The sequence below is a fragment of the Schistocerca piceifrons genome, chromosome 2 (assembly GCF_021461385.2).
Source record: "Schistocerca piceifrons isolate TAMUIC-IGC-003096 chromosome 2, iqSchPice1.1, whole genome shotgun sequence".
Taxonomy (NCBI): Eukaryota; Metazoa; Arthropoda; class Insecta; order Orthoptera; family Acrididae; genus Schistocerca; species Schistocerca piceifrons.
Window position 1 is genome coordinate 1,033,748,958 of NC_060139.1, and position 72,089 is coordinate 1,033,821,046.

General features: G+C 43.3%; 1 protein-coding gene and 1 pseudogene across 1 annotated transcript; one reads left to right on the forward strand and one right to left on the reverse strand.

Annotated features, from left to right (window-relative positions):
* The first annotated feature begins 18,211 nt into the window (after nt 1-18,211).
* LOC124778398 lies at nt 18,212-18,329 on the forward strand (annotated as a pseudogene).
* Nucleotides 18,330-18,906: 577 nt separating this feature from the next.
* On the reverse strand, nt 18,907-33,967 carry LOC124776101 (protein CFAP276). Its single transcript, XM_047250943.1, has 2 exons — nt 33,844-33,967; nt 18,907-19,289 (listed from the first exon to the last, which is right to left on the reverse strand). Exons 1-2 carry the CDS (start codon nt 33,965-33,967, stop codon nt 18,907-18,909), a joined length of 507 nt encoding a protein of 168 aa, XP_047106899.1.
* Between the last annotated feature and the right edge of the window lie 38,122 nt (nt 33,968-72,089).

The following is a 72,089-nucleotide window of genomic DNA, read 5'->3' on the forward strand; positions in this document are numbered from 1 at the left end:
AATAGTAACATTTAATACTGTAAAAAGGTCATGAAAGAGCAATACACTAATTAGATTGGTTTGGCTTTCTTAATCTACAGAAACTTAAGGCTGCTGCCAGGGAATCATTTTTTAGCAAAATTGGGATAAAATGTATTGTATTATATTCTACTCGTTTTTATCCAGGATAATGCCCCAAAAATCCCCATAGGTACTGTTGCATACTTACATATGTTGACCTCTCATACATATGTTGTGTGTGCTTTGGAAAAAAAGATTTTTTGTGTAATTGAGTTTTTACTCACGTTTGAGACCAAAAAAAATCAAGTTCATAAATGTATGAGTAATACACCAAAATACTGGTCAGCAGCTGTGAAACTCTAGGTATGGTTTTATTGAGCCTTGGTCAGTCTTTTCTGAAGAGATTACTTTTGCACAGTAAAAAGTTAAGTCATAAGATCAAAATATCTGCAATATAAACGCAACTTTGAAAAATACTTTTTTAACTTTGATCATATTCCATAAATGTCTGACAATAGAATGATGTTCTTATAGGTCCAGATGTCTAAGTTTTCTCATAATATACCAGCTCATAATTTTGTGCCATAATGACGTGTCACACCACAACACCCTTATGTTGTGAGTCAAGGCGCACAAGTGGGATCGGACGCTTCCATTGACCTCTAGTTTCTTACAGTTTTCGATTTTCTGTAATTAGGCTGACATTCCTGATTATGGTACATGTTGTTACATAGTACTGATGAATATGTGCTTGTCCACAGGTATTTCAAATACTCATTTACAGTGCAGTAGCCCAAATGTTAGTTAATAAATTTGTTGTATATCTTTGACCAAATGTGTGGGAATCATTTACACCAATAATGTTCTGTGGCATCCTTTGCACTCTTATAGACTCGAAACTAGTAATCTATGTGTAATTTAAAAAATAAACACGTACCGTTAAATTAATATTTCTCTGTGGATACATAAATTTTAAAAATTAAAAAAAATACCGCAATAATTTGATTTTATGCGTTAGACATGCCTTGTGAAAGCCAGCAACGAATGTGGAAACAATGGCTTTGTTTAGAAATAACTGCTACCACACGATATTTACCTTTATTTATATTTTTCACGACGTGTTTCGAGAAATAATTCTCATTTTGAAGTGCATTGTTCTGTATACTATGCCATTTTTTCGTGGTGTTTGTGTGGGGTTCTGCTTCTTCTGTTGTCCTTAAATTCTTCTGTGGTCCAGTTTTCTGAGCACAATACAGGCATACATAAAAAAATAACAAACGTGCATATGTGGTTACAAGCGAAAACACCACGAAAACATGGCACAGGATGGTGAACAATGCACTTGAAAATGGTTATTATTAAGCACAACGCTTCGCGCAAAATATAAAGAACAGAAAAAAATTGTGACTGGTAGCTCAGTTATTTACAAACAAACTCTTAGCGCAACAAAATTAGTGATTGGTCACGTTTTCTTCAGCCGACAGTTTTATTGTTCTATAGTCGAATGATTATTATATTTCACTGTGTTAATACAAAATCATCAGTAAATTACATTCAAGGTTTACAGTAAAAGCCACACCAAAAGCTTTACGTTCTACGCGATAAATCGATAGTTCTCCGATTTTACGGCGGATAATCATCACTAAGGCACACCATATTCGTACTTATTGTAATCTTAGCACACTATTCATAAAGAAGCACGTATAATTTCCGTGAAGAAATATAACTTTCACAGAAAAAAACAAGTTTTCACAACTAAATATAAATATCCAGGCCTTTGTGTGTACTTTCCTACTAGGCTACTACAAACATCAGCTGCTCCCAGCCCGGCAATACAGCTTTTATGAGGCGCTATCTGATTGGATACTCGGTTACGCCCACTTCTGAACACACATTGAGCTTGGAGCTCAGACGGAATGGCTAGACCCCCAGGTCAAGTCAGGAGTTGCCAAGCGAAGTCTCATCACTTACACATTATCGCTGCGTCGAGTCGGAAAAATATTTAAGGGAGAATTAAAAATGTTTCAATTTCTAACAGTAGCGATGGAAGTGTCCATAAACAGAATAATCATTTCAAGACGGTAGTTAGATAGGTATTTTAGTAAAAGTAATAAAATAGTTCCGAGTTTATGTCAGAGAGTACGTACTGCGTTGCGAAAAGCTCGTTGCGAAAGATAACAATTGCTAGTGGGATGTCGCATTTATCATCACGCAAGATAATTAGGTACTTAAATTAAAGTAATTTGTTGCTCTGACGAGATCAGTATCGTAACAACGAGAGTGGTTCATTAAATAGGCCCATTTATTCACTACTGCTTAACATCAGTAATCATTGGTGTGTGAATATTGTTACGTGATTATTCGTAGTTCTATCGTGGCTCGGTACGATTTTCGGCGTCGTGTCGAGGCAGGGTGTTATTCCCCTTATTTGGCAGACAGGCTGTTTGCATGGTCAGCGGTTGAGGTGGCTGCAACATTAATTGCACTAAGGCTGATTTCGTGCCCGATTAGTTCACTGCCAGTGTGATTGCGGCGCGGGCTAAATTCTTGTCGTCATCAGAGGCTCCTCTCCAACTGAAATCTCCTGTAACTAGATACTGTTCTGCAGTCTTAACCTCTAGTTAAAAATAAGAAACTGTACCTAATTGAAGGTGTGGTGGTCGACTGGTGAGCTAAGGATACTCTGCAGTAACTGCATAGAGACGTTGGTACAGTACGATCCCTTGTCGTTGTCAATCGATCTTGTGTACTGCCAGTCACGGACCAGTACACACTGATTAGCACGACCCCTACTTCAAGAGTATGAACTATGACGACCGTATTAAAAGAAAAATGTAAATATGTCAAATGCTACGTTGGATGACATTTCATGAAGTGTTCTGACTCAGCTTCAACTACAAGCAGCAATCCAGCAGTTACATAAAACCCAGAACTAACAATAAAAACACATGAGTAGCAAGACTAGCAAAAAATCTAGATTCGTTCATACAGTTTGTCGACCTGTAAATAGCTTTCGATAATGTGAAATGCTACAAAATATTCGAAATACTCAGGAAAATAGATTTAAACTCGAGAGAAACGTGAATATTACACAGTATCTGCAAGAACAAGAGGAAGAACAAAACGATTTTACCAAAAATGTCTTCTTTTCTTTATTTGTGTGACAACTTAAAAGTCTGGTCTCGTACACTTTCTTACAAAATGTACTATCGTCCTCACCACAGGAGGTGTACAGAAGAGTGAGGGCGAATGAAATGTTTTGTAAATCAACACAGCCAGTCCAAACTAAAAGGGCTGTCTGTCCCTTGAAGGCATAAATCTTTTTCACAATTTCTGAAGAATTTAAAACATAAATTTCATTAGCATGGACAGAAATACATACAATCCCAAACCGAATAGTTAATATTTAATCTCAATCTTTAAAAGAAATTGCACAAGTAGTTTATAAATATTTGTGTTAAGTGTTATCAAGAATATTAATACATTCGAGGACAGTTTTTGCGGTCCATCTTCTTACGAAGCCAAGCTTGTAACACCATAGCTCTAATGCTGTACTGATTTATTTTGCTTTTGTTTCATTCAATGTTACATCATTGAGTATCTGTAAACATTGTTTCATTGAATCGATAACACAAAATTGTATACTCCTTTCTTTGTACAAACTTTGATATCATGGTTTGGTTCTATGCAAAGTAGTGTATCTGTCATTCTTTGTCCCATTTGGAGGGAACAAAACTTACTGTATATAATTAATATTTTGTGTGAATAATTTTTGGTAGAAACGTCAATATGTGCAAATGTTCTGTTTATTTAATGTATTTGGTTGCTGTTATGTAAACTGCTGATCCTCACTTAGGATTCTTAGTTATTCTGTATGTAAAACTTGTTGTGGTTCCCCTCGGGAACGGAACTGTGTAGCGCGCGCAAACTGTGGTTGGCCTAGGTAGGAAAGGTGGAGCTGATAGTCAGTCGGAGACGAGCTACGAGTCGGAGACGAGCTACCAAACCGTGCACTGCCATGTAAAAGATGCATATTGTGCTGGTTCCGAGAGAGGCTTTTTCTGCTTCTTTCCAATGCCTCGGATGGAAGGATAAATAGCTGGAGCTATTCTGGAATTTGTATCTATCATCGCCACCAAGAAATGACAGAATCCAGCAATTCTGCCTGCAATTCCACCTACCAACACGCAGTTGCCACCACATTGCGCAATCATTACATCGGAATACTATAATGATGTACAGTGAAGGAACAGCTTAATGGATGTGTTACTGTGCTCAAATATAAGGTAAATTTTATCTGAATTTATGTACCTACCCTGATTTTTTTTCTCATCATAACACCTCTCAGGTTCCTCTCCGTTTGAGCTAAAGTGATATCCGAGTGTCCTTACTAAAAGAACATTAAAGCCCAATATTTTGCTCATTAATGCCTCTTCAACATAGTAAAAAGAAAGTTAAAATTAAGGTGGCAAGAGAGTGAGTTAAAGTAAATGTTGTTTGCTGAAAATATTCCTATTAAAACTGCTTATTAAAGTGATGTTGCTAACTTCAAAATTAAAAGTTCTTAAGACTGAGGCTTATAAAGCAAATGGTCACATTGTTGTCTGTAGTAAATTCTAAAAGGTGAGTCAGTTTCTTGCAATTTTGTCGACATTGTGTTTCGCTGTAGCAAAAGCGAGAAAGCTGCAGTTGTGAAACGTTATATACTCATGTTTGCTAAGTGTTTGTCTCTCTTGTGTATTAGAAGTGCATATTAATAGTAATGTTATAAAGACCATTCTCTTTGTGTAAGGCCTGAAAGTAATAGTGTGTTTCGGTGTCTGTTACAATTTTGCAAATTGTTTCTGCTGCCCTGTTAGTTCCAATCTTACCGTAAACATATGTATGTGTAAGAGTTCACTGCACTCGCGTGTGACAAAGTATAGGTTGTGTTGATCCGTTATAGTTACTTATATCTACTTCCTTAAACGAGAACGTTAATCTTTCTCTTGCCTAATTAGTCTGGCGACCGTTTTCCTTATTCTATAAACAGTATAGCTAGGCAAAATTTTGTTTGTTACTGTTAAAATATTTACGTAATTCTGACTTTCACTTCCGATAAGCCACCTCCGTTAGGTACAACACGGTCAACATAACAAAATTCCTCTCAGAGGGTAACACTGATCTGTTGCTTTATACCATTATTACTCTAACAAAATAATTCTGTTTTGCAAATTGCCTCCAGTTTCGAGGTTATGGTATAGCAGTAGCAGACAGGAGTGTTATAAGCTGATTTTATTCTGTGTCTAGGACAGCCAAAGTATATGTGAGTGATCATTTGGATCACCCCACAATTGCATTTGGTGATGGTATGACTTGGATTCTAAAGGGCTATTGTCGGTAGCTGCCTTGACTGAATCTCATGCTGGCAATGGTCCTTACGAGTTGCCTCTTATTCCCTAAGCCAGATGAGTTACATTTCAAGTCCCTCATTTCAGCGCACCATTGGGCCTTCCGTAAATGTGGATGCATTTGTTTGTAAGAGGCCCCCTTTGGCAGATCATCGGTCTGTGTTTGAATACAGCAATTACGAGTAGGTGAACCGCTGGAAGTTGTCGCTCTTATCTTCCATTCTTCGTTGAGCTCTTTCCCAATTGATCGGCTTCCTCATTTCCTATACTATTAGCATACACGTTAGTCTAAGCCTGTAGACTTCTGTGACGACTGCCATTGAAGGTTAGCTCTTGTGGACTGAAAGGCTGCATCATGTTCTTCATGTTCCTCTTTAATTGGTTTCGCCGGCCGCCGTGACCGAGCGGTTCTAGGCTCTTCAGTCGCAGGATCGAATCCTGCCTCGGGCATGGATGTGTGTGATGTCCTTAGGTTAGTTAGGTTTAAGTAGTTCTAAGTTCTAGGGGACTGATGACCTCAGCAGTTAAGTCCCATAGTTCTCAGAGCCATTTGAACCATTTTTTAAATTGTTTTCCTTAACGGTCGACATATGGACCTCTCCGCTGGGATATTCTTGAGGACGCGGAAAATCTTAGACAGTTTTCAGGCAGAGGAACATGACACAGACTTACAACACAGAAGATATCCTTCAGATAAAAAACCTTTGCTGTGTGCAGTTAGGCTACCAACGTGTGTCTGTTATCGTTCAGTCCGTATCCCTCAACAGTCCTCGGTTTGATGGTCTGATTCCAGCCGCAATGCAGCATTCTCTTGGACAGCGGTATGCAACAAATCCTGCTTGAGACTTCAGAAGTCCGCTGCCGAAACATTTCCATTTGGAAATGAGTCTCTGTAAAAACGGCAGGTGTTTTCGGTGGCACAACGCGTGTTTGCAAGGCTGGGGTGTTCTTCAACGTCGAAAGGTGAAGACAGTGTGATCGTTGTCCGTGAACGTTTGAACACAGGCCTTACAATAAGGGTTGTACGCCAAAGCCATTGCCCGCCCCTGTAACCGAACAACTGCAGATGAAAGTGTGTGCAAAACTGTCCCGAAAATTTTGACTGAGTGCTCGTATCTGAAGAACTTCTGCAACTGTGTAGAAATGATGGTACTTTTTTGGACAAGGATATAGCAGGAGACGAGTCATGGGTTTTCGAATATGACTCTGAGTCGAAGAGTCAGAGCTCCAACTGTCACACCTTGCAGTCACCACGCTCTGGGAAGCGAAGATGAGCAGGTCCAAAGTAAAGGCAATAGTTATTGTCTTTTCCAGTGCTGCTGTCCACCATGAATTTGTAGCTGCTGGACAGACCATCAGTGCTGACTTAGTGAGGAACTGATCAAAGGGCTGAAAGGATGTGCCGCACACGTCACACTACACATTGCCATTTCCTGGAAGCTCCATGAAGACAATGCGCCCATCCACACCGTCTTCTTGGTGGCAGACTATTTGATCGAAAACAATGTGCCAACGCTACCCCAGCCGTTTACATCGCTACAGAAGACATTATTTCCCCGGGCCAAGACTCCCTGAACGGACACAGCTTCGAGACCATCGACAACGTGGTAGTTGCTGATATCCTTGCGCTAAAGGACACTCCAGCACAGGCCTCCGAAGGTGCCTACATGCACGTCTACCTACATATTGGGCAAGTACCATACGGTGCATGGCCGGGGGGAGGGAGGGAAGAAGGGGGTATGTTGCACCTCTATTAGCCATTCGCTTTTCTGTTCCATTCGCAAATGGAAGAAGAGAATATTCGTCTTTTAGATTTGTAGCTCTTGTAATTTTTTCCGCGTTTCCTATTAAAATTATTGAATGTAGATTCCGCCTTTTATGGAAAACACTGTTTCTTCTTGTTACCCAAACATGTTTCGGCACCTCTGTGCCGCCATCGGTGGGTTTTGTTTATTGAAAAGGTGTAAAAAGTGAACATATTTTAGGCTGTAACTGACCTAACAAAATGAGGCCTAAAACAGCTTTTGTTCGTTTTCGTTCTTACCTTGATTTTACATTATTCGATTTTGCAGGAGCATCTGTCTGGTATCTTGCACTGATATCTTGTCATCTGCAAACCAAGGATGGACATGTGAATTTTGTCGGCAAGTTAATACATCCGTTGATTTTTGAAACGTGAGTTTAGTGTGGCAAAATGTTTTGCTCATATATTTGTTATTACTCACGTTTTGTTGTGGCAGATCCTTCTTCTTTCCACATTCTGAGAGCACTGCACACACATATTAAATGTATCTTGTATAATTTTGGTTTAACAGACGCCTTTTCACTTCCCGGAACGGGGTGTAAACGATGTTGTTGTGTGTCCTATCTCCATCGGCGTTCATTTGTTTCCGAGTGAGTGGGGTGCTGAATTTGAATTTTGTTAACTTTTACCTCTCTTCTTCTGTGCGCGCGCGCGAGCGTGTGTGTATGTGTTTAAGCTGCTTTACCTGTTTGTGTTGCCTTTTCTGTAAAGCTCTTTTGACGTGTTATAAAAAACGACTGTCTACATGCTTCCATAAGAGCCATGGTTTCTCTTATAAACTCGGTTCTTGCGTGAAGTGTACGTTTGCGGCAGTAGAATAGTCTAGCAGTCAGGCGCAAATCCCAGTTCTCTTATTTTGTCAATAGTGATTCGTAAAAAGAACATCGTCTTCCTTCCAGGAGTTCTCATCTAAGTTCATGAAACATCTCCACAATACTCGCTTGCTGATTGAACGTACCGGTAACAAATGAATTCCTTCCGTGTCTTCCTTTAATCCGAACTGATGTGGATCCCAAACTTTCGAGTAGTATTCAAGAATGGGCCACACTGGTGTTCAACATGTGCTCTCTTTATAGGTGAGCTACACTCTGCTAGAATTCTCCCAACAAACGGAAGTCGACATTCGCCTTCCCTGTTGCCGACTTTATGCGCTCGTTCCATTTCATATCGTTTTGCAACGTTACCCTAGATATTTAATCAACGTTACTGTATCAAGCAGGACACCGTTAATAGTGTAAGTCGTACATTATAGGACTGTTTTTTCTTCTCATCTGCATCAGTTTACATTTTTCAAAATTTAGAGCAAACTACCATTCATCACACCTAATAGAATATATTAATACATCGTTATTACGGAACCCTGCACCAGTAGTTGCATGTTGCCATCTAACGGCTTCCAGGTACAATAGAAATTTGAATTTCACTATCATTGACCGAATTTTAAATTTAAGATGTAGTCAGGATTTACTCATTAAGAGGTGTAATCTCATATTAACAGTCTAACCCAACAAGTGTTATAACCAGAAATTGCGTGTTTGTGTTGAGGCAGCGTAACTGCAGGTGCGCAAATACCCGGGATAACTCTATTCGCTAAACACTTTGCAGACAATATCCATACATGAAATTGAAAGTAGCTGCGTAATTATTTTACAACACGTAATTGAGGAGATGTTACGTCATATATACTGAGATGGGTGTAAAACTAGATTTTTCTTAAAACGGAGCGCAATTGTTTAATAATGAGAGCTCTTAGCGACTTCTAACAGACTTCAAGCATTATGTCAAACCTTTTGTAAAACTTTTGTTCCCTCCTGCTGAGTCGTTCTTAGCATAAGTTAGTTTAAGGCAGTTTAAGTAGTGTGTAAGTCTACGGACCAATGATGGTTCAAATGGCTCTGAGCACTATGGGACTCAACTGCGGAGGTCATTAGTTCCCTAGAACTTAGAACTAGTTAAACCTAACTAACCTAAGGACATCACAAACATCCATGCCCGAAGCAGGATTCGAACCTGCGACCGTAGCGGTCTTGCGGTTCCAGACTGCAGTGCCTTTAACCGCACGGCCACTTCGGCCGGCTAGGGACCAATGATCTCAGCAGTTTGGTCCCTCAGGATTTCACACACATTTGAACAAACATTTGTTCCATTATTTATACATATAAAGCCAAATATTTAATATATTAACTTTTTGAATTAATCGGACGTTTAAAGCTGTCTTAGAGATGGGAGTTCTATTCTCTAAAGAATCGGTGCTTTCCACTGTATCCTTTGTATTTCTCTTGAGAGGAACAGCAGCTGTACTGACATTTAGAATAACTGCCATTAACTGTCCACTCTCAGTTGCACATTTTTAATCATATGACGCGTTTCGATCACTCTGGATCATCTTCAGATCTAAAATAAAGTAAAACTAAATAAGCCCCATCTACTATTTTACAGTAAGCACAAAAATTCCAAAAATTCGATTACGAAAACTCCAATTTTAGTGTAAGACCTCCTCTCGTTAAACTCATAGCATCCCTCCCCCTTCCTCACCGTCCCTTGCCTTCTTCCCCTGCTCTCAGCCCGCCTCACTCCACTTTGCAATTTTACTATTTCATGCATTTTACATTTTACCCACATGTTGTTCTACACTATTAATATTTTAACGACAATTTTTTCATAGTTATACTTCCAATAATTTTACCAAGACCCTTGTTGTTAAACTCATGACATCCACACATTTCTCCCTCCCTGCTTCCATTCCCCTCCCCTCAACCACCCTCACTTCATTTCCTCCTTTCCATCTTCCTCTGTTTTCCCCTTTCCACGTCCATAAGCTCCTACCTTCTATCTATTTAAAACATTGACCACAGTTGCAAGACACAGTACTCTGAAACAAGGTCCTGAATAGACAAGACAGGTTGCTAGCACAGGTACTAAAATTCTACATGTATGTACAAGTCTTTTTTCTACTTATTGTAAAATATTAGGCAGTACATATTTAGTTTTACTTTGTTCTAGATCTGAAGATCGTCCAGAGTGATCGAAACACGTCATATAACTAAAACTGTGCAGCTGAAACTGAACAATATCTACATCTACATCTACATGACTACTCTGCAACTCACATTTAAGTGCTTGGCAGAGGGTTCATAGAACCACAATCATATTATCTCCCTACCATTCCACTCCCGAACAGCGCGCGGAAAAACGAACACCTAAACCTTTCTGTTCGAGCTCTGATTTCTCTTATTTTATTTTGATGATCATTCCTACCTATGTAGGTTGGGCTCAACAAAATATTTTCGCATTCGGAAGAGAAAGTTGGTGACTGAAATTTCGTAAATAGATCTCGCCGCGACGAAAAACGTCTTTGCTTTAATGACTTCCATCCCAACTCGCGTAACATATCTGCCACACTCTCTCCCCTATTACGTGATAATATAAAACGAGCTGCCCTTTTTTGCACCCTTTCGATGTCCTCCGTCAATCCCACCTGGTAAGGATCCCACACGGCGCAGCAATATTCTAACAGAGGACGAACGAGTGTAGTGTAAGCTGTCTCTTTAGTGGACTTGTTGCATCTTCTAAGTGTCCTGCCAGTGAAACGCAACCTTTGGCTCACCTTCCCCACAATAATATCTATGTGGTCTTTCCAACTGAAGTTGTTCGTAATTTTTACACCCAGGTACTTAGTTGAATTGACAGCCTTGAGAATTGTACTATTTATCGAGTAATCGAATTCCAACGGATTTCTTTTGGAACTCATGTGGATCACCTCACACTTTTCATTATATAGCGTCAACTGCCACCTGCCACACCATACAGCAATCTCTTCTAAATCGCTTTGCAACCGATACTGGTCTTCGGATGACCTTACTAGACGGTAAATTACAGCATCATCTGCGAACAACCTAAGAGAACTGTTCAGATTGTCACCCAGGTCATTTATATAGATCAGGAACAGCAGAGGTCCCAGGACGCTTCCCTGGGGAACACCTGATAACACTTCAGTTTTACTCGATGATTAGGCGTCTATTACTACGAACTGCGACCTTCCTGACACGAAATCACGAATCCAGTCGCACAACTGAGACGATACCCCATAGGCCCGCAGCTTGATTAGAAGCCGCTTGTGAGGAACGGTGTCAAAAGCTTTTCGAAAATCTAGAAATACGGAATCAACTTGAGATCCCCTGTCGATAGCGGCCATTACTTCGTGCGAATAAAGAGCTAGCTGCGTTGCACAAGAACGATGTTTTCTGAAACCATGCTGATTACGTATCAATAGATCGTTCCCTTCGAGGTGATTCATAATGTTTGAATACAGTATATGCTCCAAAACCATACTGCAAACCGACGTCAATGATATAGGTCTGTAGTTCGATGGATTACTCCTACTACCTGGTTCGATTCCCGGCGGGGTCAGGGATTTTCTCCGCCTCGTGATGACTGGGTGTTGTGTGATGTCCTTAGGTTAGTTAGGTTTAAGTAGTTCTAAGTTCTAGGGAACTGATGACCATAGCTGTTAAGTCCCATAGTGCTAAGAGCCATTTGAACCATTACTCGTACTACCCTTCTTAAACACTGGTGCGACCTGCGCAATTTTCCAATCTGCAGGTACAAATCTATCGGTGAGCAAGCGGTTGTGTATGATCGCTAAGTAGGGAGCTATTGTATCAGCGTAATCTGAAAGGAACCTAATCGGTATACAATCTGGACCTGAAGACTTGCCCGTATCAAGCGATTTGAGTTGTTTCGCAACCCCTAAGGTATCTACTTCTAAGAAACTCATGCTAGCAGCTGTTCGTGTTTCAAATTCTGGAATATTCCATTCGTCTTCCCTGGTGAAGGAATTTCGGGAAACTGCGTTCAATAACTCCGCTTTAGCGGCACAGTCGTCGGTAACAGTACCATCGGCACTGCGCAGCGAAGGTATTGACTGCGTCTTGCCGCTTGTGTACTTTACATACGACCAGAATTTCTTCGGATTTTCTACCAAATTTCGAGACAATGTTTCGTTGTGGAACCTATTACAGGCATCTCGCATTGAAGTCCGTGCAAAATTTCGCGCGTCTGTAAATTTTAGCCAATCTTCGGGATTTCGCGTTCTTCTGAACTTTGCATGCTTTTTCCGTTGCCTCTGCAACAGCGTTCGGGCCTGTTTTGTGTACCATGGGGGATCAGTTCCATCTCTTACCAATTTATGAGGTATGAATCACTCAATTGCTGTTGCTACTATATTTTTGAATTTGAGCCACATCTCGTCTACATTTGCATAGCCAGTTCGGAAGGAATGGAGATTGTCTCTTAGCAAGGCTTCTAGTGACACTTTATCCGCTTTTTTAAATAAAATTATTTTGCGTTTGTTTGTGGTGGATTCGGAAGAAACGGTATTGAGCCTAGCTACAACGACCTTGTGATCACTAATCCCTGTATCAGTCATGATGCTCTCTATTAGCTCTGGATTGTTTGTGGCTAAGAGGTCAAGTGTGTTTTCGCAACCATTTCCAATTCGCGTGGGTTCGTGGACTAACTGCTCGAAATAATTTTCGGAGAAAGCATTTAGGACAATCTCGGAAGATGTTTTCTGCCTCTGCAATACATGAGAAATATTCTAAGTAGGTGGTTTACTGGGTGTGTCTATGTCATCCTGTAACCTCCTATAGTCACTTAATGAAGACACTTGTCGGTAGACTACAGCGCTTGAAAATCTCGTTGGCGAAAATGGATTGGAGCAGGAGGGTTCCATTTTGACGAATTTTGTTGCATTGTACCGTTCAGATAAATTAATTAGTTTTTAAGCACTTAGTGGCGTTACTTTCTGGACAAACCTTGTACCGTAAGCTGGAGTTACTTTGACAGTTTACAGGTAACTTTGGCCCCTTGGATGGAAAAAGATTAAAATTTTTTTCTCGCTAAAATTACGAGGAGTACACAATGGTCGAATAACAATCCAGGAGGTTATGAGCTCTACGAAATGATATCGTGCTAGTAGCACTGGATTCAGTGTTGATCGTAAACATTTTGATAGTTGTTACACCGTAGTAACTTCTGTCTGGAGGGTTCACATAAATAATTTTGCACTGTATCAGTATTAGGTAACAAGGTAAGAAACTGTCATTTTTGTTAAATTAAACTTAGATAATATATTTTAACACTTCTTTAAAATGGTGCACGTTTCTGTAAAATACGTGGTTACATTAGTCTGGGCCAAAGTAACCCCAATATGAAGAAGAAATGGCATTAGAATTTGATGGTGATTTTGAAAGTCTTTGTGATTTGCAAGATGATCTCCAGTACCACAAAATGTTGAGAGACAAATTACCAATTGGGCAAAATGTTACAGTTTTGCACGAGAAAAGAGCATATTCTGGAACTGTGACTGAGGTCATCTATGAGGGCAGTAAAGTGAATGACATGGGAAAGACAAAGTCCTACTGCAAATGGCCAGAACGAAAAGAAAAACAATTTTCTTCGTGGGAGGATTTGATAAGAATTATCATTCCACCACGACTACCAAAACGTGGCTATTTTCACGTATCGGAGCTTCAGTAATTTCTGTAATAAGACTCATATTCATACTGTAGTGGTTTGCAACTGCGTGGACTACTGTAGCATGTCTGCCGTCAGACTCAAATTCTCAACTTATCCACTTCTCAAATTATGCAACACCCCTTGCCCATTATCCTAATTACTGGCGGAATCACACCGACTCCCCTAAGAGTTCGAGCTCGGTTTGTGTCCGCAATGAAAGGATCATTGGGTGTCCACGCCTGAATTACATACGAGCGTGGTGTCTGTTCTTTCTGGCATGTCGGAAAGAACAGACACGATTTTTATCCAACGGCAACTATGAATAAAGACACATAGGTATTAAAGACAATGGCTGCGCGTGGCCATTGATTTAAATCAGTGGGAAAAGTTGAAAATTTGTACTGGGCCAGGATTCGAATCTGGGCCTCCTACTTACTAGGTGGATGCACTGACCTCTACACCATCAAGACACAGAGGTCATCGGAACTGCACAGATTAACACAGTACGCCTCCTATCAGACCCAAATTCTCAGCTTATTCACAGACTGCTGATGTAGTGCCCGTTGTCCATTATCCTCACTACTCGTAGCATCTCAGCGATTCCCATAAGAGTTCGAGCTTGGAGTGCGTCCACACTGAAGGGACCATTGGCTGTCCTAAAAGGAATTGTATGTGGGGTCCAAAAGAACAGATACCACATATATACACAACACTTGTATATTTATTGTGCCACTTTCTGAATAAACTTCAACATTCCCTCTCCTTGCATTCAAAATTTAGTATTTTATTTGTTTCTCACGCTCCTGAATGTCAGCTCTGGAGATATTCATTGACAAGTTTGTTTGTGTGACCATCCTATGCAGCAAGCATACAAATACTTGTTTTGTAATTAAAACTGCCTTTTCCTGCTGCTAGTTACTTTATTTATCCCATATACGTGTTTCGCCTTCTCCTGTTCTAAGGCATCATCAGTGGGATCTATAACGATACAGTTTTGTTAGTTTTAGATTATTAAATAGTTCACTTCGCAATTTTTTTGTTAAAAAAAAGTAATTACTTACGATTTGCTGATCTGCGTTTTCTCACATCTGGTCTGGAGGTCGCACTATCACTGTTATCACTGCCATATAATCACATCTTTGTGTTCTCGCTTTCCACACACTGTTCATCATGTTTCTCACTCTTTTTTGTGGTGGACTATTGTTTTTTTTTCACTCGACACAACTATTTCGTCGTACACTGCTCTTCACAACATAAATATTGCGACTCCATTACGTGTTTCATCTTCTTTGGTATGTTTACCTATTTCTTGCCAACCTAACGAAGTATATGTTCCAGGCTAACTTCTATTTATGATATTTATACCGTGTGTGTGTGTGTGTGTGTATGAGTGAGAAAGAGAGGAGGATAGAGCCGAGGTGGTTTTTTTTCCATATCAGCTGTAACCAAAGTTTTCAACCATTCGCTAACACTAAAAAAAAAATCACGTCGGCTCTATCCCCCTCTATCTCTCACTCATACAGACACACACGGTATAAACATCATAAATAGAAATTAGCCTCGAACATATACAGTACTTCGTTAGGTTGGCAACAAATAGGTAAACATACTAAAGAAGATGAAACACGTAATGGAGTCGCAGTATTTACGTTGTGAAGAGCAGTGTACGACGAAATAGTTGGGTCGAGTGAAAAAAAAAACAATAGTCCACCACAAAAAAGAGTGAGAAACATGGTGAACAGTGTGTGGAAGGTGACAACACAGAGATGTGATTATATGGCAGTGATAAAAGTGGTAGTGCGACCTCCAGACCAGGTGTGAGGAAACGCAGATCAGAAAATCGTAAGTAATTACTTTTTTACAAAAAAGTCACGAAGTGAACTGTTTAATAATCTAAAACCAACAAAACTGTATCGTTATAGATCCCCCTGATGATGCCTTAGAACAGGAGAAGGCGAAACACGTATGGGACAAATAAAGTAACTAGCAGCAGGAAAAGGCAGTTTTAATTACCAAACAAGTAGATATTCATTGAGTTTGTAGAGATTCATGCCACTCATGGAAGTGCATGCATATCGTACGTCAAATATAGTGCTCAGAGTAAAAACGTGCGTGATCGCAATTAGGTTGTAAAGATCGGGCCACATACTGTGGGGAAGTAATACTAAACAGGTGCTGCGGAACCTACCTGCTGGAGAGCATTTGTAATCTTCGTGGAGCAAGGAGAAATGAAGGAGCTCTGGTCCCATGGAAGATCTCCGGCACCATGGAAGACAAATATGATGTATATAAGAGATTGTTGTTACATATTATTCACAGAACGTTAACGGGAGGTCTTTCAGATATTAGTTGGTTTTCAAACAAAACGTAACCTGTGTGAAAGTTTGTGACAATATACAGAGTTAATTCGAACCAAACTGCACTTTATTTAAGTAGAGAAGCAGTGTTTTGTTTTACAGCCAGTTCTGCACAGAAGAAAGAAGTTCGATGCCGAGGAAGAACAAGGCACAGCATAGCTGGACCCCGAGTAAATCAGCAGAGTTGCAAGGCTATATATTTACACCAATCTAATAAGGGTGTGTTAACGCGGCGGTGTTAGGTGTAGCTGCAAGGAGTAATAGACCTAGACCAGACGTTGCTCAAGAAGTCAAAACATCGCCACACTAGCTAAATACAATAGTCATCAGCCACTAATATACACTTGAAGTTTACTTTGTCGCAACATTGACTTACTTAATTCCTTTGGCCCCTATGGGGGCATAGCGCATCCAGGAGAACTTCTCATCCATGTCTGTCTGTCTTTGGCCATTTGCCTCAACTCTGCCCACGTCTTGCCAACTCTTTTTGCTTCCCCTTCCACTGTCCTCTTCCATGTGCCCCTTGGTCTTCCTCTCTTGCTTGTTCCCTGGGGATTCCATTCCAATCCTTTTTTCTCGATGGCTCCATCTGGTTTTCTCAAGGTGTGCCCCAACCAACCCCACTTTCGTTCTCGTATCTGGTCTTCTATAGGTACCTGGTTTGTTATTCGCCAGAGCTCCTCATTACATATTTTTTCTGGCCACCAGATATTCATGATGCGTCGTAGACATCTATTTATGAAGCTTTGTAACTGAGATGTTATCTTTTCATCCATTTTCCAGCTTTCACTGGCGTACAGAAGGACAGCCTTCACATTTGTGTTAAAAATACGGTTTTTTGTTTTGTACGTGATATTTCTAATTTTTCTTATTGCATGCAATTGTATGAAGGCAGCATTTGCCTTTTTAATGCGGTTTTTCAGGTCATCTCCAGCTTCACCATGTTCCGTCACTACACTACCCAGACACAGAAATCAGTTAAGTCTCCACCCACTGCTCACCTATTAACAGTGGCACCTCCATGTTCCCTGAATTTACTCTCATTTCCTGTATTTGAGGCCAGCAGTCTCTTCTTTCTACATCTTCATCTATATATATACTCTGCTAGCCTCCAAGCGGTGTGTGGCGAAGGGCACAATTCCCCCCTAAGTCATATTCCCCCCCCCCCTCCCCTCTGTTCCACTCGCGGCCCGCACGAGGGAAAAATGACTGTCTGAACGCCTCAGTACGAGCTCTTGTTTCCCTTATCTTTGAATGATGATCATTACGCGATTTGAAAGTTGGTGGTAGTAATATATGCTCTGCATGGTCGGTGAAGATTGGATTTCGGAATTTAGTGAGCAGCCCCTTCTGTTTAGCGCGTCGTCTATCTGCAAAGTGTGTCCCACTTCAAACTTTCTATGAGATTTGTAACGCTCTCGCGATGGCTAAATGTACCAGTCACGAATCTTGCCGCTCTTCATTGGACCTTCTCAATTTCTTGAATCAGACCCAACTGGTGAGGGTCCTATACAGACGAGCAATACTCTAAGACTGGACGAACTAACGTATTGTAAGCTATTTCCTTTGTTGAAGGACTGCATCGCTTCAGGATTCTACCGATAAACCGCAAACTAGAGTTCGGCTTACCCGTTACTTGTGTAATCTGATCATTCCATTTGAGATCATTTCGAATAGTCACACCCAGATAGTTGACTGATGTTACCGTTTCCAAAGACTGATCATTTATTTTGTACTTACACATTAATGGGGATTTTCACCTTGTTATACGCAGTAGGTTCTTTGAGCAAGTTTAATTTAGCTTGCATATCAGTCAGCCTTTGAGCTAATAAAACTATGTCATCTGTAAAATCCAAATCCTCCAGACGTTTGTCTGGAACCGCGCGACCGCTACGGTCGCAGGTTCGAATCCTGCCTCGGGCATGGATGTGTGTGATGTCCTTAGGTTAGTTAGGTTTAAATAGTTCTAAGTTTTAGGGGACTGATGACCTCAGATGTTAAGTCCCATAGTGCTCAGAGCCATTTGAACCTCCAGACATTCGTGGACCCCCCACTGGATTGCTCGTCTCATGCCTGCTGCGACTGTTCTCATAACTAAGTCTAGAACAAGTAGAAAAAATGTTGCGTGTGTGTCGTCACAGGGCAACGGCCTTGCCGCAGTGGATACACCGGTTCCCGTGAGATCACCGAAGTTAAGCGATGTCGGGCGTGGTCGGCATTTGGATGGGTGACCATCCAGGCCGCCATGCGCTGTTGCCATTTTTTGCGGTGCACGCAGCCTCGTGATGCCAATTGAGGAGCTACTCGACTGAATAGTAGCGGCTTTGGTCAAGAATACCATCCTAACGACTGGGAGAGCGGTGTGCTGCCTCACGCCACTCCTATCCTCATCCTCCACTGAGGATGACACGGCGGTCGGATGGTCCCGGTAGGCCACTCGAGGCCTGAAAATGGAGTGAGTGTGTTGTCGCAACATTACACTACCACTTTTACTTGAAAAAAATGATGAAGTCGGTCGAGTATCCCTGAGTGCGGGTAACACTGTCCCACATTTCTTATGGTACCACAGCAACAGGCGTGATCTATTTTGTTTTATTTTTTTAACTGACGGAAAAATCTTTCACAACACAGTACTAAAAAGTGCCACTATACTTTGCTTTCTTGCCACATATAAAAATACAGGTAATAGTTGGGCCAAAGTAACCACATATTACGGAACAATCGACTAGGCAACTGGTGTAGAGGAATGAAGACGGAACAGAGAGGCGTGTATTGCGGCAGACGGTGGATTTGGTACAACAAGGTGTGGGGGGAGCGGCGCGCCGCCCGCCCACGCTCAGTGGGCGTAGAAGGAGCCGAAGGGCGTGCGCGTGTAGCCGTCCTTGGACTTGGGGTGGTGCGGGTTGAAGGAGCCGCCGCGCTTGCTGTGCGGGTTGGGCCGCTGCGCCACGCCGCCGTGGTTGAGCGGGTGGCCGCGGAACGGCGGCTGCGGCACCAGCTCGAGGCGCACGTTGCGGTCCTTGCGCCACGTCGCGACGCCCAGCGTCTCGGGCTGCAGCAGCACGTCGCACTTCTCGGGGAAGAGCTCGCGCGCGTGGTCGTAGTTGGCGCTGAGCGCCAGGTCCAGCGAGTCGCGCGGCACGCCGATCTGCCGGAAGCGGCGCATCTGCCGCACGCTGCTCAGCGTCTGGTGCGCCGTCAGCCGCGCGCCCACCGCCTCTGCAACGCCGGGATACTGTACTGTACTGTACGATACTGTACTAGCTGGCTGCGTTACGGGCGGGTATCGTAAGGCTCTAATTAACACTAGGGCATTGTGGCGCTCGGGCCTAGATAATGGAAAGCCACACACTTATGAAAAGAACACGTATAACGTTTCCTGGTAAAACAGGCATTATAGCTATGCAATTACAATTTTATATATATATATATATATATATATATATATATATATATATATATATATATATATATATATACTGATTACGACTGTGGACTCTGAATAATAAAAGAATAGTGACTTTTTTTTGTACTTCAGATAGCCCACTGGTTGCAATGGATTTTATAGTCGAATTGACCATGCTTTCGACTCCAAAACCAAGGGAGTCTTCATCAGAATTTATATTAGCTAAATAAGGTGGATACAAAGTTAGTCATTAATAAGAAAAATACAGGACAGTAATAATTAATATTCGTACATAAAGATGTACTTACATACGTAAAACATTGAGCATTGCAGCTCTCGTTATACAATTTTAACACCAAAAAGGCCACGTCACCTAATGAAACATCCTACGTAAAAGTTTTACTGCCATTTCTAGTTAAAAATTAAAGATTGCCGCTAAGGGCTGCTTGTGTATACTGAAACAGGTGGCATCAGACTGGGTGCCGCGTGCGCCGGCTGTACTACGATGTGAACATGAAGTGTCACGCCATCTAGTGATGAAAATTGGTAACACCTGCTGTACGTGATGGAAAGGTTACAGCAGTTTGTATAGTAGATGTTGGTTGGTTGGTTGGTTGGTTGGTTTGGGGAAGGAGACCAGACAGCGTGGTCATCGGTCTCATCGAATTAGGGAAGGATTGGGAAGGAAGTCGGCCGTGCCCTTTCAGAGGAACCATCCCGGCATTTGCCTGGAGTGATTTAGGGAAATCATGGAAAACCTAAATCAGGATGGCCGGACGCGGGATTGAACCGTCGTCCTCCCGAATGCGAGTCCAGTGTCTAACCAGTATAGTAGATGTGTCTACAACTTTTAAACATGTTATAGTGTGAAGACATATTATAATTTAAAAGCAGTAAGAAATTATAATTTTTTTCTCAGTAATTTGTTACAGTAAAGTACAGTAACTGATTAAACTGCAATAAGAGTATGGGGAGGAAAACAACATTTCAGAAAAAACACGAGGAAAAATTGACATAGATGAAAATATCTTTTAAGAATCCTTCAGTAAAGTAAGTAAAAATTCTTGTTACGCAACTGCAACTGTTCATTAAGAATAAGGTTATCACTGAGAGAGGAGTGTTTGAATATTTCCATTTCCTGAAGAACATCAAGTCTACGACCTTTTTTCACTTTGTGCAGAATATTAATTTCATTAATTTCCTAGGTTTCTGGCCTCTGATCAGCAAATGATCAGCGAAAGAAGAATTATGAATGTTAGTGCCTTGTTTCCCCAATAGATGCTCTTTATATCTGACTGAAAAAGCTCGCCCTGTTTGTCCTTTATAATATGAAGGGCATGTGTCGCAAATGATTTTATAGACTCCTGAATGTAACAAAGGGGAACATACTCATTTTAAATTATGAAGGAGATTAGTTTTCAGGTCATTATTAGTGGAGAATGTAACATTGCACTTATATCTGTTTTTAAGGAGGCGTTGGATTCTGTAAGAGATGGGCCCTAAAAACGGAATGCAAAAATATTTCTTTTCTTGCTGTTCGGTATTGGAGAAACCGAGAGTGGTAACTCTGTTGTTAGTTTTCTGCTTGAAGGTATCATCTACTATAGTGGGTTCGTATCCATTATTGACTGCGATAGTTTTAATCAAATTTATCTCAGCATTGAGGTTTTCAACAGATAAGGGCGTAGAAACAGCTCTGTGTATGGAGGAATGAAAAAAGGCTTTTTTGTGAGTTTGTGGGTGTGTAGAACTAGCTGGTACGATTTGATCTGTGCAAGTTTCTCTTCGGTAAATGTTGAAAGAAATTTTATTGTCGATTAAAGTTAAAGTTAAATCCAGATAGTTTAACTGACGGTGTTCATTTTCTAGTTCAACTGTAAAACTGATTTTCTCGTGAAGTTCATTGAAGATCTTAACTATATTGTCTATGCCGTTAATAGGTCCTTTGTAAAGAATCAAAATGTCATCGACGTATCGGGAATATGAAAGGATGCCTAAGTCTGCAGCTGAGAAATTTTTAAAAACTTTTTCTCCTAAGGAGTTAATGGAGATGTCTGCAAGGACACCAGCTAGTGGGTTATTCATAGCTAGACCATCAGGTTGCTGATACAGTTGTCCGTTAAATTCGAAATAATTATATTTCACTACAATTTGAATGAAATTTATGAAATCGGTAACTTGCTCAACAGAGATTTCTTTTTTGAAGAAACGTCAATTATTTTCTACTATATTCAGCGTTTCCCTCACAGGTACGTTCGTATTAAGGTTTTTAATTTCAAGTGAAAATATTTTTGTATCTAGATCACAATGCAAGTCTTTAATTTTTTGAACAAGAATTTGACTATTAGGGACAGAATAATTGTTCTGAAAAACGCATAAGTTTTTTAATTTATCGTGTAAAAATTTTGCAAGGTCTGGACTGTCTGATGCCACCTGTTTCAGTATACACAAGCAGCCCTTTGCGGCAATCTTTAATTTTTAACTAGAAATGACAGTAAAACTTTTACGTAGGATGTTTTATTATGTGACGTGGCCTTTTTGGTGTTAAAATTGTGTAACGAGAGCTGCAATGCTCAACGTTTTACGTATGTAAGTACATATGTATATACGAATATTAATTATTACTGTCCTCTATTTTTCTTATTAATGACTATCTTTGTATCCCCCTTATTTAGGTAATGTAAATTCTGATGAAGACTCCCTTAGTTTAGGAGTCGAAAGCATGGTCAATTCGACTATAAAATCCATTGCAACCAGTGGGCTGTCTGTACTACAAAAAAATATTTTCACGGTTGCTGCACACAGCTATGTTTAAAGTTGTAAGAATAGTGACAATTATGTTACATTTTGTATTTGTAAAGGATTCAGTAGTGGATTTGTGAAATAATATCTGTGTCGGCGAGTTCTGAAACCGCCACAGAAAACAATTAATAAAGAAAAACTCAAAGATTTCATGACAATCGGCCATTGTATAAATAGTAGTGTAAGAATAATAATTTCGCTGTCGTCTTCTTGGAGTCACGTAGAGAGAAGGAACCTGTGACGCTATGTCTAACGCATAAGTAGCTTTCATTTGTCAACACTGTAAGCTGTGCGCCATTATAATGAAAGATATGTGAACTTCTTATTATTCGAGTTTTAAATATAGTTATTTAATGAGAATTCGTGTGGTATTTTACCCACTTATTTAAGACATTTTCATCTTTTTAGGTAGTGCCCGCGGTGCAGAGCGAGCCGCCGCCGCGGCGGATTCAAATCTGATGATAAGGGCAATCATACCGCAATAAGCGGTCAGGTAAAAAGTGAATTTATAATTATTTCTTACAGAAGTTCGAAATCGGAGTACAAAGCAGCAGATTTTAAGTTGTGTTTCACAGGCCGACACAGGCTGCTAATATTGTAAACTTTAACAGTGTCAAAGTTAAAATACTTTCATGTTTCAAAAGGAAACCTTGCTATGAAAAAATTCTGTACTGGTAAAAGTTATGGAAAAATCATTTTCTGTTTAATAATGATAGTCTCATGCTCTAGTGTTAGCCGTGGCACTGATTAATAATTAATGATGACAAAAAATCCACTGCAAGGTTTGAGATTCTTTAAGCATTTCATAAGGTAACTTCATTATTTTTGATAACAGAAATAATTTCAAAACATTTTTGCAATAGTTGTAGCAGAGATGCATATGTTGTGCATTCTACTGAGTTGCAGTAACAAAACTTTTCATTTAATAAGAAGCCAGTTCCAGTATTATAATAATTAATCTCATTTGTGTAATCTCCCCACGGAAAATTACCCTCTACCACGCAATAATTAATAATGGTCAATCAAATCATCCACATTTATTCACTTTTGAAAAGTATCTGATGGGATTTTCTAGTAATATATGCGCCGACAGCTCTTCGACGCCAAGGTATTTTTCTAGTACGTTTATTCTTTGGAATAACAGAGATATATATATGTATTCTCCATGGTTATTATAGACGGGTAAGAAGGACAGCTTCGGAAATATCTGTTGGAAGATTGACGGGCTTCTAAAAGAGACACATTTGCTTTTCTTCTCGCTAAAGCGAGCTATTAACGTTTGTGCCACTAGCGGGTTATTTGAAGAGAGAGAAAGACTGTAAACGCAAATTAAGTAAGACTTGGAATCAACAGAAAACGGAACATGTAATGGAGATGGATTGAATATACAATTTTCCTCAGAAATAAGGTTTGTGACCCTTTTATTCTAGAGTGAATGACGAATGAGTTCTTTGTCTGAATCATTGACGATCGCCTTGGCCCTGTAATTAGTGGGGAAGTTTCAGCTGTGACGAAGAGAGCCGGCAGTCACCGAGTTTTTATAAAATCGTCCAAAAAGGCTTCGTCCACATCTGAAATTCTAAATCTGTCGTAAAATGAACGAATTGTTCAAATGATCGATTTTCCCAACTGAATGCAGCGCTTAACAATAATAACAAATGTAAAGATCTTTTCCAGCAAGTCAGCCGCTGAATATTAAGACGAAGGGCTCCACCAGAGATTCTATTGGGCTGATTTCACGTAAATGAAGTATTATATTTAAAACTGTACATAGATAAGAGAGAGAGAGAGAGAGAGCGAATGAAATTCGAGAAAATACTCAGAATCCTCCATTAGTATAATTGTTTGCCTGTCTTATCACGGATCAGCCTAAAGATAAAACAGGAGGCCCTAACTTTATTGTACCGATTTATGTGTGAGAGTGAAGGGGTAATAAAGGCGACAGATACACCTCTGTACAGACAAAACATCACACCAAGTTAGCGGCAAGCTGCATTTACATATATTCATCAGTCAGTAATATAGATATAAAGATATTCTCCCAATAACATTATATAATTCATTATATTTGTTCGCAACGTACAATTAACCAAAGTAAACCAGTGCACAGAAAAATAGTGGAGCGCGAAACACGGCAGGTGCCATAACCTGATTTCCCAGAAACTTCGCTCAGTGGAAGAGGAATCAACCGAATACGAGTCTCGGCATATCCCTATATACTCGACTGTTTCCGAGAAAACGCACGCTGATATCAGCTGAAAAAATTGTGGCACAGTAGCTAGCGTCGCGACCTCCTAGTTTCGCGTCCCACGTTCGAAACCCAGTTAGTGTTATTATTTACTTTATTTTATCACTTTTCTATGATATATCTGACCATGTCTATAGAAGGTTACTAGACCAATATTTTTTGCCAAAAGTTTTAATCTTTTTTTAAAATTGTCATATTCTTACATTTCATTCTTATATCAATTGTTAGAGATGCAAAACAGCCTATAGCGGCAACCAAAAACTCACGTTATGCTGACCCATACGCAAAACTTGACACACGTGAAGGAGAGCGGGACTTATATCGACTCGCTGAAGCAACACATCGCAATTCAGATGATGTTCATCAGTTCTACGGAGTCGTTGATGAGACCAGTAATGTGCTAGTTGACTGGAAGGAGGCCAGAGAAGGATGGCGCAGCTACTTCAAGAAGATCTCAACAGAGTTATTACACTTAGTCGAGAAACGTCATCAGAAAGCCAAGCTGGTGCATCCAGCATTCCTGGATCTCGAAAAGGCCTGTGGTCTGGTGCCACACAGTCTCATCTGGCTAGCACATCGACAGCATGACGTGCCGGAGCAGCTTATTAACTGGGTGCAGTTACTTTACGCACATCCGAGAAGTTATGACCGTACAACCTCAGGACTATCCAAGCACTTCCCCATCACAGTCGGCGTCCATCAATGTTCTGCATTATCACCACTTCTGATCATTCCCGTAACGAACACCGTGACAACTGACCTGCACCGGCCATTACCATGGACCCTATCATGCTGACGACGTGATGCTGGCAGCAGAAAACAAGCTTGATCTGCAGAGCCTAACTCAAGAATGGAGTGACCGGTTGGCGCAACACGGTTTGCGCCTTAATTTGAAGAAAACCGAGTACATGACATCAGACAGACATGACATGGGAACCATCACGATTAATGGTGAAGATCTGACTCGTGTGAGTAAGTTGAGGTACCTTCCACGATCACAGTTGACGGCCAACTCGCCGAAGAGGTCAACAGCAGAACTCAGGCAGCCTGGATGAAGTGGCGAACAACATCCGGAGTCACTTGCGACCGCAGGATTAAAGATAATTTAAAATCAAAAATCTGTCGCACTGTCATCCGATCAGTCGATTTGTATGGTTGTGAGTGCTGGCCGTCCGCAGCTCGTGGTCGTGCGGTAGCGTTCTCACTTCCCACGCCCGGGTTCCCGGGTTCGATTCCCGGCGGGGTCAGGGATTTTCTCAGCCTCGTGATGACTGGGTGTTGTGTGATGTCCTCAGGTTAGTTAGGTTTAAGTAGTTCTAAGTTCTAGGGGACCGATGACCATAGATGTTAAGTCCCATAGTGCTCACAGCCATTTGAGTGCTGGCCGACTACAGTTGAGACAGAACGCCGCCTAGGTGTAATGGAAACGAAGATGCTAAGGTGGACAGCTGGCTTCACTAAGTTAGATCACGTTTCTAATGACAGCATTAGGAAACAGTTTGGTGTTGCACTGATCCAAGACAAGCGTGAGAGTCCTCTTCGATGGTTTCGGCATGTTTTACGGGCTGGTGATTATTTCCAAGGCGGGTTACACACTTGAAGTCGTCGTCAGTAGAACCAAAGGACGCCCTAAGCAACGTTGGGCTGATACAATTCATAAAGATCTTAAATACGTGAATATCCACCCAGATGCTACCCGTGATAGAGCGAAATGGAGACAACGGACCCATGTAGCGGACCCCGCAGGCACGTGGGACAAACGCTGAAGGAAGAGAAGAGATCAATTATTACATTAATTCTTACAGTTCATTCTTACGCCTATTCTACAGGAAGATTGGTGCGTTACCTTGTATAATACCGATAAGAGAAACATTCCAAACATAGAAATTCCGAATCCCATAAGCATCGCCGCGAAGGCAGGTTTCCTTCAGGATCATTTCTCTGTGTGAAGCTCATTCGCAAAAGAAACGTTAATACTGCTGAAGATTGGCAATAATTTCGTGGCAATTCATGCGTAACGGATCAGTTTATCGAACTCTGGCACTTGCAATTTCTTATGAATCACCGAAAACAATTTCAAACAATTTTGTCATTCATTTATTGCTTTTCTCTTCTTTTCTCTAAATTCATTCACCAGACAACATTATTTCAGTATGAACTGGAATAAATTCGTGGTATAATCTTCTACAACATGCGTAAATAAATGAAAAACAAAAATAAACACTCATTGCGGAACTATGAAGCTGTGACGTTAGCGACTATGCAAATATTTCAGACAAAAGTTTTCCTCTTTAAAAGGCTCTTACAGAACCTTGCAAACTTTGATCGTCATTTCGCCAGAAACGGTCGAGTATCTACTGGTAAGCCGAGTCACGTGTTTGCTTATTTTGGCTCTTCTACCAGTGAGCTAAGTTTCTGGCCAATGGGGCTATGGCACTTGCCGTTTTCTCCTTGTGAACAATGTTGAGATTTTTACACTTGGATATTTGCTGGAGGATGGGAAGCCACTGGTGAAGAGAGATATATATATATCAAATAAAGATTTGCGTCATCTCGGTTCTGAGAGTTTCGGAACCTGTACAGAAAAGTGGAATAGAGATTAACATAAACATCATTTCCGCGCTTTTTATTGCTCATGAAAACCACACATTACATGTTGTACCACCATTCAGCGATACCTTCAGAGGTGGTGGTCCAGATTGCTGTACACACCGGTACATCTAATACCTAGTAGTACGTCCTCTTTCACTGACGCATGCCTGTTTTCGTCGTGACATATTACCTACAAGTTCATCAAGGCACTGCTGGTCTACGTTATGCAACTACTCATCGGCGATTCGGCGCGTATCACTCAGAGTGGTTGGTGGGTCACGTCGTCCGTAAACAGCCCTTTTCATTCTATCCCAGACATGTCTGGAGAACATGCTAGTCACTCGAGTCGAGCGATGTCGTTATCGTGAAGGAAGTCATTCACAAGACGTCCACGATGAGGGTGCGACTTGTCCTTAAAGACGAATGCCTCGCCAACATGCTGCCGACGTGGTTGCAGTATCGGTCGGAGGATGGAATTCACGCATCGTACAGCCGTTCCGACATCTTCCATGACCACCTTCGGCGTACTCGGCCGCGCATAATGTCACCCAAAAACAGCAGAAACCTCCACCTTGCTGCACTCGCCGGACAGTGTGTCTAAGGCGTTCAGGCTGATCGGACTGCCTCCAAACACGTCTCCGACGATTGTCTGGTTGAAGGCATATGCGACACTCATCAGTGAAGAGACAGTGATGCCAATCCTAACCGCTCTATTCGGCATGTTGATGGGTCCATCTGTACGACGCTGCATGCTGTCGTGGTTGCAAAGATGGTCCTCGCCATGGACATCTGGAGTGAAGTTGCGCATCATGCAGCAGTTTGAGTCGTAACACGACGTCCTGTGGCTGCACGAAAAGCATTATTCAACATGGTGGCGTTGCTGTCAGGGTTCCTCCGAGCCATAATCCGCAGGTAGCGGTCATCCAGTGCAGTAGTAGCCCTTGGGCGGCCTGAGCGAGGCCCGTCATCGACACTTTCTGTTTCTCTATCTCTCCTCCATGTCCGAACGACATGGCTTTGATTCACTCCGAGACTCCTGGACACTTCCCTTGTTGAGAGCCCTTCCTGGCACAAAGTAACAATGCGGAGGCGATCGAACCGCGGTATTGACGGTATAGGTATGGTTGAACTACAGACAACACGAGCCGTGTACCTCCTTCCTGACGGAATGACTGGAACTGCTCGGCTGTCGGACCCCCTCCGTCTAATAGGCGCTTCTCATGCATGGTTGTTTACATCTTTTGGCGGGTATAGTGACATCTCTGAACAGTGTAAGGGACTGTGTCTGTGATGCAATATCCACAGTCAACGGTTATGTTCAGGAGTTCTGGGAACGGGGGTGATGCTAAATTTTGTTGATGTGTGTGTATATATATATATATATATATTCCAGGATCCATGAACTATATATATATACAACAAATTTAACATATTCACAAGTACCTTTACCCTTAACCCAAATAAATACAGTTTCATTAACAGATATCTACGTCTGTTACGGGTACACAAGGAGAAAGGTGAAGGTGACATATAACATGATTTTCCGAAGTCTTTATTTGCAAATTCAGTCACGTGATATGTTCGATAGGCTATGACGTCGCGATCGACGAAGCTTTCCAGTCCTGATACATTGGGTACGCCTGTACCACCTCGTACAATAGCGACTGTTAACCAACCATTCCCATGCGAAAATGTATCATTCAGATCAATACTGAAGTTCACTCTGCATCCACAGAAGACAGCGGGACGATCTAGTAGAGAGTGTGCAGCGACAGATTTGATAGTATTCTTTTTCTTGTCGGCGGCAGATGTTGTCATTTCAACGTCTTCAATAGTTTTGTGGATTGTTTGACGTACAATTGGAATTCCGTTAATATTTTCGATTTCCAGGATCCATGAACTATATATATATATATATATATATATATATATATATATATATATATATATATTTCATGGATCCTGGAATATATATATATATATATATATATATATATATATATATATATATATATATATATACACACATCAAAAAAATTTTGCATCACCCCCGTTCCCAGAACTCCTGAATATATATATAGTTCATGGATCCTGGAAATCGAAAATATTAACGGAATTCCAAGACCGTATCAAAATTTCTACAGTAGTTCCTCAGACTAGCCTGGACGCACGAAAAGAAGCTAACTGGGGATTTGAGTTTGCCTATGAAGAGTGAGATGATCTGATAAAACATTTTTAATCTACTAACTATAACGTGACTACAATATACATTTTATGTTTGCATGCAGTAATATTTGTCTGCTATGCTTTTGACAGGTGATGAATGCAATGTATTTTGAAATGGCAAAAGATATTTTTATGTAAAATGATAACAATTTAACAAGTTTTAAATTTTTGCTTTAATTGTACTGTTAAACCTTGCTTTTTGCCAAATGTCATAAATCTAGGTCAACGGAAAGCACGCTATAGGCTTTGATGCGTCAGATTTCGAGTATCAAAATATGTGACTTAGAAGCTTAAATTGTTTACACCTCCAAGGGATCATAGACCTTAATATGGCATAAATTTGAACTTGATACGTTCGCCTGTTCCTGAGAAAAAGGATTCTTAGCAGTCAGGAAAAACATATGGACAACAAAGCGAACCTATAATGGTTCCGTTTTTCGCAGGTTGGGGCATGGAACCCTAAAAAGTTTGTTTCGTGATTTTTCTGTTTCATGAATGGTGCGACAATTGACACATTGTGGACGGCAGTCTTCGCTTGTCTGGGCAGTATCGCAACCACCTGGCGTTGCAGGCAACATTCGCCCAGCAGCCGAAGGGAGAAGAGACCGACAATCGTATTGCACTTGCCGAATCAGTTTTAAAACCAAAAACAAAGGGTACTTGTAAGAACAAAATGTAGTATATTGTATTGCACGCCGTAAAGAACAAAAATTCAGTTCATGTTGAGCTCTGGCTATGTAAAGATCGATGTATTGCATTGCTTCAGTCCTTGTCTAGCCGGCCGTGGTGGTCTCGCGGTTCTAGGCGCGCAGTCCGGGACCGTGCGACTGCTACGGTCGCAGGTTCGAATCCTGCCTCGGGCATGGATGTGTGTGATGTCCTTAGGTTAGTTAGGTTTAAGTAGTTCTAAGTTCTAGGGGACTGATGACCACAGCAGTTGAGTCCCATAGTGCTCAGAGCCATTTGAACCATTTTGAGTCCCTGTCTATGAAATTTACATATGATCAGAATTCCACAAATGTTTTGTAAGTGTTGGAAGGTGTATAGTGTCCGTGAAAAAGAAAAACTGTTGGCACATGTTGCAGTTAACATGGTGGTTGCTGCCGATAATTAAACGAAAGTAGCCTTTTTCAGCTGTAGCTATAGGTGATTGGAGTGTGAGTGGAGGAGAAAGAATTAATTTTGAAATAAATTTCGGAGCAAGTACCTAAACTAAAAGTAATCTTTGGTTGTTGAAACTGCGTGCGAGGTGAGAGGAGCTAATACAGACTGTTACCAGGTAGCAAATGCGAAAAGGAGCTGATCGAAAGTACAGCGAGAACAAAAAAGGTAAAGTCAGGCTCTCCGGATTATTGGGTATCTGTTGTTGTTGAAACACACGCAGCTGTTACCCAGATCGTTGTTGAGAAGAAATGATTATCACAAAAAGCTTCTGCATTGATTGTATGTTTGAATATATCTTGTCCAGTCATTCAGAGAAGAGCATATAAAGTATTACAACGGTAATTTCTGGTACGAATTATGGATGAGTTACTTAACTGCGCTTCCCAGAGCTATGCAGAAACGAAGGTTATTTATGGTACAATTGAAAGAAAAACAGCCCTCGGTCACTATTTTTAACGAATTTACTTGGCTTCAACACTGCTAAGAGTGTCTTCCTCAGAATTTAAATCAAATAATGGTCTATATTCTATAACATGGTCACAGAATTATGACTAAAAACGTATGATAGGGTGTAAGTACGGAATCATCGTGAAAGACTGGCAGTACTTATATGTCATTTATAAAATAATAAATATGCCAAAAGGGCATTAGTCACAAAGATATTTAAGATAAAGAAAACTGTGATGGCGAGCCACTAAGGGCTGCTCGTTACTTACGCGGTTACAGATTGCAAACGGACTGAGGTACCCGCGTTAACAAATGTGGCCAGGTGAACATGGCACTGCAACGAGCGCGCCATCTGGTAGCCGTAGATGCAATTAGTCTACTTCACATTGAAATATGGGCAGAAATGATTATAAATAAACAGTGTTTAGTACATAATGGAAAGCAATGTTTGTTTGATAGTATCATACAGCATAACATTTTGTCTTCATTAAAGCTTATAACAGTAAGATAAAACATGAAAACATCATTATGAAAACGTAGATAGGACTGAATGACAACGTGTAGAAAGCAATATTGACGTGAAATGCAGCCAAGAAACGTTTGATAATTGAAAAACATAGGACTACCTTATAAGGAAAAGAACATTTCGGCAACCTGCACAAGGAGACCCTAAGTCAGATATCGACTTTATACCGTCGAAAAAATTTTTGTTACGTAGCTGTAGCTGTTCGTTAAGGATGAGGCTATCATTTCTAGCAAAATGCTTGAAAATCTCTAAATCTTCTAGAATTTCTAGCCTACGCCCTTTCTTTTCGGTGTGCAAAATGTTGCTATCGCAGATGGCTTTAGGTGAATGACCTGCAATTAGAAGATGGTCGGCAAAAGACGAATTTTGGGGGCTAGTGCCATTTTTTCGTAGCAAGTGTTCTTTATATCTGGTAGTGAAGGCACGTCCTGTTTGTCCTATAGAGTAAGAGGAGCAAGTATCGCAGACTATTTTGTAGACACCAGAATTTTCTAAGGGGGAACGCATAGAATATCTTACTGTTATAAGCTTTGATGTAGACAAAATGTTATGTTGTATACTTCTATCAGACAAACAGTGCTGTCTATTATGTACCGAATACCATTTATTTATATAATCATTTCTGCCCATATTTCAATGTGAAGTAGACTAATTGTATGTACGGCTACTAGATGGCGCGCTCGTTGCAGTGCCATGTTCACCTGGCCGCATTTGTTAACGCGGGCACCCCAGTCCGTTTGCAATCTGTAACCGCGTAAGTAACGAGCAGCCCTTAGTGGCTCGCCATCACAGTTTTCTTTATCTTAAATATCTTTGTGACTAATGCCCTTTTGGTATATTTATTATTTTATAACTGACACATTAGCACTGCCAGTCGTTCACGATGATTCCGTACTTATACCCTATCGTACGTTTTCAGTCATAATTCTGTGACCATGTTATAGAATGTAGAACATTGTTTGATTTAAATTCTGAGGAAGAGACTCTTAGCAGTGTTGAAACCAGGTAAATTTGTTAAAAATAGTGACCGAGGGCTGTTTTTCTTTCAATTGTAACTATTCACAGTCTCTGAACGTGCAGCCATGTACAAAATTTTGTTATCTATGGTACGTACTGGGTGATCAAAAAGTCAGTATAAATTTGAAAACTTAATGAACCACGGAATAATGCAGATAGAGAGGTAAAAATTGACACACATGCTTGGAATGATATGGGGTTTTATTAGAACCACCCCATATTGCTAGACGGGTGAAAGATCTCTTGCGCGCGTCGTTTGGTGATGATCGTGTGTTCAGCCGCCACTTTCGTCATGCTTGGCCTCCCAGGTCCCCAAACTTCAGTCCGTACGATTATTGGCTTTGGGGTTACCTGAAGTCGCAAGTGTATCGTGATCGACCGACATCTCTAGGAATGCTGAAAGACAACATCCGACGCCAATGCCTCACCATAACTCCGGACATGCTTTACAGTGCTGTTCACAACATTATTACTCGACTACAGCCATTGTCGAGGAATGATGGAGGACATATTGAGCATTTCCTGTAAAGAACATCATCTTTCCTTTGTCTTACTTTGTTACGCTAATTATTGCTATTCTGATCAGATGAAGCGCCATCTGTCGGACATTTTTTGAACTTTTGTATTTTTTTTTTTTGTTCTAATAAAACCCTATGTCATTCGAAGCATGTGTGTCAATTTGTACCTCTCTATCTACATTATTCCGTGATTTATTCAGTTTTCAAATTTATACTGACTTTTTGATCACCCGGTATAACAACGTGGAGTACACTATTCTGCTGCGCCCATTTTCAATAAGCTACCACAAGAACTCAAAAATCTTAGCAGTAGCCCAAACCCTTTTAAGTCCAAACTGAAGAGTTTCCTCATGGCTCACTCCTTCTATTCTGTCGAGGAGCTCCTGGAAGAGCTGAAAAATTAAGCAAGTTCCAGTGTTACATTGTTGATTTTCTTTATTTAAACTTACGAATTGTCGCCTGAATACGTTTCTTGTATTTCATTTTATCTGTTTCTACTATCGTGTTATAAATTCATGTATTGACTCGTTCCGTGACCATGGAGACTTCTCCTTAATTTGGTCCCACGGAACAATAAATAAATAAATAAACAAGATGTCTACAAGGAGGACAAACATTCACGTATGCCTTTTCTAAATCTATGAAAACTAATTTTTCTCTAAATTTTTCCAAAATCTGTCGTACAGTGGTAATGTGATCTATACATTATCTATCAGCTTTAAACTTATAAACGACAATGTATTACATAGTGTCTACAGTGGCGTATTAGCAGCACATCCGTTCACTTGGCTGACACTGTGTGAGACTTGTAGGTGAACGCGCCTCACCTGGGATGGTGGGCAACGAGTCCGGGTGGACCCTGCGGGGCGGCTCCGGCACCCACACGCCCTCGGCGCCCATGTGCGGCAGCACGCGCCGGTTACGCACCTCGCGCGACGGCCACTTCGCCATCGCCTCTACGTCTGCACAACACAACACGATGCATTAGTCACTTTCCTGCCAGGAAACTGTTCTCGAAACACGATAACCTCACTGGGCAAAAATTGTAGTCCCCTACTTTATGTAAGCTATAAGTCACTTTATCCTAAACAGAGGTTTGAGTATTATAGGTACAAACAAAAGGGAGTAGACAACAATGAAAGAAGCAAATAATGCTAATAAACATAGACCCGGAAAGCAATGGTTTCCATGATACAAAGTATGTACAAGTGCAGTCATGTGCAAGCTAATCGGCTGTCTGGATGGATTTCCCTGTGGTGAAACGGTACTGATGTACGAGGGTATTTCGGAAAGTAAAGATACACCGTACGCCAGAGGAACAGAAGAGTTTTGGCGAGCAAGTTGGCAACACTGGTGTTAACCTTGAAACGTTAGCTTTCTCCTCGCGGTCGTTCGGCAGTTGAACGTTGCTTCTGGTTGGAGCAGGTCGTGTTTAAAATGGCTGCGCCGGTTCAGAATCCCGCCAAATGCGAAGTGCGCTCTGTCATACGTTTTCTTCATAAAAAGGTCAGCGAGCAGTGGATATGCAGAAAGAAATTGTTTCTGTCTATGGGAACATTATGAATCGACAAAATGTAACGAAATGGTGTAAGGTAGGGCCGATGTTCATGACGAACAAAGAACAGGTCGGCCATCTGTGATTTCTGATGCGCTTCTTCAGAGAACGGAGGAAGCAATTCGTGCGAATAGACGTCTCACGTTGAAAGAATTGCTCCAGATCATACCGGACATGTCAACGACAACTCTTTATGACGTTGTGACTGTCAAGTTAGGGTACAGGAAATTGTGTCCACGCTGGATTCCAAAACTGTTAACTGAGGAACACAAAAAGAAAAGGATGGGCTTTGCACTCGACTTCCTCACACGCTATGCTGAAGCAGGTGGTGAGTTCCTTGATCACATTGTGGCAGGTGACGAGACGTGGGTTTATCACCATGCACCTGAATCCAAGCAACAAGCAATGCAATGGCGCCATTCGAATTCACCAAAAGCCAACGTCGATTTCAGCGAAGAAAATCACAGCTTCTGTTTTTTGGGACAGACAAGGCATTCTTCTGTTGGAATTTATGCCTCCTGGAACGACAATTAATGCTGCTGCATATTGCCATACTTTGGAACGTCTTTGAAGGGCAATTCAAAACAAACGCAAGGGAATGTTGACAAGGGGAGTCCGCTTGCTTCATGACAACGCTCGGCCTCACACAGCGCTCGTAACCAAAGCACTACTCAAACAATTCAAATGGGATGTATTGGACCACCCGCCATACAGCCCGGACCTTGCGCCCACCAACTTCCATGTCTTCCGTTACTTGAAGTCACATCTTGCTGGAAAATCAATTTACGACGATGAAGAGATCAAAGATGAAGTTGAAATGTGGTTCTGACAACACGCAGCAACCTTCTATGACTGTGGGAGACAAAAGCTTGTGCACTGACTTAACAAATGTTTGAATAACAGGGGTGATTATGTCGAAAAATAACAAATATTCCAATTAATAAGATGTAACTGAAGTTTTCTAAATAAATGCTTTATTTAAGGACTGCGAGCCATTGTGTCTTTATTTGTCAAAATGCCCTCGTACACTCACGCCCATAAATTAGAAATGCAGAATGTGGTGCCACACAACGTGGCACTACACAAAACTGGCGCTAATTGCATAGACACATAGGGAACACATGCGACACAGATCTGTAAGTCCACAGTATTGGTGATAAGTCGAGAAAACCTTCCCAAAACACATGTGCTACAAAACGCCCCTGTTTCCTGTGCATGCACCCCGACAACAATACCGTATATGATCACCATACACACGTACACAGGCCGCACAATGGGTTGGTATACTCTGGATCAGGTGGTCGAGCAGCAGCTGGGGTATAGCCTCCCATTCTTGCACCAGTGCCTGTCGGAGCTCCTGAAGTCTCGTAGGGGTTTGAAGCATCCCAGACATGCTCGATGGGGTTTAGGTTTGTAGAACAGGAAGGCCACTCCATTCACCTGACGTCTTCTGTTTCAAGGAAATCCTCGACGATGGCAGCTCGGTGGCGCCGTGCATTATCATCCATCAGTAGGAAGGTGGGACCCACAGCACCCATGAAAAGGTGAACATACTGGTGCAAAATGACGTCCCGATACACCTACCCTCTTACAGTTCCTCAGTCAAAGACATGCAGGGGTGTACGTGCACCAATCATAATCACACTCCACACCATCAAAATACTACATCCACGCAGGTCCCTTTCAAGTACATTAGGGGGTTGGTATCTGGTTCCTGGTTCACGCCAGATGAAAAACCGGCGAGAATCACTGTTCAGACTATACCTGGACTCGTCCGTGAACGTAACCTGGGACCACTGTTCCAATGACCACGTACTCGGTTCTCGACACCAGGCTTTACGGCCTCTCCAGTGGAATGCACCTTGCAGGTCTGCAGGCGAATAAACCATGCCTGTTCAGTCGTCTGTAGACTGTGTGTCTGGAGACAACTGTTCCAGTGGCTGCAGTAAGGTCCTGAGAAAGGCTACCTGCAGTACTCGGTGGCCGTCTACGGCCACTGATGGTGAGATGTTTGTCTTCTTGTGGTGGTGTACACTGTGAACGTCCAGCACTGTATTCCTGGACATGTTTCCTGTCTGCTGGAATCGTTGCTATAATCTTGAGATCACACTTTGTGGTATACGGAGGGCCCGTGCTACGACCTGTTGTGTCTGATCAGCCTCCAGTCGCCCTAGTATTCTACTCCTCATAACGTCATCAGTATGTGTTCTTTGAGACATTTTCAAAACAGTCACCGATAGCACGTCTGAAAACGTCTACACACTTACTCGCTGCACCGTACTCTGACATGCACCAACACCTCTGCGTATGTGGACTGCTGCCAGCGCCACCGAGCAACGACCGGAGGTCAGATGCACCGCTTGGTCATACCCCGAGGTTATTTAAACCCACAAACCGCCCACCAGAGCGTTGTTTCTCCATATATCAGCATTATTATTAATTTATGAGCATGAGTGTATTACATGCATGACAGTGCACACTTTCATTTGCCTATTCCAGAATATGAGTACGTAGCACGAATCCGCGACAGTAAATCTATCAGTCGTGACTCGCAAAAACCATGGCCTTCCAGTTTCTGTTAGATTTTTTTGTGTGGGGTATATAAAAACCTTTGGAGTATTCCAGTCCTGTTTACAGTGTCGATCAACAACGGGAATGGATGGTTGTGAATGCATTCAGAACATGCCTGGGATTTTTGAGAGGCATCAATGATGACAGGGGTTGAAGACTGCTTTCACATGAACAGCGGCCATGTGGAGTGCTTGTTCTAATGTGTTTCTCCTCAACTACGTGTTTTCACTTTGGATCCTTGAGGGCTATTTTGTAATATGTTCATATTCTCTGAAATGTGTTGGTGCGTTGTGGACTGACTCGTCTCATTTTTACTACGTTTCTTTGGTTCGATATTTGTACCTGAGACTGTTTCGATTAAATGCATCGTTGCTGATTATGAGCAGCCCCAGTGACTGTAACAATTAAGCTGTCGTTTTCCATTTTAAAATCCTCTCCACAGTGGTAGCAATAACATTTGAATCTTTCTGCAGCTGCGTGTGTGGGTCGCGTAATGAGCTGAGGAAGGAACAGGCGAGTTCCGGTGACTCCAGGGGAGGAGGTGGGGTCGAGCGGGCAGTGTCATTCCCTTTTCTAAGAAAAATGGTGCCAAGGGTCAGTGGGCCGCATGTAGGGCAGGTCGCCCGCCATCTGTTTTCTTTAGGGCAGGCGCCCGACTGCCAGCAGTCACAAACTTCTTCTCCACCTTAAGATGTCGGTATGATCAGCAGTGCTGAAAAATGGACGTTTTTTACAAGCGAAATCTAATCGATCAGAGCACCGTTCTGTAGAATTTTGTTTGCTATGGATGACAGCAGCAGGATGACAAGTCTTTTTTCGTGGGAAGAGAGTTCCAATGATCAAAATAAATTGTGGCATATTGCTATATTATCTGGACAGGAAACTAAATTTTTTCCGTCAGTTACAGTCATAAAAAAACTAAAGAAGATAAAAGTATTTTCATTTGATAAATACAAACAAAATATTACAAAAGATTCCACTGCAGACGCTACAGTTTCTTCTTACTGTCATCTTGCATAATACATTTTTTATGTGACAGCTAGGCCTTCTCCTGATTGGAGATACTTTTGAATGCAGTCTGGCAGACTCCTTACCAAATTGTCCAGGAACGTCTATGGGATATTGTCCCATACCTTCATAGCGGCCTCTATGATAAGTGGATAAAAAAAATTGTAGTCAATGTGCCGATTTTTGGCGCGATTGTGTTCCGGCCGCGAGTGTTAAGGTCGATGTTGGCCTCGCCAGAGACACTGGGGGCGCCGAGTGGTCCTCTGACGACGAGGAGTGGAGGATTAGAAAGTACCGAGCGAGAAGGACAGAGCGGCAGAGTGTTGGGGTCCGGGTGGTCCGAATTGCGAATTAATAATTTTGGCACTCTATCTAAATGAACTAATGGTGAAACCGAAGTGCTTGGGAATTCAACGCTGCTGTGGGAAGCCGTGGGCTCTTCAGTTGTATGCCAAGTGCAGCAGGCATGAAACTCCATCCTACGAACTGATTCGGCACCTGCACAACATAATACGTGCACGTTTGAACGCTCGCATTCAACATTCTGACCGTTACTTCGGTTATTAATGTACCAGCACTTCACATCTGCAATGGTTTATCTCGCGCTTCCATTAACCTATGAACATGCAAAGTTTATCACTTAAATTTGTTTAAATATGTTCCATAGACACATTTACGGCGAGCTGTGGCCGATGTCGTTTGTGGGTGTTTTGGCACGGCAGATAAACAAGACAGCGTGGGTCCAACCCGAACACGCTGTGTTGTAGCATGTTCGCCCACAATAAGGATGTCATGATATTGGAGAAGAAAGCAGTGGAATGCGGTACGTGTATTAAACTTCAGTGACTTCTGCGGTGTTCGTTTATTTGATTGTGTGGAGACTGAGCAGTAACTGTCACTTTTCAACGAAATTTACGATTGTGTGAAAGTGTGGCCAATGCCGTATGGGAGTTGTCATAAAGTTATTATATTTCTTATTTGTGAACATAATTTGCTGTTATCAGGATTACTCAATGTACAGATTTGAAATTGTCAGTTCTGCGCTGTAGTTCAGCAGGTTATTAATAATGGAATTTGACAGATATGCTAACTGTGAGTTTTGGATGTGTTTTTATATCTGCGTATTAAATGAAAGTGAATTTTGAAGTTTGTATGGTACCTTTCTACCATTACGAGTCTGTAAGTTTTTATTTGGAAGTGATGCTGTTTGCTAGTGTCACTGGTCGACATTTTATTACCTGATTAGCAGTTATTTAACCAGCCTTTCCATGAAGTGTTTTAAGACTTGTTTCTCAGTGAACGATTATCAATAAATTACGTAAATCAGTAATGTTGTGTAAGCAGTTGTTGAAGACACCCATCTCCATTAGCCAATGGACCAGGGCCAGTTGGGAACGGGCAGTGATGTAACATTAGGGGACTAGAGGCTATTTGTTAACTTGTGGCATCGCAAATCCTAAACTAAAATTAATTCCGCACGTCAACTAGGGTGAGATCGGAGGAGGGGGAGGGGGGAATATTGCTTGCGAGGCTATATTCCAGTACGGCCGTCCTTTTCACGTGCCTCCATCTTGGATGCGACTTGTAATTTTCAAGTTGGAACGGGGTTATAAAAAGAATCACACAGGTAAAGAACTACACAAGAAAAAAAATGGTGTCTTTCGTATGAGCGTAGCTTCATTCATACTCAAGTTACGACTAATGTTTCTTCCTGAGAGGTGATGACGTTGATACAAACTGAAAGCATTGAGATTGTCTTGGGATCGCGAGAGAGGAACACAGGTCTTGTTGAGGATTTCAACCAACGTCACCCTGACAGACCTCCAAATACCTACAGCGCGAAATTCCGTGAAACTGGCTCTGTAGCAGGAAAACCAAAAGCTGGACGATCGAAAATGGCTACACCAGTAATGCAAGGACAGCTCCGAGCCAGACGCCTTGCCCTTGGAAGGGCAGGGAAGTCTGTTGTGTTTCGTGATGAAAGCAGTTTCTGCCTGGGTGCCAGTGATGGCCGCATATTGGTTAGGAGGATGGCAGCTGAGGACCTGCGAACAACCTGTCTGCGTGCTGGACGCACTGGACCTACTCCTGGAGTTGTAGTCCGGGGTTCGGTTTCGTCTGACAGCAGGACCACTATCGTGGTTATCCCACGCACAGTGTCTACAATTTGTGCGTCAGTCTGGTGATTCGATCTGCCGTGCTGCCATTCGTGAATAACATTGCAGGAGATGTTTTGCAACAGGGTAACTCTCGCCCACATACCGCTGTTGTAACCCAACATGCTCTACAGAGTGTCAACATGTTGCCTTGGCCTGCTCGAGCATCAGATCTGTCTCCAATCGAGCACACATCGGACGACAACTCCAGCGTCATCCACGAACATCATTAACCGTTCCTATATTGACCGACCAAGTGCAAAGTGCATGGAACTCCATCCTACGAACTGATTCGGCACCTGCACAACATAATACGTGCACGTTTGAACGCTTGCATTCAACATTCTGACCGTTACTTCGGTTATTAATGTACCAGGACTTCACATCCGCAATGGTTTGTCTCTCACTTCCATTAACCTATGAACAGGCAATGTTAATTACTTAAATATGTTATAAATATGTTACATAGACAAATTTATTCCTGAAAGTTCATTACTCAACATTAATTATTTTTTGGTGTCTCAATTTCTATCTCGTCAGTGTACATTCATGGGCGACAACACAGCGCCCTCCATCTAATGACAGCGTTCGAAAGCTCTGATCGCCTATTCTAACTATACATGGAATTTATTTCGCACGAGGTGTTCATACACCTCACTTTCTGGAACATCCTCATTTGTTCCGAAGTAAAATTTATCCAATAAGGCGCCTCTACAATCTCTATAGGTGTGCAACAGGATATAGTTCGATAACATTCCATTACCCCTGCTCTACTTTCGTTGACATGCAGGGTGAACCAGAACTCGGACTTAGCACATTGTCCGATCCCTCCCGACTCCTTTGGCCCACAGTGTCATATCTGGAATAAACATCATAGTTTGCACCCGTTACTAAGACAGCCAAGGTAACATTTAATGACAGGCCGCTTACATCCTTCAAGATATTGACCATAACGTAGGCATTACGGCCGCAAAAATCAAACTAGCGGGACAACCACGAGAATTAGGGAGTTTTGGGCGAAACAGACTAAAAGTACGCAGCCACATAATCAAAAAATAACACACACGAATTCCTCCAGAAAAAAAACAAACAAAAAAGTACAAAAAATACACAGTTAGAATCGAATATTTAACTTGACCATATATCTTAAAGGGAGGCAGCGATACCAAAACATATTGGCCCGAGGCAGGATTCGAACCTATGACCTTAGCGGTCGCGCGGTTCCAGACTGTAGCGCCTAGAACCGCTTGGCCACCCCGGCGGGCGGAATGCTGTTCATCAATGGCAACACGTCAGGTCGAATCACCAGACCAGACAGATACAAATTTGTAGTCAGTGTGCGTGGGACCATGAGAGTGTTCCTGCTGTCACGCTAAATCGAACCCCATACCATAATTCCAGGCGTAGGCCCAGTATGTCTAACACGCAGACAGGTTAGTTTCACGCTCTCCACTGGCCTCCTTCGGTAATTTCCAAGAATGATTACCTATCGAAGTCGCGCTGTCCAAACGATACATATGGAAGGTGCGATCCTAACTCGATCATGCGACTCTGGTGGCGGGTGTTGTGATCAATTATTTGTGAACGCCATTTTGATCTGTTTTCTGTTGTTCCCTTAGTTGCTCTACATTACATACGTACCTCCGCAAATTATTTGTGGGTTGTTAGGGAATCCCAGACGATTTATGTCGTTAGTGGGTGGGAAGTCTGGTGTTCTTGACGTTTCTTCAGCGGATTCTCTCACATGGAAAATCTAATTCCATGTTTATCCAGTGTAAAAAATTGTTCGACTTTTTGTCGCAAATACGGATTACTACCAGACGAGGAAAGAAGGGACTGTGTTGACTGGCCGTGCGAAGTGTGTAAAACTTCGTAAGAACAGTTTCGATGCTGAAATGCCGTTTACAATTTCATTGTGGACAGTGCGGAAAACGAACGAGTATCAGGAAGAGTACATGGTTCGACTCTTCCAAATTGTCCATCCAGACCACCGTAATGAACTTTCACATGATAACAACACCGACGACGAGTAAGGTAAGTCGTCTCCTTTGCAATGGTCTTCTTTTGTGGTTGCTGTAGCGACCACCGCGAACATACTCGTAACGCCCGCCACCAGAGTCGCATGATCGATTTAGGATCGCACGTTCGATATGTATCGTTTGGACGGCGTGACTTCGATAGGCAATCATTCTTGGAAATTACCGTCTCCTTCTAACCAACGCGTCGAGGCAGAACTGGTTTTCATCTGAAAACACAATAGATTTACATCGTGACCTCCAATGAGCTCTCGCTTGACACCACTGAAGTGGCGGTTGGTGGTGGTTTGGGGTCATTGGAAAGCACGGTACTGAGCATGTGGCTCGGAGCTGTCCTCTAAGTAAGCCATTTCTAACAGTTCGTTGCGTCAGTGTGGTGCCAACTGCTGCTCAAATTGCTGCTGCAGGTGGAGCACTACGTGCCAGAGCCATACGCCAAACACGGTGGTCTTTCCTCTCGGTAGTTCCACGTGGCCTTCCGGAGTGCGGTCTTCTTGCTACCGTCCATTCTCGCGATCACTGCAGTCATGATACAGTGGCTACATTCCTGCCGTGCCTTTTTGCAGTATCACAGAAAGAACATTCAGATGGTCGTAGATCTACGAGGTTCATTCAAGTTCTAAGGCCTCCGATTTTATTTCTAATTAACTACTCACCCGAAATCGATGAAACTGGTGTTACTTCTCGACGTAATCGCCCTGCAGACGTACACATTTTTCACAACGCTGACGCCATGATTCCATGGCAGCGGCGAAGGCTTCTTTAGGAGTCTGTTTTGACCACTGGAAAATCGCTGAGGCAATAACAGCATGGCTAGTGAATGTGCGGCCACAGAGAGTGTCTTTCATTGTTGGAAAAAGCCAAAAGTCACTAGGAGCCAAGTCAGGTGAGTAGGGAGCATGAGAAATCACTTCAAAGTTGTTATCACGAATAAACTGTTGCGTAACGTTAGCTCGATGTGCGGGTGCGTTGTCTTGATGAAACAGCACACGCGCAGCCCTTCCCGGACGTTTTTGTTGCAGTACAGGAAGGAATTTGTTCTTCAAAACATTTTCGTAGGATGCACCTGTTACCGTAGTGCCCTTTGGAACGCAATGGGTAAGGATTACGCCCTCGCTGTCCCAGAACATGGACACCATCATTTTTTCAGCACTGGCGGTTACCCGAAATTTTTTTGGTGGCGGTGAATCTGTGTGCTTCTATTGAGCTGACTGGCGCTTTGTTTCTAGATTGAAAAATGGCATCCACGTCTCATCCATTGTCACAACCGACGAAAAGAAAGTCCCATTCATGCTGTCGTTGCGCGTCAACATTGCTTGGCAACATGCCACACGGGCAGCCATGTGGTCGTCCGTCAGCATTCGTTGCACCCACCTGGGTGACACTTTTCGCATTTTCAGGTCGTCATGCAGGATTGTGCGCACAGAACCCACAGAAATGCCAACTCTGGAGGCGATCTGTTCAACAGTCATTCGGCGATCCCCCAAAACAATTCTCTCCACTTTTTCGATCATGTCGTCAGACCGGCTTGTGCGAGCCCGAGGTTGTTTCGGTTTGTTGTCACACGATGTTCTGCCTTCATTAATCTGTCGCACCCACGAACGCACTTTCGAGACATCAATACCTCCATCACCACATGTCTCCTTCAACTGTCGATGAATTTCAATTGGTTTCACACCACGCAAATTCAGCAAAGGAATGATTGCACGCTGTTCATGTAAGGAGAACGTCGCCATTTTAAGTATTTAAAACAGTTCTCATTCTCGTCGCTGGCGGTAAAATTTCATCTGCCATACGATGCTGCCATCTGTGGGACGTATTGACAATGAATGCGGCCTCATTTTAAAACAATGTGCATGCTTCTATCTCTTTCCAGTCCAGAGAAAAAAAATGAGAGGCCTTAGAACTTGAATTCACCTCGTATTACACGACCTCGTTCAAACTCAGTGACATGTTAAAGGCATTCTTGACTAACATCAACCCACCACGTCCAGCCTGAAAGGTAACTGACGCTAACGACCATTACAGCGTGTATTTAAAGCAAAGCTGATTTGAATTCTCAAAGTGGAACTACTACCGCCACTTGTATGTGACAGACGCGACATCTGAATAGACGTCATGTTTCATATGTAGACAGAAGCCTACCAACTTCCGTTTATGTCACACAACTCCTTCTTGGTGCTTCGATTTTTTTTTTCCTTCAGTTCTACTCGGTTCTCTAGTAACAATTTAACGCGTGCTCCCAGTTCCTCCCTAAACACACCCTCCTAAACCACAACATATTTGGAATAAACTTCACATTTTACACTAGAAAAAGAGAACCACAGATAACATTTAATAAGATGTCACTTACATGCTTCGCCTCGTAAACTCGTGACGTCACACGAGGATGACACTGATCAAAGCAGACGGGTGGATTCCGACAGTGCGTTTGGCACCAGATCTTCACCGCAAGCTTTCAGATGTGTTACTGTGGAGCAATCTAAGAAAACAAGTCTAGTAAGCATGGGCTCTAAAACGCTTCCCTCGAGAGACATGAGCACTTGTTCATCTTCGCTAATGTGCAACACATCTCTGCTAGCCAACAAGTGCTCATAGTTCTTGGGGTACGCATTTTAGAGGCCATGTTTACCAGACTTTTTTTCTGGTTCTGATCCATGCTACACCTCCAAAAGTTTGTCAGGGAGTTCTGTGTAGCCTTTCTTCAGGGACTGTCCATTCCGTTCAACAGCTCTTACAAATCCTTCGCTGCCTCTGACAGGTGACCTAGTGCACGTGGTGAAGTGGCGCAGGAGTGGTTACAGACAGGGCTAGGTGTGTAGAGGTTGGCTCACCTATCCAGGAGTGGTCGGTGTTCTCCGGCGGCAGGCAGGGCCCCATGGGGGGCACCTGCACGCCGTGTCCGTCGCCTCCATCGTCCACCTCCATCGCCTCCGCTGCGGGGACGCCGCTGCCACTGGAATTTTGCTGTCTCTCTCACGGGGACTCCGCCGCCACTGGAATTTTGCCGTCTCTCTCGGAACCCGCGCCGCTGCCCAGTAACGCACCTAGTGCTGCTTCCCCGGCGCCATTGTTGCCTCTAGCGCCGAGGATGCCTCACCGCACCATTACAGCCTGGAAAGAAAGCGACACTGAAAGGCAAACGTAGATCGAGGAGCCCTACTGGACACACGTCACAACGAACCAGCACACCGTACAAGACATTACTCATCCCCTGGAGACATCTGCATCTACACTCATGCTCATAGATTAAGGATAATGCTGATACATGGTGAAACAACGCTCTGGTGGGCGGTTTGCGAGTTTAAATCATCTCGGGGTATGACCATGCGCTGCATTTGACCTCCGGTCGTCGCACGGTGGCGCTGGTAGCAGTCCACACACGCAGAGGTGTGTTGGTGCATGTCAGAGTACGGCACAGCGAGTAAGTGTGCAGACGTATTCAGACGTGCTAATGGTGAGTGTGTGTTGAAAAGGGCTTAAAGAACACATACTGATGACGTTATGAGGGGTAGAATACTAGGGCGACTGGAGGTTGGTCAAACACAGCAGGTCGCAGCACGGGCCCTCTGTGTGCCACAAAGTGTGATCTCAAGATTACAGTAACGATTCCAGCAGACAGGAAACGTGTCCAGGCGCTACAGTATGGGACGTCCACGGTGTACAACACCACAAGAAGACCGATATCTCACCTTCAGTGCCCACAGACGGCCAAGGAGTACTGCATGTAGTCTTGCTCGGGACCTTACCGCAGCCACTGGAACAGTTGTCTCTAGACAGAGAGTCTACAGACGACTGACAAGACATGGTTTATTCGCCTGGAGACCTGCAAGGTGCATTCCACTGAACGCTGGTCACAGGAGAGCCCGTATAGCCTGGTGTCAAGAAGACAGTACATAGTCATTGGAATAGTGGTCCCACGTTATGTTCACGGACAAGTCCAGGTATAGTCTGAACAGTGATTCTCGCCGGGTTTTCATCTGAGGTGAACCAGGAACCAGATACTACCCCCTTAATGTCCTTGAAAGGGACCTATATGGAGGTGGTGGTTTGATGGTGTGGGGTGGGATTATGATTGGTGCACGTATACCCCTGCATGTCTTTGACAGAGGAACTGTAACAGGTCAGGTGTGTCGGGACGTCATTTTGCACCGGTATGTCTGCCTTTTCAGGGGTGCAGTGGGTCCCACCTTCCTTCTGATGCATGATAACGCACGGCCCCACCGAGCTGCCATCGTGGAGGAGTACCTTGAAACAGAAGATATCAGGCGAATGGAGTGGCCTGCCTGTTCTCCAGACCTAAACCCCAACGAGCACGTCTGGGATGGTCTCTCTGCACGTCTTCAAACGCCTAGGACACTTCAGGAGCTCCGACAGGCACTGGTAGCTGCTCGACCACCTGATGCAGAGTATGCCAACCCGCTGTGCGGCCTGTGTACATGCGCGTGGTGATCATGTCCCATATTGATGTCGGGGTACATGCGCAGGAAGCACTGGCGTTTTGTAGCACATGTGTTTCTGGGCGGTTTTCTGAACTTATCACCGATACCGTGGACTTACAGCTCTGGGTCGTGTGTGTTCCCTATGTGCCTATGCTATTAGCGCCAGTTTTGTGTAGTCCCACGTTGTGCGGAACCACATTCTGCAGTTATCCTTAATTTATGAGCATGAGTGTACATACGAGGTCTGTTCAAAAAATTCCGGAACATTCGTAGTTTCTCGCTGATGGTGTTTTGGAGCGAAATGCGGTTGGTATCACTGCACACGCCTGTGATTAATGTGTAACAGTCGGAAGTTTCGTTTTTATGTCTGTTGGTTATTCTTCAGTGCTGTACTGAGTAGAACGTTGTGTCGGACAGTTTGCGAATTTCGAGATAGCACAGTTAGAGGGGCAACGCGTCTGCAATTAATTTTGCTTGAAACTCAAGAAAACGTTTACAGAGACACACCCCAAATGGTGCAGGAAGCCTACAGTGATCAGTGTTTAAGCCGTACTTGATGTGACGAATGGTTCACATGGTTTGAAAATGGCTGGACAGAAATTAAAGATAACCCTCGTTCAGGACGCCCTTCGACGTCTGCCGATGACGTTCAGTTCAGGAACGCCAACGAAATTGTGCGTGCCAGTCGAAGACTGACTGTCCAAGAGACTGGAGAAGAATGTAGCATTTCATTTGGATCATGTCATGAAATTCTGTGGTCTAGTAAATGCACTGCTCTCTACTAAAGGAACTGCCTACACTACGCTTGCCCGTTCTCTTTTGGAGTGCTGCTGCACACCGTGGGTGACTTACCAGACAGGATTAACGGTGTACATCCGAGAAAGTGCAAAGAAGAGCAGCAGGTTTGGTATTATCGAGGAAGAGGGGAGAGAGCATCACTGACACGATACAGGATTTCAGGTGAACATCATTAAAACTAAGGCGTTTCTAGGTGCGGTGGTATCTTCTCATAAAATTTCAATCACCACCTTTCTCCTCCGAATATGAAAATATTGTGTTGAGACCGACCTACAAGGGGAGAAATGATTGTCATAATAAAATAAGGGAAATCAGAATTCGCATGGAAAGATACAGGTTTTCGTTTTTTCCACGCGATGTTCGAGAGTGGAATAACAAATAATTGTTGTGAAGGTGGTTCGATGAGTCCACCGGCAGGCACTTAAGGGTGATTTGCAGAGCATCCACGTACGAGGTGCATTCAAGTTCTAAGGCCTCCGATTTTTTTTCCAATTAACTACTCACCCGAAATCGATGAAACTGGCGTTACTTCTCGACGTAATCGCCCTGCAGACGTACACATTTTTCACAACGCTGACGCCATGATTCCATGGCAGCGGCGAAGGCTTCTTTAGGAGTCTGTTTTGACCACTGAAAAATCGCTGAGGCAATAGCAGCACGGGTGGTGAATGTGCGGCCACGGAGAGTGTCTTTCATTGTTGGTAAAAGCCAAAAGTCACTAGGAGCCAGGTCAGGTGAGTAGGGAGCATGAGGAATCACTTCAAAGTTGTTATCACGAAGAAACTGTTGCGTAACGTTAGCTCGATGTGCGGGTGCGGTGTCTCGGTTAAACAGCACACGCGCAGCCCTTCCCGGACGTTTTAGTTGCAGTTCAGGAAGGAATTTGTTCTTCAAAACATTTTCGTAGGATGCACCTGTTACCGTAGTGCCCTTTGGAACGCAATGGGTAAGGATTACGCCCTCACTGTCCCAGAACATGGACGCCATCGTTTTTTCAGCACTGGCGGTTACCCGAATTTTTTTGGTGGCGGTGAATCTGTGTGCTTCCATTGAGCTGACTGGCGCTTTGTTTCTGGATTGAAAAATGGCATCCACGTCTCATACATTGTCACAACCGACGAAAAGAAAGTCCCATTCATGCTGTCATTGCGCGTCAACATTGCTCGGCAACATGCCACACGGGCAGCCATGTGGTCGTCCGTCAGCATTCGTTGCACCCACCTGGGTGACACTTTTCGCATTTTCAGGTCGTCATGCAGGATTGTGCGCACAGAACCCACAGAAATGCCAACTCTGGAGGTGATCTGTTCAACAGTCATTCGACGATCCCCCAAAACAATTCTCTCCACTTTCTCGATCATGTCGTCAGACCGGCTTGTGCAAGCCCGAGGGTGTTTCGGTTTGTTGTCACACGATGTTCTGCCTTCATTAAACTGTCGCACCCACGAACGCACTTTCGACACATCCATAACTCCATCACCACATGTCTCCTTCAACTATCGATGAATTTCAATTGGTTTCACACCACGCAAATTCAGAAAACGAATGATTGCATGCTGTTCAAGTAAGGAAAACGTCGCCATTTTAAGTATTTAAAACAGTTCTCATTCTCGCCGCTGGCGGTAAAATTCCATCTGCCGTACGGTGCTGCCATCTCTGGGACGTATTGACAGTGAACGCGGCCTCATTTTAAAACAATGTGCATGTTTCTATCTCTTTCCAGTCCGGAGAAAAAAAATCGGAGGCCTTAGAACTTGAATGGACCTCGTAGATGAAGATGTAGATGTAGACTCGGCTGCAACGCATTTGCGCCACCCGCAGATCATTCACAGCAAGGTTTCACGAATCATAAGCGATGTTCCGTGATACACACGCACCGTAGTCATGCCCAGTGAATTCAGCCTCAAGAACATCCTGGAGACACTCATGATCGCCATACGACTGCGCGGAAACTGAAGACAGCAGAACAACATCATCATTCTAAATGTAGGAAATTGCGTACACAATTATAGGTGGAAGCATAACTGAACAAACATACTCTTAAGCAGGGAAAACTGCACACCTAGAGAACGCACACAACGATAGGTCCGTGAATTCCTTGTAAGCATATCGTAGTATCGCTGTCCATCCCGCGGCAGTATCGATTGTCGCCTCTCTGGAGAGCGCAGTGCGCGATTGTCGGGAGTAGTGGTGACTGCTACGTATCGGTGAATTATTTGAGAAAGAATAGTCTTCATTGGCGTGGCGTGTCGCGAGAATAACCATAAACCGCGTCGTGACGGTCACGGAACAAGTAAGGCGTATTGGATAATTATTTGAGTGCGCATTTCGAGCGAGAGAGAGAGACAGTTATACCGGGTGTCCTGAACGAATTTGGAGATTTAGACTTTGGAGCACTTATTACTTTCAACTGGCAAATATAATTAATATATCAAATGAAAGAGTAATTCATAACGTATTTGTTACAAGAGTTCTGTGTGAGCAGCACATGTCACACGGCACATATTTAGTCGATAGGTGAGCTCTTCCCAAACTCTGATCACTCTGCCGGCCGGTGTGGCCGAGCGGTTCTAGGCGCTACAGTCTGGAACCGCGCGACGGCTACTGTCGTAGGTTCGAAACCTGCCTCGGGCATGGATGTGTGTGATGTCCTTAGGTTAGTTAGGTTTAAGTAGTTCTGAGTTCTAGGGGACTGATGACCTCAGAATTAAGTGCCGTAGTGCTCAGAGCCATTTGAACCATTTTTTGATCACTCTGTATGAAGTACTTCTTGCAACAACTACTTCAATCCTGCTTCGTAAGTCTAGTAGATCATCTGGGCACATACACGTGATCTTTTCTGAGCTCGCAAAGGTAAAAAATCACATGGCGTCAGATCGGTGGGCTTGGAGGCAAATCCAGCGGTCACGTACAACGTCCTTTAACCAATCGCGTACTGAGTTAACGCCAGTGAGTCGGCACACCATGCCCAATAATCCTCTGTGGTGTTGAAGTCAACATACGTGTTGAGCAAAGATTTACTTTATATGTTACCGAATCTCCTGACAGCGTTCATGTATTGATACTTGCTGCACAGTGAATTGTCTTCGGTACTGGAAGCGATTACTTCGACTAACAAATGGGGCACGTTTTTTCAGCGTGATGGGACCTCTACACATTCCACATTAACGAAACGTATTGGAACCATTCACTCAGACCGATAAATTAACCATGTTCAGTGTGTACCAATGTTGACATATGTTAGTCCGCTGGATTTTTATCAGTGGTACTGAATGGAAGATGGAAAGCAAATTCCAGAAAGATGAAGGTAAGTTCATGGAATAAAAACTTGCTCGCATTACGAGTAGTACTATCCTTGTAAACGTACACAAACATGTACTCAAAAGACACGATTAGAGCTGAAGAGTTCACTGAATTTGGTGTCGCTCGACCTTCTGAAAACTGATTTAAAACTGCTGTGTTTGGAGTAATGGCTTGCTTCGGTAGTTGTTCTTCTATTGATTACCATTGTGAGATATATTCTGCATATCAACCAAACAGAGGTAGCCGTGCATCCATTAAAAGTCCCTCTTACAGTTACACCACTTTCTTCACCCTTAATTTTCCTACACATCAATCACTAAAATATTCACCATTCCTTCTTAACACCATGTTTTTATGACGAGGAAGCAATGCAGGATTAAGCTCATCTCACGTTCTACTTGCCTAACATGAAATTGCAAACGACTTTCTAAACGTCTGGAAAACATCGACCGTTGTGTGCCTATTATCTACAAATACATTAGTTCTCAAACTGGCGCAAGAAAGTGAAAATAAGTCTGTTTACTGATTCAGTGAGGAAAAAGGAAATTTACCATTTCAGGTCTCGTTAACATACGATCCTCGAAAATAATGCACTGACTTAACTAGAAATGAAGAATGAAAGAATTGGTGAATGATAATTGATTGAAACCCTCAGCTGCCGACAGGCGTTGTTGATACACCTCGATGGGTGCAGCTGAAAGTGTGTGCCCCGACCGGGACTCGAACCCGGCCGGGATCTCCTGCTTACATGGCAGACGCTCTATCTAACATTTTTCTTTTTTTTTCGTTGTGTTTGGTCGTTGCGAACGTCATATGACATCCGTTCAAGTTCGTTTGTTGATCCTTCCACTCAGGTTTCTTATTACAGAGGCCAACAGGCTCTCTGACCGAACGCGCTGAGCTACTGTGCCGGCGTCCATCTGAGCCACCGAGGACACAGATGAATAGCGCGACTGCAGGGACTTATCCCTTGCACGCCTCCCGTGACACCCACATTCCCAATTGTTCACAATCACATACCTGATGTTCATAATAGATATTTGCCCATCCACTCATTACTGGCGCCTGCTAAGGTGACGATTCCCGTAAGAGTTCGGGCAACCTGTGTGTATTCGCATAGACAGAGGTCAATGGCCGGGTAGCCATTTAACTATATATGAAGATAGTAACTGTTCTCGAAAGAACAGGTGCCATTGATGACCGTGCAGCTTCTCTAGAATAAATGATAATTGATTGATACCCTCAGCTGCCGACAGGTGTTGTTGATGTGGTGTCACTGCCAGACACCACACTTGCTAGGTGGTAGCCTTTAAATCGGCCGCGGTCCGTAGTATACGTCAGACCCACGTGTCGCCACTATCAGTGGTTGCAGACCGAGCGCCGCCACACGGCAGGTCTAGAGAGACTTCCTAGCACTCGCCCCAGTGGTACAACCGACTTTGTTAGCGATGGTTCACTGACAAAATACGCTCTCATTTGCCGAGACGATAGTTAGCATAGCCTTCAGCTACGTCATTTGCTACGACCTAGCAAGGCGCCATTACCAGTTACTATTGATGCTGTAAAACATGTACCGTAAAGAGCGATGTTCACCATTTATACACTGCTGGCCACCGTAAATGCAACACCCTGAAGGAAGCATCCGAATCAAGTGAAATTTACACCATGGGTTTGCAGCGATGAGATATGCAACTGATTAGAATTTCAGCGCAGACGCACATCACGCGCGCCTGTGGCGCCACCTCATAGCGCCATTTGAGGCTTGGCGATTTCGACGAGTGTACGTTCGGCACGTGTGTTTACCTTGTGGTTGTTTCACAAGACGATCAGTTATGCCTCGTAGACAACAGCGAACATCGTTTGATCAAGTATCCGAGTTCGACAGAGGAAGGATAGTGGCTTACCGAGATTGTGGATTATCATACAGACAAATCGCTAGTCGTGTTGGACGAAACCAAACAACTGTAATGCGGATATGTGACAGTTGGATGCAGGAGGGTACGACGGACCGACGTGGTCGATCGCATTCACCTCGGTGCACCACTGCACGTGCTGATAGGCAAATTGTGCGCATGGCAGTGACGGATCGCTCAGTGACATCCCGAACCAGAGCACAGCACATTGCGTCTGTAACGCATCATCCAGTGTCTGCGCGTACCATTCGACGCCGTTTACAGCAGAGTGGTCTGTCCGCAAGACGTCCATTGCTTCGTCTACCATTGACGCAGAACCACAGACGTCTCCGTCGCCAATGGTGTGATGACAGACGGATGTGGACGGCAGAATAGAATGACGTTGTCTTTACTGACGAGGCACGCTTCTGTCTGCAGCACCACGATGGTCGGATTCGAGTGTGGAGACACCGTGGAGAGAGGATGCTGGACAGCTGCATTATGCTCCGCCACACTGGTCTTGCACCGGGTATTATGGTATGGGGCGGTATTGGATATTACTCTCGCACGCCTCTAGTACACATTGCCGGTAGTTTAAATAGCCGGCGCTACATATCCGAGGTGCTGGAGCCAGTTGTCCTTCCTTACCTTCAGGTCTCGGCCACAGCCATATTTCAACAGGATAATGCGCGACAACACGTGGCACGCATTGTCCAAAGGTTCTTCGTCAATAACTAGATTGAAGTGCTTCCCTGGCCGGCTCGCTCTCCGGATCTTTCGCCGATAGAAAACATGTGGTCCATGGTTGCTCAACGAGTGACCCAGATTACATCCCCAGCTGCCACACCAGATGATCTTTGGCAACGTGTGGAAGCTGCTTGGCACATCCAACGTCTCTCTGACTCAATGCCGAGACGAGTGGCAGCGGTGATCTCCAACAATGGCGGCTACTCTGGCTACTGATTCTGGCAGGAACCACATGTCACAGACGTCTGTAAACGTAATCATTTGATACTTGGTCAACATGTTATCTACAAAATAAATTTTGTTGTGCTGCCTCTTGTCTTTCTTGGTGTTGCATTTACGGTGCACAGCAGTGTAGATTAAAGTTAAGTATTTCAGCAGCTACGTACGTTTTTTGCTAAAGTCTAATTTCCTTGTCCTGTTCCACACCTCACGCCAGTCTGCGTGAGCTAAAACGCGTGCCTTTCGGCTTCCTCTAATATACCGGGTTGGCTCTCTTGCCAACCCACAACAGTTGATATACCTAGATGGGGACAGCTGAAAATATGTGCCCCGACCGAGACTCGAACGATTCTTACGGGAATCGTCACCTTAGCGGGCGCGAGTAATGAGTGGACGGTCAAATATCTATTAGGAACATCACGTACGTGATTGTGGACAGTTCGGAATGTGGGTCTCACGGGAAGCGTGCAAGGGATAAGTCCCTGCAGTCGCGCTATTCATCTGTGCCCTCGGTGGCTCAGATGGATAGAGCGTCTGCCATGTAAGCAGGAGATCCCGGATTCGAGTCCCGGTCGGGACAAGTTACTTGGCTATGACAAACATGCGCAAGTTACTTTCGTCCTTAAGTTTTGCACACCATGGCATGCCGCCATTGCTTTCCTTAAAACGGAGCTTAAATTGTCCATACACTACGCAAGGTAGTGTTATAGGCCCTTTGCTGTTCCTTATCTACACTCCTGGAAATGGAAAAAAGAACACATTGACACCGGTGTGTCAGACCCACCATACTTCCTCCGGACACTGCGAGAGGGCTGTACAAGCAATGATCACACGCACGGCACAGCGGACACACCAGGAACCGCGGTGTTCGCCGTCGAATGGCGCTAGCTGCGCAGCATTTGTGCACCGCCGCCGTCAGTGTCAGCCAGTTTGCCGTGGCATACGGAGCTCCATCGCAGTCTTTAACACTGGTAGCATGCCGCGACAGCGTGGACGTGAACCGTATGTGCAGTTGACGGACTTTGAGCGAGGGCGTATAGTGGGCATGCGGGAGGCCGGGTGGACGTACCGCCGAATTGCTCAACACGTGGGGCGTGAGGTCTCCACAGTACATCGATGTTGTCGCCAGTGGTCGGCGGAAGGTGCACGTGCCCGTCGACCTGGGACCGGACCGCAGCGACGCACGGATGCACGCCAAGACCGTAGGATCCTACGCAGTGCCGTAGGGGACCGCACCGCCACTTCCCAGCAAATTAGGGACACTGTTGTTCCTGGGGTAACGGCGAGGACCATTCGCAACCGTCTCCATGAAGCTGGGCTACGGTCCCGCACACCGTTAGGCCGTCTTCCGCTCACGCCCCAACATCGTGCAGCCCGCCTCCAGTGGTGTCGCGACAGGCGTGAATGGAGGGACGAATGGAGACGTGTCGTCTTCAGCGATGAGAGTCGCTTCTGCCTTGGTGCCAATGATGGTCGTATGCGTGTTTGGCGCCGTGCAGGTGAGCGCCACAATCAGGACTGCATACGACCGAGGCACACAGGGCCAACACCCGGCATCATGGTGTGGGGAGCGATCTCCTACACTGGCCGTACACCACTGGTGATCGTCGAGGGGACACTGAATAGTGCACGGTACATCCAAACCGTCATCGAACCCATCGTTCTACCATTCCTAGACCGGCAAGGGAACTTGCTGTTCCAACAGGACAATGCACGTCCGCATGTATCCCGTGCCACCCAAAGTGCTCTAGAAGGTGTAAGTCAACTACCCCGGCCAGCAAGATCTCCGGATCTGTCCCCCATTGAGCATGTTCGGGACTGGATGAAGCGTCGTCTCACGCGGTCTGCAAAATGGCTCTGAGCACTATGGGACTCAACTGCTGAGGTCATTAGTCCCCTAGAACTTAGAACTAGTTAAACCTAACTAACCTAAGGACATCACAAACATCCATGCCCGAGGCAGGATTCGAAACTGCGACCGTAGCGGTCTTGCGGTTCCAGACTGCAGCGCCTTTAACCGCACGGCCACTTCGGCCGGCCGCGGTCTGCACGTCCAGCACGAACGCTGGTCCAACTGAGGCGCCAGGTGGAAATGGCATGGCAAGCCGTTCCACAGGACTACATCCAGCATCTCTACGATCGTCTCCATGGGAGAATAGCAGCCTGCATTGCTGCGAAAGGTGGATATACACTGTACTAGTGCCGACATTGTGCATGCTCTGTTGCCTGTGTCTATGTGCCTGTGGTTCTGTCAGTGTGATCATGTGATGTATCTGACCTCAGGAATGTGTCAATAAAGTTTCCCCTTCCTGGGACAATGAATTCACGGTGTTCTTATTTCAATTTCCAGGAGTGTATATAAACGATCTGCCGTCTTATGATGCTGTCGTTTATCGGCTGATCAAGGCATCAGAGGATCAAAACATATTGCAAAACGGTTTAAAAAAGATATCTGTATGGTGCGAAAATTAGCAATTGACACTAAATAACGAAAAGTGTGAGGTCATCCACATGAGTGCTAAAAGGAATCCGTTAAACTTCGATTGCACTATAAATCAGTCAAATCTACAGGCTGTAAATTCAAGTACATTCCTAGAAATTACAATTACGAACATCTTAAATTGGAAGGAACACATAGAAAATGTTGTGGGGAAGGCTAACCAAAGACTGCGTGTTATTGCCAGGACACTTAAAAAATGTAACAGGTCTACTAAGGAGGCTGCCTACACTATGCTTGTCCGTCCTCTTCTAGAATACTGCTGCTCTGTGTGGGATCCTTACCAGCTAGGACTGACGGAGCACATTGAAAAAGTTCAAATAAGGGCAGCACTTTTCGTATTATCGCGAAACACGGGAGAGAGTGTCACTGAAATAGTGCAGGATTTGGGGTGGACATTATTAAAACAAAGGCGTTTTTTCTTGCGGCGGAATCTTCTCACAAAATTACAATCACCAACTTTCTCAAATGGTTCAAATGGTTCTATGAGGTAAGGGACTTAACATCTGAGGTCATCAGTCCCCTAGACTTAGAACTACTTAAACCTAACGCAACGCAACTCGCCCTTTTTTCACATGATATCTTGCGAACCTTGGATGAAGGGTATCAGACGGATGCCATATTCCTTGACTTCCGGAAAGCGTTTGACTCGGTGCCACACTGCAGACTCCTAACTAAGGTACGAGCATATGGGATTGGTTCCCAAGTATGTGAGTTGCTCTAAGACTTCTTAAGTAATAGAACCCAGTACGTTTTCCTCCATGGTGAGTGTTCATCGGAGGTGAGGGTATCATCTGGAGTGCCCCAGGGAAGTGTGGTAGGTCCGCTGTTGTTTTCTATCTACATAAATGATCTTTTGGGTAGGGTGAACAGTAATGTGTGGCTGTTTGCTGGTGATGGGAGCTAACTCTCAATGTAGATAAATGTAAATTAATGCAGATGAATAGGAAAAAGAATCCTGTAATGTTTGAATACTCCATTAGTAGTGTAGCGCTTGGCACAGTCACGTCGATTAAATATTTGGTCATAACATTGCAGAGCGATATGAAGTGGGACAAGCATGTAATGGCAGTTGTGGGGAAGGCGGATAGTTGTCTTCGGTTCGTTAGTAGAATTTTGGGAAGATGTGGTCCATCTGTAAACGAGACCGCTTATAAAACACTAATACGACCTATTCTTGAGTACTGATCGAGTTAGATTTAAGCGTCAGGAAGTCGTTTCTGAAAGTACTTACATTGAGTGTAGCCATGTATGGAAGTGAAACATGCACGATAAATAGTATGGACAAGAAGAGAATAGAAGCTTTCGAGATGTGGTGCTACAGAAGAATGCTGAAGATTAGATGGGTAGATCACATAACTAATGAGGAGGTATTGAATAAAATTAGCGACGAGAGAAATTTGTGGCACAACTTGACTAGTAGAAGGGATCGGTTGGTAGGACATGTTCTGAGGCATCAAGGGATCACCTATTTAGTATTAGAGGGCAGCGTGGAGGGTAAAAATCGTAGAAGGAGACCAAGAGATGAATACACTAACCAGATTGAGAAGGATGTAGGTTGCAGTAGGTAACGGGATATGAAGTAGCTTGCACAGGATAGAGTAGCATGGAGAACTGCGTCAAACCAGTCTCTGGACTGAAGACCACAACAACAACAACATTGCAAGATGAGGGAGGACATCGAATAGAGTAACCCTTTCAGAATGCCAGGAAACCTTCGCCTTAACTTTACGGGCTGCGGTGCGACTTTCAGATTTTTCTTCGGAGATGAGGTTATTTGGTGCCACTCCACGGATTGTCGTTTTGTTTCCAGTTCGAAGTGATGAACCCATGTTTCATTCCCTGTGACGATGTCCGACAAAAAATTGTCACGATCTGCCCTGTAACGCGCGAGAAACTCCGCACAGATGGTCCTTCGTTGCTCTTTATGGTCTTCTGTTAGTCGGCGAGGAACCCAGTATCGCAACTGGTGTACGAGCGTGTGAGCACCACCAACAGAGACGTCCAGTTGAGCAGCTTGGTGTCTGATTGTGATTCGCCGATCACCTCGAATAAGAGTGTCCGCACATTGCAACATTGCAGGAGTTGACAGCTGGTCGCGGTCGGCCGACGCGCAGGAGATGAGTCGGATTTGCGCGACCTTGTTGCGATAATGACAGATGCTTCGCCCAACCACTCATCGTGCTTTTGTTGACTGTCATTTCTCCGCCGACATTCTGCAAGCACCATCTCCGATGCTCTGGTTTTCCGCCAAAACGAACTCAATGACAGCTAGGAACTCACCTCTGTTACAGACGCCACTTTGAAAGTTGCGTATAGCGCCACCAGGGGCTGAAGAGGGAATATTTCACTATGTCCCACGACAAATTCAGAATTTTTTTCAACTGAAACTGGCAGAGGAAAAGATACATTGCATTATTTACTGAACGCACCTCGTATATGATAATAAAAGAAAAGACGTTCTAGTATACACGGTGTATATTTTAAGTTGACAAACCAGAACAACTCGAAAAATAAGCTTCACATGAAAAAGTGTGAAACCCAAAGTTGATTATTTTCGAAGGGGACATCTGCTGGTGCTAAAATTAGCCCGCAACCCCAGCCCCCTGGGGGTGGGGTGGGAGGCAACTTTAAAATTTCAAATGGGAACCCCCATTTTTTACTGCAGAATCAGATTTTACATTAAAAAACTATGTGCATTTTGTCTTAAACATTTGTTTTGATTCTTGGTAGTTGGCGCTGTAATTCAAGAAAATCCATGTTCTCATTTTTGCGTGGAAAATGGTTACGGATAGATAAAAAATACTTATTTACTTCGTAAATTTTGATTCGCTAAAAATAAAACTCTCCCTCTCTCCCCACAGGATGGGGTTTGAGAGAGAGGAATTACTGTTTTACAAATGTTGACCACGAAACAAACAAAACTTATCCGAATCTGCGGGAAAAATTAATATTTGGGTGAACATTTGTAAAACTCTAATTCCTCTCTCTCAAACCCTACCCTATGGGGAGAGAGAGAGACTTTTAGTTTTAGGGAATCAAAATTTACGAAGTAAATACGTATTTTTTATTTATCCGTAACCATTTTCAACGCAAAAATGAGAACATGGGTTTTCTTGAATTACAGCGCCAAATGCCAAGAATCAAAACAAATGTTTAAGACAAAAGGTACATATTTTTTTATGTAGAATCTGATTCTGCAATAAAGAATGGGGGTTCCAATTTGAAAATTTAAAGTTGCCTTCCGCCCCACCCCCAAGGGGCTGGGGTGGCGGGCTAATTTTAGCACCAGCAGATGTCCCCATCGAAAGTAATCAACTTTTGATTCTACACATTTTTTCGTGTGAAGCTTATTTTTCGAGTTATTCTGGTTTGTCAACTTAACATTTACACCCTGTATACTGGTTTGCAAACGAACTGTTTGCCAGATAACTGCAAATATGTGTGTGTAAACATTCACTGATTTCAGTACCAAATACTGTCCCAGTCTGCATAAATATATCTGAAATGCAAAATTTTCAATTAATTCCATGTCTAATTGTATTCAAATTCCACCGAACGATGAAGCTTCGATCTTAGCACCCGTTCTTGATGCCGGAAGTTCTCCACTGAGTTCTCTTATGTTACAAAAATATTGACACGTTTTGCAATTCTTTTGTAAATTTCCGAATCCTCTTGTAACTTTCCCGTAGCTAGTGGGGAAAGGAGTTTTCCAGAACTCAGGACATACCTTACATTAAAACTTTTTCTCGAACGATAGTGTGGTCTAACGACTTTGGCCATTGTAAGCGATACCTTGAAGTCAAGAGATTAATATAACTAGAAAGATTTTACCGAATAAAGGCTAAAAAAATCATTATAAATCTTTTTACCCATTGAAAAATGGTTAGTACATATCCTGTACAACGGTAGGAATTATATATGACTTCATTACTAGAACAGCATGTTTCTGTTGCGCACCACACACAAATTTATGTTTTTCTTTTAAGCAGTGCACGTAAAAATTTTGACCATGTTTATCAATTTTTAAACACTTTTATGGCAACTTTTCCGAAATTTAACTACTTACTGGAAAGGTTTCTTCACATGTAACGCCAGCCGGAGTGGCCGTGCGGTTCTAGGCGCTACAGTCTGGACCCGAGCGACGGCTACGGTCGCAGGTTCGAATCCTGCCTCGGGCATGGATGTGTGTGATGTCCTTGGGTTCGTTAGGTTTAATTAGTTCTAAGTTCTAGGCGACTGATGACCTCAGAAGTTAAGTCGCATAGTGCTCAGAGCCATTTGAACCAATTCACATGTAACATACACCTTATGCAGTGTTTGCTGTTTAAAAAGTCATATAGAATTACATAACGTTTTTGGATTTCTGTCCCACTTTTTCTGTTTAAAAGTGAAAAAAATGGAAATTACAGGATTAAAAAGTTCTATTATTAAACTAAAAAATAACAGAAATTTCATATTTTCATTCTAAGTTCTCAATTAAATAGATAGGATATTTGCATTCAATCTAGAACAATAAAGTAGGTCTAGTCCCTCCTGTTTTCATCAAAAAGCTTTTAACGACCTCTACTTTTAACTTAAATTGAAAGGAATTATTTCGTCATTTGATATTTAACACTCTAATAAGATTCAGACATTTATTTCTATTACAAAGGAGTATCTATGTAAATGTAATACTTATGAAAAGGTAAACCATTTCTATAATCATTTTTAAAGGTGCTACCGAAATCGCAAGGAAAGGCAACTGATGTATACGTGGAGAGGGTGGGGAGGGGACAGTGATAAGTCGCTTGTGTGGAAAAATGTTCCTGAACCGCCCTGGCTGCTTCAGGTTCGTAGAACACGGTAATACTACTGAAGGATTCTTTCCTCTCGTCTTGGGTGATTCCTTACCCATCAGAGAACGCGATAACAGAGCAAGCCCATGGCTCATGCAGCAAGGCTACAATCGCGCTGCAAATATTTGAAGCGGATAAGGCCAAACTTCGATTGGTAATTCGCTTCTAAATGACACCAGACATCTGTGACAAGCACACACGAAGCATTCCGAACTTCGTAGTTCATCATCAAGCTGTGCACCACACTGTTACATAGCGTCACATCAGATGTTGCGCAAAGTTTCATTTTGTGTTTCATAACAAGAGCGTATACAGGGGTGGGGTTGCAATTCACACTATTTTTGTGGAGAATGACAAAATAATTGTGAGAAACAATTTAATTATATGTTTGTCTTGACCACAAATATTTTATTAATTTTATAAAGTGATTTTTCCACTGGCCAATTTAAAAAGGATTTCGATACGAATTACCTCGTTAATGATGACGATACATCATAAGTTCAATGATTTGTACCGATAACACTGACGAGATATTTAGTATCATTCTAGTTCATGTCCTTTTGATGGAAATTAATAAAATATTTGTGGTCAACACTGACGTACAATTAAATTATACAACTTCAGCTGCTTCCCAGTCGTGTTCATGTAATATTCTTCCATAGTTTAGAGTTTGCACAATAGACGGCTCTTGGCACACTTGCTTCTATTGTAGTCTATGTGTATTATATGTTCTGGCTGCGTCCGCACTGACGTGGAAGTAATAACGTTTGTCTGGCGAGCCACGTCGCAAGCTCGGTTTGCGAAGTCGTCTTCTAAATTTCATTGAAAAGGGAGGCATTTGCCCTCTCATGTATCTTTGTGGGTATGTCGTGCTTCAGATATATAATAGCCACATACTGTAGACAACAGAAATGAACAATCTGCAATGCTGTCAATTTTATCTACGATGCACGACTGAGCCACACGGTATGTATAACAGTACTGAGGATACTTTTTATGACATCATCGCTCCTAAATATCTTTTTCTATGTAATCTACATTCGCAAATAGGATGCTTTATTTATTTCTTTAACCGTCTACTTCTTTATCAGTTTTTGATCTAAAGGATATGTACATCTACGTTGCGCACAAAAATACAGTTTGAACCAAATTTACTTATTTTACATTTTTTGCAGTTTTTGTTTGTTTAAGTATTTCTGTTTTGACGAAGATTACAGCAAAACATTACTCACTTAAAATCTGAATTTAAAAAGAGATAATGATTACACTCATACTGAAAAGAAATGTTTACATTAATCTTTAAGCGTGACGAACATCAGATTGACGTAGCAATAACAGTCCCTTGAATGAATTAAAAGTGCGCAAAACTTCTACCAGCTACTATCAGATGAGGTGCGTGTTTCTTCTCTGAGTTCACATGCAAACTATTTTCAATAAAAATTCGATCCTCCTCACCACGAGACGCTAGATTTAAATGTTACTTGTCGTCATCTCCGAAACAGGGTTTCATACATGTCGAGGAAACGTCTACGCGCGAATGTCTTCCACAGCTGAACAAGTTGACGGACAAATCGATGAGACACACTGGTTTCACTTCTGTTAAAGTCTTCCCCAAAGCCTTGGCGCTTTCATCGTACTCGTTTTAGTTCGATTTGAACAAACAGAACCAGAGCGTACTTCATGCCGACTACAATGAGCATCTTGTCACCGCGAAACACACGTAATAGCAAACGAAACAATTCCCAAGTAATGTGCCTGTTTCGGACGCGCTCATGTGGCTATCAGACGTACTACTAGCCACTGCGCGCATCAGCTGTGTTCACTTGCGGACTCTATCGGTGAACTGAGAAACTACGTGGCCAACTTCGTTCGCAGCAGCATTTTGTGTTCTTCCGTCATACGGGAAACAAAACACGCTTGCAAATCGACGTAATACATCAAGTCGACCACATTGTTCGAGATCAACAGGATCGAAAATTCCTGTTTCGGTATTCATTTCGATCCAATGTTCCGTGTTTGTGAAGCTGTAGGACAATGAAGAAAGTAGATAGTAAGAAAACCGCTTGTTTCGAAATGCGAGTTTGTATCCCGGAGAGTCTGATGGTCTAAAATAGTAACAAATAAACAGTTTTGGAAAAAGTAAAATGATAATATCTTTTTGAGGCAACCAGTACCGTGATTTTGCGAATCATCAGCATGAATGAAACGTCGAATCGATGTAGAGAATGTATGGCTCTTTTAGTTGCTATTTCCCACGTTTCAAGAGAACAAAATTACTGTATTCAGATTATCTTGTGTGGTTGCAATTTATTCACATCATTTCCTGTATGTACTTACCCAATTATTCGAAAATTGGGAAATTTGCAACGAACAAATTTGTGTTCAAATGAAGCTAAAATATCTATGTAGTAGTTAAAAAAGTCGTAACGACGCAATACAATGGCGTATTGAATAAGGGTCATCTTCAGATGGAGCGAGATTCAAATACTGGTAAAGCGTCATCTTCTGAAGGAGCGAGATTCAAATACCCATCCGGTCAATCAGGTCTTAAGTTTTCGCTGGCCTCAGTAAATTGCTGCCTGGATGGTTTCTTCAACAGTGTCAGGGTCGATACCGCAAATGTGTTTAGATGAGGTAATGCTCCGATTTTAATTATCTAGTGTGAAGGAAGAATAATATACAGAAGGATTAAAATCAAAATTCGAGTATCAGATGACGATCACTGTGGTGTCACCGCTAGACACCACACTTGCTAGGTGGTAGCCTTTAAATCGGCCGCGGTCCGTTAGTATACGTCGGACCGGCGTGTCGCCACTATCAGCGATTGTAGACCGAGCGCCGCCACACGGCAGGTCTAGTCCAGAGAGACTCCCTAGCACTCGTCCCAGTTGTACAGCCGACTTTGCTAGCGATGGTTCACTGACTACATACGCTCTCATTTGCAGAGACGATCATTTAGCTACGTCACTTTCTACGACCTAGCATGTACCGTCAAGAGCGACGTTCATCTTTAATGGATTAAAGTTAAGTATCAAACTAATGACGTCCGCTTTTTGAATTCTAATTCCTTGTCATGTTCCAGACCTCACGTCAGTATAGTTCTTCCCCCCTCACGCCAGCCTGCATGAGCTAAAACGCGTGCATTTCAGCCTCCTCTAGTAACACGGTGTTGGCTCTTCTGCCAACACAACAATCACTTTGGCTTTTAGAAAAAGTAAAATCATCAGTCAGACAATTCCAACGTTGCAGAAGAAAAATTAAGAGCCGTTCATAGGATCACCGACCTAGAAAAAGCTTTCGACAATGTAAAATTGTGCAAGATGTTCGAAATTCTCAGAAAGATAGTATGGTTGGAACTTATATAGTGATAACTGCTTATTTACAACTTACACAAGATAGATACATATTTCAAAGTTTGACTGTTCTTCACGGTAGTCTCCAGCAGTGTGTATAAAACACATTTGGAAATCATAGGACAGCCTTAGTAGCGCCAGATGTCTTGATAGTTCGAATGGTGCAGTCTATTGCCCAAGCGAATCTCTGTAACAGCTCTGAAGCGTATCCCATGAAGTGCTTCCTTCAACTAAATCATCCAGCTGAAGTCACAAAAGCCTAAGTCAGCGGGGTGTGGCGGAAGGTGCAGCACTTCCCAGCCCCATCGATCCAATAAATCAGTCACAAGTTACGCCATATACGCCCAAGCATTGTCCTGCCAAATGATGGGTGGATCCTGCATGAAGGGTCCCCGCTTCTTTCTCTAAGCTGATCGTTTTTGGAACACGGGCTGCGAACACACATACCTGCCTCTATAGCGCTTGCACGAAGGGGCGCCCCAAGGACGGAGAACATGCAGCGAATTGCCGTTTGTAAACATGAGAGGCGGCAGACAGCCCGGCGTCTGTGCGGTTGATGACCCAAGGCGCAGTCCTATACTTCGACAGCGACAAGAGAAAACAAAATGAGGCTTGCCTCTTCTTTGACTACCGATCGTCCATTGCTGCAACGTCTCCGTCGTGACATTCTAGGACCCACGGTAATACCTTCTTGATCTTAGAGTTCATATTACTTCACCATTCCACTAGACTGTGGTAAAATACATCTCTGTGCTGTGACATAGTCTATCAAATTTAACTGTGTTTCTTCTCGTGAGAAAACCAATCTGTTGTCGTCTGTGAACACGGTACCGATCAGCAGTACTTCATATTCATTTACGAGGAGAACATGACAACCAGATTTCACAGAAATTTCGCTCAGCAGAGGATTGATCAAAAGAAGCGAGCCCGTGTCTGGGTTTATTCGTAGATACTCCACCGTTTCTGAGGAAACGACGGTAAAAGCTTACAAGATGCTTTATGTGACTTTTAGTGAGCAAAGAGCTCAAACGAAGCAATGGCAGAGTCGTTAGCGTCGCGGTTTCGTACTTTCGCGCCCCGTGTTCGAAATCCGATTATTATTTTTATTTTTGTTTTTCATTTATCTCCCCATGTCCGTAGAAAATTATTACACGAATGTTTTCAAGCTTCTATTGAAATAACGCTGACCTTATTCCTCTAATAATTGTATGTCTCGTGAGTGAATGAAAAAAAAAACAATAATGAATGAAAAAATTATTTGAAATTGTTTCCGGTAAAAATAAATGGAAATGTCGTGTGGCTAGGGCCTCCCGTCGGTGAAATTCCTGTAATATACCTTGATCCACAATCAACTGCAAAGCGGCAGTTTTGGGGAAAGTGGTCCGTTTTGCGTGGTTTGATGCGAAATTATTGCCAACGCACGGAGTCTTCCGTAATGTGCACCACGTTTCTTTTCCGAATGAGATTCATACGAAGAAATGTCGCTGCGGCAAACCTGCTTTCGCGCGATGCTCGTGGTGTTCGGAATTTCTATGGTTCGAAGGGTTTCTACGACCGGTGTCATCGAAGGGGATCCACTAAATCTTTCTGCAGACTAAATATAACAATAAAACGATTTATGATTTCTTGTAGCAACCTTCTACGGACAGGGATAAATAAACGGAAAAAAATGAAACGAAATAAACAAGAACAATAATCGCATTTCGAACACGGTTCGCAAAAGTGAGAACCGCGACATTAGCCACTATGTCACCCGTTGGAATGAACTCACTATGCGCTAAAATGAATCCAGATTACATCAAAAAGTTTGACGGTCATTATCTCAGAAAGGTAGAGTATCTACGGACAAGCCGAGATACGTGTTCACTTATTTTCGCTCCTCTTTCATTGTGCGAAGTTCTGGTAAATCGGGTTCTGGTAAATCGGATTATGACTCTTGCCGCGTTCTCCTCGTTAGCTCATGGATAGAAATGACACATCAGTCGTGCTATTACATTTTTAGCCCCCGCTTTGCTCACAGTAGAGCCATGCACTTCCCACTGTCAGCTGACAACTGTCAGTTGTTACCTAAACCACAGGCAAGGAGGTCCACATCAAGAACAACACCTCTGTAGTGTTTTTGTCAAAGAGCCCATATGTCGAGCCATTCCCTCTGTCTGCCAGATCTTCAGTACTGCGCCTCCACAAAGTCGTGTGCGGTTTGGTCGAGCCCAAGCTGCCTCTACCATGAAGGAAAGGTGTCTGGTACTGCCTGCTGCTGTTCCGTACCCAGAGGTACAACTGCGAATTGGTCCTCGCTAGTGCCTGCGAGCTCCATACTCTTCGTTCGCTCATCGATTCCAGCTCAGTTTCACCAGACAGCTTTGAGTGAAAGTGAGGCCAAAACGTTAAGTGATGCTGTGTACGCTCTGTGTACTCGTGTGACGCAATACTGGCACTACAGTCGTTAGGCTGATTTTCAGCTCTGATCTACATTCATGATTCAGTTGAGCATACGCTGATCAGTCAGAACTTTATGATGACCTACGTAACAGCCAGTTTCTCAATCTTTGACACGAATATCAGCAGCTACGTGTCATGGCATGGAAGTAATGAGTCCTTGGTAGATACTTGGAGAGAGACGGCACCACATCTGCACACACAACTCACCTGTTCCCTGTAAATTCCAGGGAGGGGGTGATGAGCTCTGACGCCATACTCAGTGGCATCAAAGATGTGTTCGATAGGGTTCAGATCTGGCGAGTTGAGGAGGCAGTTCATCAACTGGAACTCGCTACTGTGTTCCTCGAACCACTCCACCACTCTCCTAGCCTTGTGGCGTGGCGCATTATCTCGTTTGAAAAATGCCACTGTCGTCGGGAAACATGATAGTTATGAAGGGGTCTACGTGATCTGCAACCAATGGAAGATACTCCTTGGCCGCCACGGTGCCTTGCACGAGCTCCGCTCGACCCGTGGATGCCCACGTGAATGTTTCCCAGAGCATAACGGCGCCGCTGCCAGCTTGTCTAAGCTCCAAAGTGCAGGTGTCAAGGAGCTGTTCATTTGGAAGACGTCAGCACGATGAAGAGGGTACTGGGATTCATCAGACCATGCAACGCTCTGCCCCTGCGCCAACGTCCAGTGCCGTTGGTCACGTGCCCATTTCGGTCATAGTTGCCGATGCTGTGGTGTTAACGTTGGCACATGTGTGGGTCGTCGGCTGCGGAGTCCCGTCGTTAGGAGTGTTCGGTGTACTGTGTGTTCAGACACACTTGATTAAAGTCTGATGTCAGTTCCGCCATAGTTCGCTGCCTGTCCTGATTTACCAGCCCGCCCAGCCTACGACACCCGACATCGGTAATGAGACGTGGCCGCCCAATCCCATACGTGTGGACGTGATTCCACCTTGGTTTTGCCACGTGTTGGAGAAACTCACCACAGCACTCCTCGAACGCCCGACTAGCCATGCAGTTCCCGAAATGCTCGTACCGAGCTTCCGGGCCATTACTATCCGCCCTCGCTCAAACTCTGATAGATCGCGCGCTTTCCCCATGCTACACACGGACAGCACGTTCACTAATACTGCATGCCCCGTGCGTGTGTCTGACTAGCAGTCACTCTTCTCCAGGCGACGCTACTACCACCTGGACGGGTTTATGAGGGGCGTTTGAAAATTCCGTGCAAAGTCCGAGAGATGGCACCATAGGCGCATATTGAGGTCATGTTTCGTTAGTAGCATCTTTTTAAGAACTCACAGCAAGTTTCAGCCATATTGGTCTATTTCTCTGTGTTTGGCATTCGTGTGAATCAAGGAAGTCGAGTGGTTGTCAAAAAATGGTCGAAAAAGAATTTCGTGTGGTGATTAACCATTACTTTATGAAAGGCAAAACGCCTCGGCAGACTGAGGAGAAGCTTGATAAACATTACGGTGACTCTGCACCTTCAATTAGAACAGTTTATAAGTGGTTTCAAAATTTTAGGAGTGACCATATGAGCACAAGTGATGCTGAACGTTCTGGACGCCCTGTGGAGGTTAAAACTCCAGAAATCATTGATAGAATCCATGATATGGTGATGGATGACAGAAGAGTTAAGGTGCGTGAGATTGCTAGTGCTGTGGGCATCTCGAATCAACAGACACATAATATTTTGCATAAACATTTGGACATGAGAAAGCTATCCGCGAGATGGGTTCCGCGATTGCTCACGCTTGACCAAAAACGGAATCGTGTGAAGTGTTGCGAGGATGGTTTGCAGCTGTTCAGGAAGAATCCGCAGGACTTTAAGCGTCGTTTCGTCACTGTGGATGAAACATGGATACATTACTATACTCCTGAAACCAAACAACAATCTAAACAATGGATTACCAAGGGAGAACCTGCACCAAAAAAGATGAAGACCATTCCTTCAGCTGGAAAGGTTATGGTGACGGTCTTTTGAGATTCGCAAAGGATAATCCTCATCGACTATCTGGAAAAGAGTAACACTATTAATGGCGAATATTATCCATCGTTATTGGACCGTTTGAAAACCGAGCTGCAAGAAAAACGCCGGCGATTGGACCGCAAAAATGTCCTTTTCCATCACGACAATGCACCAGCACACACCTCAGCAGTTGTGGTCGCAAAATTAATGGAGATAGGATTCCAACTCGTTTCACATCCTCCCTATTCTCCAGACTTGGCTCCCTCAGACTACTATTTGTTCCCCAATTTGAAGAAAAGGCTGGTAGGACAAAGATTTTATTCAAACGAGGACATGATTGCAGGAACTAATAGCTATTTTGCAGACTTGGACAATTCCTGTTATTCGGAAGGGATCAACAAATTAGAACAGCGTTGGACGAAGTGTATAGGTCTAAAAGGAGACTACGATAAAAAATAAAAAAGGTTTACCCCAGCCACGTAAGTAGTTTTTATTTTTCCACGGACTTTTCAAATGCCCTCGTACATCGGTAGTAGATCGAAGTTGGTAGTATTCTGGCCAATCAGTGTGTAATTCTTATTGTAGATACGGTTCTCGGGCGAGGCGTCGGATATCGTGAAATCTCCACGATTTCTTAATCGGCAAAACTGACCGAGAAATTTAGGTGCGACGCACTCACTGTGACACCGTGACCGTAGCTCCTATTTACGACAGTCTAGAATAAGCCGCGCAGGCACGAACGCACCAAATTCGGTGGCCAACAGCGCAGATGTCCTGATCGACAGCGAGAGAGACAGCTAGCTACGCCACGAGTCAGATGACGAACGAACAGCTTCGACGCAAGCGCAGTAGCTGCCTGTCATACTGTGCGTTGCCGTCGGCCGCCTCAGCGGCCTCTGTCGGTAGGCGCTGCGGATATACGTGTCCGCACTGGCCTGTGTTTGTCGTCGCCGTTGCCAAAAGAATATCTATGACGCCACCATACTTACATCCCTTGTACGACCAATAGCTCTTCTTTGTGGTCGCTGCGATTTTAACGTGACGCACTTGATCCTCTGTCCCTGTTCAGCATACCAGTCCAGATGCGAATTTCCACTGCTTCTTTAATAACACTGTCGCAGTACAAAGATGTCAACGAGAGATTTTTTTTGTATTCCGTGCTGTGTCCTGAACTGCAACAACACTCGGTCACTGCAGATTCCACTGGCTGGTCCAGACGTGTGTGTCGTCTATATTCGACGCATGTGTCCTCCACGGCGCGACAAGTATGTCCAGTGTATGAAGTTTCGCATCTACAGAGAAACTTATAGGCACCACGCCTTCTTAAAATAATATCGTCTTTCACAGAGCTTAAAAGGGGTATGAGTTTCGTTGGCGGACAGGTGACGTATTTAACTTCATTTTCAAATGTTTTTTATTCCAGTCTTTGATCACAATATAAATTCCTTTGGCTGATGACCGGTTTCACTCAGTAATGACCATCTTCAGTTCTACAATATAAAAAAATATACACACATAGGGGACAGTCTATCTTTCAACACAATACAGCATTTCATATCACAATATACTATTTTTCTTTTCTTTATTGGAATTCAATTCGGGCTGGCAGCAGAACAATATGCTGCTCTACAGCCTACACAAAAGTTAAAAAACATACTGAGATTAGAAACAAACAAGAAAAACACGCGATAAAATGGTGACATTGTAAAAAACTGTAAAATGGCGGAAAATTGTTGAATTTAAAACATAAAACACTGCAGTTACGATGCGGATGAAGACACACAAGAAGTAGACAGGCACAATTAAAAAACACGGCGGCAGTCTGGTTTATGTTCGCACAAGATCAAAAACACAACTTGCGACGGTATGGCAGCTGTTCACAGCACTGACAGGGGATGCATAACACTGAACACTCACTTATAACAGCACTATACAGGTGACACGGCGGCAGATGGGGGGGGGGGGGGGACCCAGACCTACAAGGGGGAAAAAGGGGGGAGGAGAGGAAAAGAAAAAAAGGGGGAGCCGATGGAGGGAGGGGACAGAGAAAAGGGGGGCTGTGCGGATGCGAGAAGGAGTGGGAAAGGCAGTGGAGGGGAGAGCAGAAAGGACTCGGGGGAGAGAAGGGAAGGCAGAGAGAGGGTAGGCAGGGAAAAAAACAGGATGGAAGGGGGGGGAGAGGGAGCCTGGGGAAAGCACAGAGGAAAGGAGGGGAAGGTGAGGATGAGAGTTGATAGGAGGGATAAATGGAGGGAGAGGAGAGGGGGAGTCGACACAAGCCACCTTGGGAAAGGAGATGAAGGGTGTAGAGGTGAAGGGCAGGGGGGACACAACAGTGAAGGCGCAGCAGAGGGTGGGGGTTGGAGAGGAGAGGAGCAACCAGGGGATGAGGGGGATCAAGGTGGTGGGAGGTGTAGAGGATGCGGATATGTTTGAGGAAAAGAAGCAGATGGGGGAAAGGAATCAGGTTGTAGAGGATCCACATGGGGATGAGAGGCGTATACCGAAGGTGAGGTGGAGTGCATGGCACCAATATATTATCATGCAAACTGGAAATGTACAGATAAAATAAGGTGAAATGTACTTGTTCTACACCATGTCCTAATATGATAAAGCCGTAATGGCATCGGCAAAACATATAAATACACTCATCACAGCATCATTGCATAGATCTAAAATATGGTGTAAAATAAGCCACAACGTCAACACAGTCATTTTGCAATTGGTGTTAATGTATAAAACCTGCTGAAGTGAAGTATCTACCAGAAATCTGTTTTCCTACATCCTTCATAGATGTCGCTAAGGTGGGCTTAGATATAATCTTCATTTACGTAAGAACCATATTCTGATAAAAACACATTAGGTAAAATACATGTAGTAGCCTTTTAAATTTTGATTACTGTCATAGAAACCAATTGCGATCAAATAAAAGACGAATACAGTTAACCATACAAAATTATTAAAAGAAAAATATATAAAGACACTTTTACGGTGAATTTATGGTCAAAATTAAAATATACGTAATACATTGCTATAGCAACGTATAAATTACCTATGAGAGATAAAATGTCTATATGACAACATAACTGAAGAAAGGATAGATCAATGATCAGCACCCTCTGTTGGCTCGACCGCCAGGATGTTATGGAGGTGGGCAGCGATCGTAAGAACTTAACCACTAGAGGGCTTTTCTTACATTGTGATATATCTCCCACAGAAAACGTTTGTGCAACATATTAACAGTCAATAAA

Bases quoted from the DNA above. Each gene is read 5' to 3' on its own strand.
- LOC124776101 (XM_047250943.1), bottom strand. From the start codon at position 33,967: ATGGCGAAGTGGCCGTCGCGCGAGGTGCGTAACCGGCGCGTGCTGCCG. The intron at 19,290-33,843 runs GTGAGGCGCGTT...CCGGCGTTGCAG, and splicing joins CTCGTTGCCCACCATCCCAG to AGGCGGTGGGCGCGCGGCTG.